This window comes from Cryptomeria japonica, chromosome 5, assembly GCF_030272615.1.
Source record: "Cryptomeria japonica chromosome 5, Sugi_1.0, whole genome shotgun sequence".
Taxonomy (NCBI): domain Eukaryota; kingdom Viridiplantae; phylum Streptophyta; class Pinopsida; order Cupressales; family Cupressaceae; genus Cryptomeria; species Cryptomeria japonica.
The window spans coordinates 918,389,912-918,462,000 of record NC_081409.1 but is presented as its reverse complement, the minus strand read 5'-3'; positions in this window follow the sequence as shown (position 1 = coordinate 918,462,000).

Genomic DNA, 72,089 nt, shown 5'->3' with positions numbered 1-72,089 from the left:
ATGGACAAGAGGTCTCTATATCTTCTTATCACAATCCATTTCAACATTGTAATGCAATGGGGGCAACCCAGGACAGTTTGGTTCCTCATAATAGGGAAAAGCAGAGATCCTCAACATCAGATCTACAGAAGGGAAGGCCCAAATCATTATCTGGAGAGTTCAAGCAGAAAATGCAAATCAAAGACCAAGGTATGGGAGAATACTCTTTAGAGCCCATGTGTTTGGCTAACTTACCAACATCACCTAAATCCCATGGATTACCTACAACATCAACACACCAAGCAATTCAGCCCATCACCAAGTTTGATGGCACATTCACCCAGCTGGGCACTTTGGAAAATGAATCAGAGGAAAAGGACATCCTTAGTTGGTTATACAAGGATGAAGAGGAAGAAGATAACAGAGCCGCTTCTCTGGACATAGTTCTATCGACTCACCTATATGGAAAGGGCTACTTAATCATGCAGAAAATGGGATATGACGGTAAAGGACCTATTGGAAAATGCAAAGAAGGAGTCACTGAACCCATAGATCTTCCTTCACAGCCCAGTAGAGGCAAAATAGGATTGGGTTGTAAACTCACTTTCCTATTAAGAAAGACACCACGCATAACTCCAAAACCTCAATGGAAAGCAAAGAAGAAGTACAAAGAAGAATCCTAGCAGGAAGCACTATTTGAGTCAGTAGAAACAATTCATAAGGCACATGAACGTCAAGAACAGAAGTTACATCAAGAAGCTTCTAAGCCACAAGAAGGCCATATTTGCAGCAGTAGCTCATATTCAAACACTAATATCTCAAGAACTGATAATATCATCTCTTGATACCATTATTCCTTCCCGAGGAGGCACAGTCTATGATCAAATACAGAAAGTAGAAGCAGGATCTGACACCGAATCATCAAAAACTATCAAACTGGTATCCATCATCAAAGATCTATTTCACCCTACAACATACCTATTTACAGCACTGATAGAATCTAGGATGATGCCTCAGAAACTGATTCCAATGAATATGAATGGGGTACCTACTCAAATGCTATTGCAGATATCACTAACAATACTGGCACCACACCCCTTTCTCAGGAAGAACATAATGCAAATGATAGACCTCTTGAATTTGGACCACAGAATATCTATGACGCCAAGGAAAGCGAACAGAAATATTATGAACAAGTTTATACTGAAGATAATACCATCAAAGACCTTGATGAAATCCTTGGCTTCTTTACCAAAACCAATCACGATGGAACCTCTATCTTGACACTTACAGTAGCAGAACTTGATCCACCGAATGATTCCTTACCGCTTGTCTTTCCCGACCTCATTGACTGGGACAAACCTAAAATACATGATATACCTATTTTCCCAGATGATGAATCCATCATCCATTACCTATGTACTGTTAACCTAGAAACAGTCTCTACCAGTGAACAAAGAAACGATGTTTGCAAACCAGGGAGTGCCAAGTCTCTTAGTCGCAAAAATGAACCAAATAAAAGATCTAGTGCTGAAAACCAGTCAATGGCAGCTCTAGATCACAAAAAAGTAAAAATAAAGGAAGCATTTGAGGGTGAAAACCTTTTCAAGGCACCTAAATATGGGAGACTTGACACTCTTCTAGAAGACTTTCATGAGCGATCACCCATATTGATTGAGCCCACTCAATCAATCAACATTGGTACCACAGAAGCAGTCAAAACCATACACCTTGTAGAATCTCTAACAGAAGAAGAAAGATTAGCATTTATCATCTTTTTTGAAGAAAAGAAAATTAAGTTTGCTTGGTCATATGTCGATATGCCTAGAGTTGATCCACACTTAATCATGCATCACTTGTCCATCTCTCCAAGAGTTAAGCTAGTCAAACAAAAGCTACGAAAGATGAATCCATAGGTGGCACTCATGGTCAAGGCTGAACTAAAGAAATTATTAGATCTTGGATTCATCTGACCCATTGACTATGCAGAATGGATCTCCAACATAGTGCCAGTATCAAAACCAGATGGTAGTATTAGAATCTGCACTGATTTTAGAGATGTCAACAAAGCCTGTCGAAAAGATGACTTTCCTTTACCCAGCATTGACATAATTGTAGACCTCACAATGGGCCATGCAATGCTTTCACTAATGGATGGTTTCTCAGGCTATAATCAGATCAAAATAGCCCCAGAAGATCAAGATAAAACAATGTTCACCTATCCTTGGGGAACGTACTATTGGAATGTTATGCCTTTTGGCTTAAAGAATGCGGGGTCTACTTATCAAAGAGCAATGACAACAATCTTTCATGACATGATGCACACATTCATGGAAGACTACATAGATGATCTACTAGCTAAATCATTCACCAGAGTAGAACATCTCAGCATCCTAACAAAAATCTTTGATCGATTGGAGAAATTCCAAGTTTGGCTCAACCCTAAGAAGTGTGTCTTCGGGGTTACATCAGGAAAGTTAGCTACACTGTCTTAGCTAAAGGTATTGAAGTGGATCCAGCAAAGGTACAAGCCATTATGGAAATGCCACCACCAAAGAATATCAGTCAACTCAAATCTCTACAAGGATGACTTCAATCAGTCAGGCGGTTCATCGCTCAACTAGCTGATAAAAGTCTACCATTCAATCATTTGCTCCATAAGAATGTACCTTTCAGATGGTAGACAAAGTGTGCAGAATCTTTTTATCAAATCAAACAATGTCTAATGAACTCACTAGTTCTAGTACCACCAGTCACAGGAAAGCCCCTTATTCTATACATTTCACCAACAAAAATATCACTGGGGGCACTATTAGCACAAGAAGATCAACAAGGAAAAGAACGAGCCATCTACTACATCAGCAGGACATTGAATGGCTACGAACTCAACTACATATTCATTGAAAAGGCTTGTCTAACAGTAGTCTTTGCCTCTCAAAATTTCAGACATTATATGCTAGCACACACAATTAAGCTAGTAGCAAAAATTGATCCTCTCAAATATCTACTCAGCAAGGCAGCTCTTAGTGGCAGATTGGCTAAATGGGTCATAATTCTCAGTGAATTTGACATCCAATACATAGAACGAAGAGCCATAAAAGGACAAGCAATTGCAAATCAACTAGTTGAAGCACCGCTACCAGGAAAACAAACTATGGAGATTGAATTTTTGGAAAGGGACGTTCTTGCTATTTCTACCACATAATGGACTCTATACTTTGATGGATCCTACACTCAACATGGTTCAGGTGCTGGCATTCTATTCATCACTCCTAAAGGACACACTATACCAAGATCATATAGGCTTATGTTCCCATGCACAAATAATGTGGCTGAATATGAGGCATTGGTTATAGGCATCAAAATGGTAGTAGAATGGAAAATCACAGAGTTAATGGTCTATGGAGATTCACAACTAGTCATCAATCAAATCAACAACAACTATCAGACAAAGGATGACAAGCTACTACCCTACAAATGAATGGTGGATGACTTCAAACAGTATTTTGTACACATCACCTTCGAGTAGATACCAAGGTTAAACAACAAAGAAGCCGATGCCATGGCTACTATTGCTTCATTACTACAAATTCCAGAGCAACAAAGTCATTATGAGTTCCTGGTAGAGCAACTATTCTCCCCAGCCTATGACCACTCCAAATCCCATGTTGTCTATGCCTTAACCGATTCGGATTCACCTTTATATGGACCGATATATGATTATTTAAAGAATAAAATCCTACCCATTGACTTATCTCAGAACCAAAAACGTAATTTTATCCGACAAGCCGCCCGTTATACCCTTACTGCTAATATTTTGTACCGTCGAGGTCTAGATGGTACTCTTCTTCATTTCCTTTATCGTAATGATTCTGATTCCTCTTTACATGAGCTTCACGAAGTTATTTGTGGAACACATTCAAGTGGGACTACTCTTGCCAAAAAGATTCTAAGGATGGGATACTATTGGCCTACAATGGAGAAAGATTCTTACCACTTTGCTAAGAAGTGTCCTAAATGCCAGATCCATGGCAATCTGATACATGCACCAGCACAGGAAGTGCATCTATTTACAACATCCTAGCCCTTTTGTCAGTGGGGACTAGACTTGGTTGGCAAAATTCATCCTTCATCTTCAAATGGACACAAGTTCATTATAACTGCAACAGAATACTTTACCAAGTGGATAGAAGCAGTCCCAATGACCAGAGTAACTGGAAAGCAAATTGCATCTTTTATCCTAAACTATCTGATCTGCAGATATGGTATTCCAAGTTCCATCATCACCGCTAATGGATGACCATTCAAAAACCAAGATGTCTGAGAACTATGTGAACAATTCAAAATACAACATCGATTCTCTACACCATACTACCCCCAGGGAAATGGTCAAGCAGAAGCATCCAACAAAACAATATTGAAGATTCTCAAGAAAACAATAAATGATGCAAGAAAAGATTGACATATCCAACTCAATCTAGCACTTTGGGCATACAAAACCAGCATTCATACACCTACAGGAGCAACACCTTTCTCATTGGTCTATGGATTAGAAGCTATTTTACCATTGGAGGTAGAAATTTTGTCTTTCAGAGTCTCTCTAAAAAGCTTAATCCCAGATGAAGAGTATAGGGTCAACCCACTGCAAGAATTGGAACTATTAGATGAAAGAATTCAGCATGCTTACACTCATCTCAAAGCATATCAGCAACGCATGTGCGGAAGCTATAATCATAAGGTCATCCCTCACAACTTCAAGGTTGGTGACCTATTCCTCAAAGAAAATCCAAGAAATCAACAAGATCAAAAAAAGAAAGGGAAGTTTGAACCTAACTGGTTGGGTCCCTATGTCATCATATCAATCTATGGATTAGGTGCCTATCAGCTCACAACCTCAAAGGGAGATATGCTCAAAGAACCAACTAACAGTATTCATCTGAAGAAATACTACACTTGAGTAGTCTAATGCACGGAAAAGGCAAAAACAAGCAAAAAAATAAAAAAATCAAGACAAAGCAAATAAAAAGGTACAATAAAAGCAACTGGTGAAGACCTAGTAACAGATGCTATTGTGAAAGAACAACTCCTCCATCTACATCTATAAACTTGCAGTAAAGTACTATCGGCCATCGCCCGACACTTAGCAAATATCCATTCAGGACATACTGATCATAGTCACTATCCTAGTCTATCCATATATATCCTCTTACCACATTCCACCATGGCTTGGAAATCACTGTACATATTCACATCAAGAGGCACACTCAGCTAGGGGCAATAAATCGTCAAAACTTGCAACACATTCAAGACATCAAAACTATTTAAAAAACTCAGAAACATCACATCCAACGACCAAAACTACACTTCATCCCAAAACAAAATAAAGAATCACAGAAATACCAAAGATGGATGATTTTCTGAAGTACTAAATGTTGCATTATCGCATAAAGTCTTGACTATTTTTTCATTTAAACTTTTTTACATTATTGGATTCTCTGCATTTTCTCACTAAATGCTTCAAAGCTAGAGATCATGGGGAAACTCCAATATTTTCTTAGTCTTCTGCCTGGGAGGCGATCATTTGTACTGTGTAAATACTTGTCTCAAGATGTGATACATCGAGTATCACTGAAGACATGATGCCACTTTATGCATACGAATGGTTTAATCTTGTTTGTTTATACACAATCCACACTCTGGTCGTCTTGGTTCAATTATACCTTGATGCTTGTGCTATCTTGCAAAATCAAATATCATGTAAATTTTTCTCAAGTCATTATGGTTCAATTATACCATTATGCTTGTATAAATTTTCAACATATCCCAAACAAATCAATGCTTAATGATGATACTTATCTTGAAAGCAAAAAAAAAAACATATGGTTATGTCAGGATGACAAATGCAGAATGAGGATGCTCCAAAAAAATAGTTGCATATCATTTTAACATAATTGCATATCATTTTAAAAGTAGTTGCATATCATTTTGCATATCAAATCATACATCTCATTTTCAAGATACATCTCACAACATATCAAAGCATACATCATGCATCATATCATCTATCTAAGCATTGCATCATCATAAAGTAAAGAAAGAGCACATAGAACATGCATCCATATAACACATCACATGATCAAAGAAAATGGTGCCATATATATATATATCTCAAAAATAATCAAAATGTACAAAATCTATCATGTTTGTGCCCAATACAAGCAAAACAATGATCTAAAAATATAATAGAGACATCGTCTCTTAGGTATAACTATCTCCTAAGGGGGATGGTCTCGCAGCTGATGTCCTAGCTCCTGGATCTCCAGGGGGATCCTGTCTCGAAGGCCCCGTCACACCTCTGCTCTCTGATTGTGTCCCAATCTCTCAAGATTGACTCGATCTCGCTTGCATGAAGCTCTGTACTCTGCGCTCCCTAGGCACGGCATCCTCATAATGGCATCTATAATACTCTGCCTCCCTCACTCTCGAGGATAACTCCTTCATGATATCCCTCATCAGGCCCCCTGCTGCCGCTCTCTGAACACTAGCTGCCAGCTCCTCTACCTAACGAAGTTGTTGTATCTCCATGTCTCGCTCTAGCGTCAACTGAGTGATCTGACATTGCTGCACCAATACCTGTGCCTGTAGCTGCTGAACTATTAACTGTAGGGTCCTGATCTGCACATCCTCCACATGCGTCGGGACCCGGACCAAAAGGGGCACCTGTGAGGGGGTACCCCCTATCCCTCTGCCTGTCCTAGGTGCTAGGGGAGGTAACTCATCAGTCCTCCTCCTCTATGTCAGCCACCTCCACTCATTTGTCCCTCCCACCGCTGCCATCACCTCTCCCACTCTCCCCTCCGCCCCTGCTCCAATAGCTAGCCCTCCTCTCCCCCTATCCATCACAGCTCACCAAACTGCTCTCTCCACTTGACCTCCCTCATCCCTACCCCTGTCTCCTCTCCTCCCCCGATATCCTCTCCCTCATCGTTTGCCTCCGCCTCCATCATCCCCATCATTGCCATCTCCCCCAACATCCTCCTCATCATCGTCAAAGGCTGGCCACATCTCCTTAGGATCTGATATCCTGGCAATAGCATGCACTGTGAACAAACCCGTGAACTCATGGGTCATCCCTGTGTCAAGTACCTTAGGAGCATAGTCCCATATCTGAGCTGCTAAGCTCGAGAACCCCTCTACGGCTACCCCATTGTCAATAGTGGGACCCCAATCAGGTACATCTTGTCTACATCGCACATACAAGCAGGTCCCCTACGGTATACCCTGCTACCGACCATACTGCCTTAGCACCCTGCCCACCTAGAATCTCTCTATCACAAAGGGCATCCGCCCTATCAGAAATTGGCTCATAAATACAAACGACATCTCCAACCCATCCTCTGCCCAGACCTCGTAATCTGTATACGGTCACCAAACGATCGTATCTATGTCATCCAGGACCCTCCTCCAATGCTCCAGTTTGCCCAGCTTATGCTGGACAACTAGACCCCTATAACCATAAGCATATGCCCACCCAACAGGCCTGTCTCTGTCTACCAGTGATCTCACTGCCGGAATGTGCTCCCAGCACCATACCTGTAAAAGTGTCACGCCAGCCAACAAACTACCGTAACCGAGATACACTACCTCATGCAGGTCCCTCTATAGGTGGGCTAACATGGCTGATCCCCAAGCAAACCTGCGGCCCTGGGTCACCATCTCCTCTAGAACCAATCCCCAACCCACAGAGAATCCCTTTGACCTGCGATCAGGACAAAGGAATCCACCGATAAACCCTGCTAGTACTGACGGGAGGGGGGCATAATCTAAATCCAAGAACTCCTGCCATGGGATCTCATACCCACATACCATCTCATCATGAAAAATGCATCGCAGCACCTCAGTACCACCCTCCTGTGTCTGCTCATAGGGCAATAAAGCACCTGCTACTGGAATCCGTAAGATCCTATAATAGTCCTCTAGAGTGACTATCATCTCGCTCGTAGAAAATTGAAACGTGTTCGTGTCACTATGCCACCTCTCAGCAAGCGCTGTCAGTAGACCCCGGTTCACAGTGAACCACGACATGTCTAGCAAGGATGATAACCCGCATCTATCAATCACATCTAGGTTAGCCTGTGCTAACCATGGTATCAGTGCCCAAGGTCTAGGAAACTGCTCCCACGACTGCAACAGTCCCAATCGCTTCTGTCAAAATGCAAAACAAGTCCAATATCATTTTCCACATCCAAACAAAGATATCAAAAATTAAAATCACATCAAAAGCATGAAACAATTTGCTCATCCAATAAGCATGAAACAATTTGCTCATCCAATCAAGTTCCACATCATATCATATCAACTTGTAATACAACTCAAGTTTTCAAAAACCATATCAAAACTTGTAAAACAACTCAAGTCTCCACATCACATAAACTTGTAAAACAAATCAAGTTTCCCACCCATATTAGCTTGTAAAACAACTCAACTTTCCAACCCATATTAGCTTGTAACACAAATCAGGATCCACACATTGAACTTGAAACACAGTGCAAAAACAAATCATGCTTCGATCAAAACAACACATTCATATCTATATCAATAACTTGAAACAAATCACAACTTAAATCAAGTTATATCAATGCTCATATTGGACACATTTTCAAAAACATGATAAAAAAACCGAGCAAGTGACAAAAATCCATCCCCCAGGCAAACCTGACCTTTTCCTATGTAATTTTTTTTTCACATTCAAAAATCACTAACTCTTGCAAAACCCGGCTCATGCGCTACAAAACCTTGGCTGTGCGCTAAAATGCACCCATGCGCTACGCAATTTTCTCCATATGCTTTTATGTCTACCCTATGCGCTAGACTAGCTCTATGCACTATTCTTTTTCCTCCATACGCCACCCTACTTACCCTATGTGCTAAAACTGACTTATGTGCTAACCTATCCCATGCTAGCGCTACCTATTTGACCCTATGGGCTAGGTCTAACCTACACGCTAAATCCGCCTACCCATGTGAACCCCTGTGACCCCGATCCGCCAGGTCTAACCTATGCACTACCCTTTTGACCTGACATGCTACCCTATGTTCATAACGTGCTACTCTCGGACCATGTGCTAGCCTAAAATTTTTATGCGCTACCCTATTAAATTTTAGACGCTACCCTAAATTTTATACCCTATGCGCTACCTAATTTATCGCATGCACTAAAATATGACTTCTACGCGCTAAACCATTAAAATCGAATTTCAAAAATAAAAAACAAACCAAAAACGATCAAATAAAAAATAAAAAAAGGGTCAAAAGCGTTGACTTACTGGTGGTCCATATGTAGCAGGTCTCTGACACCTCCGAACGCACTCAAAACTATGCCTAGAATAAGGAATGGGCATTTTGACTTCTCTCCAAAATCTCTTTCTCAAAACTCAACAAAGCACAAATGAAACAAATCAAAGCACTTTTCCCCTTTTATAGGAGAAAAATGAAATTAGGGTTAAGGCAATGAGCATGTAATTTTCACGCGGTCTCCCTCCTACCCTAAAACACATCAATTATCGAGAGATAAATCAATTTCAACGTTTCACCTATCCAAAATCTTGTGCCGCAAACGCAAATCATCAAATCAAATCAAACTTTTCAAAATATTGATTCATCTCCCGAGGGGGCATCACACATCAAATCTGGGGCACAACATAAAAATCATAAAAATCATAAACAACATCGATCATAAAATCGCAACGACACATCATTTTCTTTGAAATAACATGTGCACACACGTCACTTGAAAGAGGGGCAAAATGTAGACGTATAAAAATGACCATATTTCTAAATGAATATTTTATGTTCATTTCTCTATTTAATTAAAATATCCACATTCCTCTATTTAATTAAGTAAATTTCTCAATTAAATTCACTATACCATTTAATAGGATAAATTCATTTTATTCAATTAAAGCCCCTATCCACTTTTAATTAAATTCAAATTTAATTAAAATAGTTATCCTAAATTAAATAAATCTAATTTATTTAATTGCAACTAAATTGAATTAAATTCAATTAAAACCTGTAGCGTCCTAAAATTGCGACACTTGCAATTTCGACTGCATTTGGGTCTTCACGATGGCGGCGCAACGTTGAACCTGAATGGAGACCCCGAAACCTGTTTACGACACCAAAAACTGCATTTTTCTGCACCCTGACCTGATCCCTCCTTGTACCCTGCTGTCCCGGGAGGTGGGACCATGGCGCCCAGTGCCCTGGTCCTTCAGGACTAGGGCGCCCAGTGCCCTGGTCCCCCAGGACCATGGCGCCCAACACCTTGGTCCCTGGCCCTATTTTGGGCCCGGTCTCTTTTGGGCATCGGGTCTTTAAGTTTGCAATTCGGGAAATAATGTTTCCTGGTCGGCCTAAGGAAGGAAAATAAGCAAGAGCACGATGCGGAAGCAATATTCAAACATTCCAACATTCAAGCATTCAAGTATTCCTTCAAGCAATTGAGCATTCTAAGTCTCCATTCAAGGCTAGGTGTTGCATTCAAGACAAGGATTCAACCATTGAAGAGGAGATCACATACAACATACAACATACTACATACATTACACCTTTGCATGTAAGAATACAAACATTCTTACAACAAGGTATTGGTACTTGTTTACATTACAAACATTTACATTTACAGCATTCTCATTTCTTGGTTAATTCCAAAACCGGGGTTTGACCTAAAGGCAAACCCCTAATCCCTAACCCCCCAATTGTCCTCTCTTTTTTGTGTGTAGGTTGCAGGTACGCGGCTGTAATTGAAGATCTGGAATCTTTATGCGGAGACAAACAGATCCACCTTCGTTTCACGGATTTTTTGGAGGACCGTGTGCACGCCAGGCGCCATCGTCCCGTTAACTTTCGCTCAAACTTGCAGAACAGCACCGTCTCGACATTTTACTACTAATTCCAGGTTCCTAGCTTCATCCCATATCCTTATCTCTGTTTACAAGCGAATCTTTCTTGCTTCTACATACATTCCTAGTTCAATCATTCTATCTGTATTCTTTACAAAAGAGGGTATCCTTGATGTCTCAACCCTTGAAACTCATCTAGAATCCAATCTTGCATTGCGTGGGATTGGATCTTGTGGGTTTCAACCCATCTTTTGAATGTAAAGTCTCTCCTAAGTGAAAACCATCAACCCCAGTGACCTCCCTTCTCTCTCCTTGGAGTTGGGGAGGGGAGAACAACTAGGGTTCGATTTTTCCACTTTACATTTTGGTGAACCCGACGTGAACATCCTCATTCTGATTATTCATGGTTAGATTTGAAAATTTTGCTCCCTTAATTACATTTCCATGTTTGATCTTTTGCAAATTTTAGAGGCTAATGGCATAAAAACCCTAAAATTTTTTTTTTAGTAATCGAGCTTGTGAAATGTTTAATTGTTAATGCTTGTTTCAGATTTACCCTTCTATTGCAAATTGTCAATTCATATTTGTGCTTTAATTCTGAAAATTAAGTGGTTAAATGTCAAAACCCTAATTTTTAAGACTTTCTTTATTCAACCTTTGACTGATAATTTCACTGATCAAAACACTTCCAAATCGACTGTAACTTTGGATTCCGCAATAAAATCACAATATCTCTCAACCCTGAAAATTTGGAAAAAAGTTGCGAGGACCGAGTGCACCCCGAGCGCCATCGTCCCCAACATTTTTTCAAAAATTTCGGGAGCTAGATCTTACTATATTTTTCTACTAAAATCCAAAATTTTGGCTGATTTTATCAATTTTAACACTTTCAAAATTAAAGTCAAAGTTGGTCTAGCGATTGCTTGGATTGAGGCTTCTAATCATTCAAAAATTGTTGAAATTAAAATTCATATCAAAATTGTGTTTCTTACTGTCCTAAATCTGAAAAGTGTGTTGGCATTCATTCAAAATTTCAGTGCTTTATTCAAATTTTTGCAGTTTGTGACTTTTGAAATTAAGTGTTTAATTGCAACAACCTTGATTTCCACTTTCAAAATTGAATTTTGCGTGAAATTGAGTCAACTTTTAAATTTCAAAACTTGCATTGCTTTTAGTATTCCCTCTAAAATCATAAAGTTCAAAATTTCAGTTTCCCTCTCTTTTTCAAAATTCAAATTGTACATTTTTCAACAATCTTGGTAGGGTTCAATTTTGAGATTGCAACTTTAATTTGGCCTATCTACAGATCGTAAAATCACTCAATTTTTTCAGATTATCTTTAGAATCATCATAACCTTCATCCCTGAAAATTTCAAAAAAAGTTGTGAGGACCGTGTGCACTCCGTTCGCCACGGTCCCTGACATTTTTTCTGAAATTTTGGGAGATTGTCCTGATTGCATTTAATAGCTTAAATCTAGGAGATTGGCTGATTTTATTGAAATTTGCTACCTCTAAAATTCAAAATCTTCTCTCTCTCTTTAGTGCATGAGTTTTACAACAATAAGCCCTACTTACACTATTTCCATTAGACGAAGCCTTAGAATTAAGTCTTTCCAAGGTTTAATTACTGAGGAGATGGAACCTAATTTGAATGTGTTGGATACAATTGTTTAATTGTGTATTGTCTTTGATGTTACACAAATATCATATCAGTCTACCGAGCTCAAAATGTTTGGCAAGGCAGTTAGACAGAGTCTACTGAGTTCAGACAGTAAGAGAAGCAAGTTACAGAGTCTACCTAGCACTCCAGAATACTATACCGAGTTCGCAGTCTTTACCGAGTTCAGTCGGTCTTTGAAGAATATGTGAAAGAAAGTCAGTCTTTACCGAGTTCGCAGTCTTTACCGAGTTCAGTCGGTCTTCGAAGAATATGTGAAAGAAAGTCAGTCTTTACCGAGTTCGCAGTACTTACCGAGTTCAGTCGGTTACCGAAGAATCAACAGTGTTCACCGAGCATCAGTGAAATGTTTATGCAGCCGACCGAAGCAGAATTTATTTATTGAAACTTGTATATGTAGCCGACCTATGTAATATTTATTTTAACTTGTAATTGAGCCGACTTGGTAACCTGAATGGTATATATGAGAGATCAAGTTGCGATTTCGAAGTGTGGTGAAGTGTGAAAAGTATGGAAATGTGAAGGAGCAGAAATGTGCGAATTCTGATGAAGGATCAGTGATATCCTTGAGGTGCAGAAAAGATATATGTGATCAGTAAGGATCTATTGGCGCAGAACAGAGATCTGTATCAACAAGATAAGTTGTATTTAATTCAGATCACTTCATTGTTGCTTTCTAACCATTGTAGCAGTGATACCGAAATCTCTTAACAGAGTTGGTCTAACAACCATTTTTGTAAATCCTCTGACAAGGTGACAATTCGGTTGAATTGTTCTTAAGACCTTTCACAAGGCCACTCCTAGCAGGGTGATTAAATCCTCTAACAGGGTCACACCTAACAGTGTGTTTTGTAACCTTTAACAGGGTTGGCTCCTGACAGGGCTCACTTCAGAAGAGTGAAAATCAGTAACTAGTTACATTGGTGGTTTTCCCAAAATTGGGTTTCCACGTTATATCTGGTGTTACTTGTGTTCATGTCATTTGTCTTATGCATGTTAATGTTTAATGAACAATGATAAGTTAATTTACCGAGTTTCAACAGTTTATATTTAAGACATCTAAGGGACTTGTGGATTTATTTTTGTGGTAACTGATTCACCCCTCCCCTCTTAGTTACTCCATCCATATTTCCAACAATTGGTATCAGAGCTTTCGGTGCTTGTAGGAAGGATTTCAAGGATCTAAGCTAAAGATCAAGATGTCTTACAAGAGGGAAATTTCAAGGCTAAACAGAAATAACTTTTCAGCATGGCAAGGTCTCATGAGACTCCATTTGGCTTCCATTGGAGATACAGGATTGACACATCTTGACACAGAATATGTGACACCCACTGGTACACTAACTATTGCTGATATTGCTGCAAAGAAGACTCATAACACCATGATGATAGACATTGCATCTGCCCTAAGCTATGAAGAGTTTGATGATGTCAAAGACTGCAAAACTGCATTCGAAATGTGGAACAAGCTGAAAGATATCTATGGTGGTGATGACAATGTGAGAAGAGCCAAAGCAGAAAGCTTGAGAGGACAGTTTGATCAATTAAAAATGAGTGAGGATGAAAATATTGCAAAGTATGTTGAAAGAGTCAAAGCCAGTGTCAGTGCAATCAAAGCTTCTGGAGGTGATATCTCAGAAGAAACAGTCATAAGAAAAGTTCTCAGAACATTACTACCCATTTATGCAATCAGAGTTTTTGCAATTCAGGAAAGAAGATGTGAAGCAAATCACAAGATAAATTTAGAGGCCATAGTTGGAAGATTAACTGCATTTGAGTTAGACAACTATGACAACTATGTTCCAGCTTCCAAAAACATGGAATCAGCATTTGAAGCTAAGGTTTCACTCAAGGAGAAAGGCAAAAAGAAAAAGGAATCTCGGTCAGAAAGTGAAGATGAATCAGAACCAAGTTCAGACAGTGATCTTGAAATAATTGAAGCTCTTCTAGCAAAGAAATATTCCAAAGGCAGAGGAAAATACAGAGGCAAAGTTCCTCTAATCTATTTTTCATGTGATGAAGTCGGTCATATTGCTGCTAGATGCCCAAACAAGCAGAGCAAAGATGAGAAGAAAGATCACAAATGGAATGACAAAAAGGACTACAAATCATTCAAAGGTAAGAAAACATGCTTTATGGCTAAGGATTCTGATAATAGTGAAGATGAAATTGTTTATATTGCTATAAGAGATGATTCTGATAATGATGAGGAAGATAAAATGGCACTTATTTCTCATATAAGCAAAAATGATATTTGGATCATAGACAGTGGTTGCTCTCATCATATGACTGGTGATAAAACCAAGTTTGAACATTTTATAGACTATGATGGAGGTAGTGTAAGGTTTGGTAATAATGAACCTCGCTACATAAAAGGAAGAGGTAGAATCCCTATAACCAAAGAACTTGTATTTGATGATGCCTACTGGGTTGAAGGTCTCAATCACAACTTGATGAGTGTGGCACAGCTACTTAATAGTGGACTCAAGGTGGAATTCATGCATGGAAAGGCCAAACTGCTAAATAATCAAGGAAAGCTGATTGGATCAGGCACTCAAACAAAAGGTAATTTGTTCCGACTTGAAACAAGTGAAAATTCATGTTTTATTGCTCAAGTTGAAGAAAGTTGGTTATGGCACAAAAGGTTATGTCATGTAAATTTTGATAACCTAGTGAAAATAAGTAAATTCAGAAAAGTAAGAGGTATTCCAGATATAAAGAAACCTGAGGTCGGTCTATGTAAGAATTGTCAAATTGGAAAGATGGGAAAGACTAGTTTCAAAAGCAAAAACTATCAATCTGAAGATATATTAGAAATTGTGCATACTGATTTATGTGGACCCATAGTAACTGAAAGTTATACTGGAGAAAAGTTCTTCATTCTTTTTGTTGATGATTACTCAAGAATGATGACTGTCATGTATTTAAGGAACAAATCAGAAGCATTTGAAAAGTTCAAATGGTATTTGGCTAGAGTAGAAAAAGAAACAGGTAAAAGACTTAAATGTCTAAGGTCAGACAGAGGTGGTGAATTCATCTCTCATGAATTCAATAACTTTTGCATTGAAAGAGAAATCAAAAGACAAGTATCAGCCCCTAGAACTCCTGAGCAAAATGGAATAGCTGAAAGAAGGAACAGATCTATCATGGATTGTGCAAGAACCTTAATGATTGAAAAGAATATTGCTATCAAATACTGGAAGGAAGCTATCAGCACTGCTGTTCATACCTTGAACCGAGTACAGCTGAAGAAGGACTCATTCAAAACCCCCTATGAATTATGGTATGGCTACAAACCTAATGTAAGTTACCTAAAAGTATTTGGAAGTAAATGTTACATTTTGAAAGAATCTAGAAAAGGAAAATTTGATGTGAAAGGTGATGAAGGTATATTCCTCGGATATTCTTGTAAGAGTAAAGCATATAGATGTTTGAACTTGTCTACTCATAAAGTTATAGAAAGTGCACATGTGAAAGTTGATGAGTTTGCAGAAAGATCTGAAGAAAAAAGCAAAAGAGAACCAAAAGATTATAGAAGATTTGTGTCTATTGAACCTGATACAATACCAGATACATCTGCTAATCAGGAATCTTCTACTCCCGAGTCATCAGTAACCGAGTTACAAAAAGAGAAAACCGAGCCAGTATCTACCGAGTCTGATGAACCAGAACCAGTGTCTACCGAGTCTGAAGAAACCGAGCCAATATTTACCGAGCCAGACCAGCCAATTGAAGAACAAGAGGACAATGATGAAATTCATTCTAAAAGAAAGAAACCTATATTAGCCGAGTATGTCAGACGACATCACTCAGCAGATCAGATCATTGGAGACAAATCTGAAGGAACCATGACAAGAGGTAAGTTGAAAAGCACTTGTTTACTTGCTGATTTTGAACCTAGAAATGTCAAAGATGAATTGGGAAATGATAGTTGGACAGAGGCTATGAAAGAAGAGATAGAACAGATAGAGAAAAACAAGACATGGACTCTTGTACCCAGACCTAAGGATAAAAATGTGATTGGAACTAAGTGGGTATTCAGAAATAAACTGAATGAAGATGACAAAGTTTCAAGAAACAAAGCAAGACTAGTATGCAAAAGATATGCTCAACAAGAAGGAATAGACTATGGAGAAACTTTTGCTCCTGTTGCAAGATTGGAAGGAGTCAGAACCTTACTTGCATATGCCGCCTACAAAGGATTCAAAGTTTATCAGATGGATGTTAAATCTGCATTTCTCAATGGTATATTGGAAGAAGAGGTTTATATTGAACAACCTGAAGGTTTTGTTGATCCACAAAAGAAGGACATGGTCTGCAAATTACATAAAGCATTGTATGGTCTGAAACAAGCCCCTAGAGCATGGTATGAAAGATTGCATAACTATCTTATTCAGATTGGATTTCAAAGAACTAATGATAACAGTAGCTTGTATATCAAGGAAGGATCAGATAACAAAATTGTCTTAGCAGAAATATTTGTAGATGATACTGTTTTCATAGGAAATGATGATCTTTGCAAAGAATTTTCAGTACAAATGAATAAAGAATTTGAAATGTCTATGTTTGGTGAGATCAAATTCTTTGTTGGTCTTCAAATTCAACAGAACAAAAATGGTATCTACATTACACAATCAAAATACATCAAAGAGATACTGAAAAAGTTCGGTATGGACGATTGTAAACCAGTTGGAACTCCTATGTGTACTGGATTGAAGCTTACCAAGGAAGATGAATCACAAGAAGTAGATCAAACACTGTATAGATCTATGATTGGAAAGCTGCAGTATGTTGTTCATACTAGGCCAGATATTGCTCTTGCAGTTGGTATTGTTGCAAGATTCTCAGCAAAATCAAGAGAAAGTCACATGACGGCAATCAAAAGAATAATGAGATATTTGAAAGGAACTGAAGAGTATGGATTATGGTACAAATTTGGAGGAAATTTTGATTTGAAAGTATTTACTGATGTTGATTGGGCAGGAAACATTGATGACAGAAAAAGTACAAGCGGAGGAGCATTCTTTCTAGGAAAGAGATTGGTTTCCTGGACAAGCAAAAAGTAGAACTGTATATCCCAATCTACAGCAGAGGCAGAATATGTTGCTACAGCAGTAAATTGTTCAAATGTTGTTTGGTTTAAACATCTATTGGCAGGCATGAAAATGGAAATCAAAGAACCAATTGTTATGTTCTGTGATAATACAAGTGCAATTGACATGTCCAAGAATCCAGTGATGCATCCCAAAACCAAGCACATTGCAATAAAATATCATTTTGTCCGAGAATTGGTATAGGACAAGGAGATCAGATTGGAATATATTCATACAAAGGAACAAATTGCTGACATATTCACAAAACCATTGGCTAAGGATGCATTCTTGTATCTAAGAGGTAAGTTAGGGGTCACTCCCCTATCTGAAATTCACTAAAGAAATGTTTTAGTGATGCATCAACTCATCCTAAGTGAAAAATCTACTAGTTGATGCAGTATAATCAGGAAAATATTGCATATGAATCAGTACAAAAGGTATATTATAAATCAGATGAAGTCTTATTGTCTTTGGCATATGTTGTCAAAGAGGGAGAGTTTTACTGTCATATCCTACTAAAATTTGAAAGAAAGTTCATTAAGATAAAGAGGGAGAGTTGTTTGATAAAGAGGGAGAGTTTTACCGTCCAAAGATGAAGTTACTTCACAGAGGGAGATTATTGAAAGAGGGAGTGTTCTCTATCCAAAGGGAAAGTTATGTTGGCATGTTGCTGTCATAAAAGAAAAGACCTGTTTTCAAATTTCATTCTGCTATGACATGTTGTGTTGCCATCAATGCCAAAGAGGGAGATTGTTGGATACAATTGTTTAATTGTGTATTGTCTTTGATGTTACACAAATGTCATATCAGTCTACCGAGCTCAAAATGTTCGGCAAGGCAGTTAGACAGAGTCTACCGAGTTCAGACGGTAAGAGAAGCAAGTTACAGAGTCTACCTAGCACTCCAGAATACTATACCGAGTTCGCAGTCTTTACCGAGTTCAGTCGGTCTTCGAAGAATATGTGAAAGAAAGTCAGTCTTTACCGAGTTCAGTCGGTCTTTGAAGAATATGTGAAAGAAAGTCAGTCTTTACCGAGTTCGCAGTACTTACCGAGTTCAGTCGGTTACCGAAGAATCAACAGTGTTCACCGAGCATCAGTGAAATGTTTATGCAGCCGACCGAAGCAGAATTTATTTATTGAAATTTGTATATGTAGCCGACCTATGTAATATTTATTTTAACTTGTAATTGGGCTGACTTGGTAACCTGAATGGTATATATGAGAGATCAAGTTGCGATTTCGAAGTGTGGTGAAGTGTGAAAAGTATGGAAATGTGAAGGAGCAGAAATGTGCGAATTCTAATGAAGGATCAGTGATATCCTTGAGGTGCAGAAAAGATATATGTGATCAGTAAGGATCTATTGGCGCAGAATAGAGATCTGTATCAGCAAGATAAGTTGTATTTAATTCAGATCACTTCATTGTTGCTTTCTAACCATTGTAGCAGTGATACCGAAATCTCTTAACAGAGTTGGTCTAACAACCATTTTTGTAAATCCTCTGACAAGCTGACAATTCGGTTGAATTGTTCTTAAGACCTTTCACAAGGCCACTCCTAGCAGGGTGATTAAATCCTCTAACAGGGTCACACCTAACAGTGTGTTTTGTAACTTTTAACAGGGTTGGCTCCTAACAGGGCTCACTTCAGAAGAGTGAAAATCAGTAACTAGTTACATTGGTGGTTTTCCCAAAATTCAGTTTCCACGTTATATCTGGTGTTACTTGTGTTCATGTCATTTGTCTTATGCATGTTAATGTTTAATGAACAATGATAAGTTAATTTACCGAGTTTCAACAGTTTATATTTAAGACATCTAAGGGACTTGTGGATTTATTTTTGTGGTAACTGATTCACCCCTCCCCTCTCAGTTACTCCATCCATATTTCCAACAGAATGGCCTATTTAACGAGGATATGGGTAATTCCTCTAATCCTCTTAATGATGAAGAAGCTCTCCATGAGGTTTCTATAGAACAACTTTCAAAATTGGATAACCAATTTGATGATTTTCAACAATGGATGTCTCAAGAATACCCTGATAGCGAAGCTCTTTCATTAATTGAGGGTCTAAAACGTATGGTTCAAAGTGATAAGAATGGAATTGATATTTTGCATGGTATTGCACACATTGTGGATTTGAATGTGATGCCTATGAAGAGTTGTGCTGAAACTTTAGGTTATACACAACCTCCTACTCGAGTCAATCATTCTATTCCTTTGACAACTCCTATTGCTAGTATACATACTTTTACATCAAACATAATGACTACTTCAATACAAGACATTCCTCCTATGATCACTAGTCATGGGGGCAATCCCTCTTCTTCAATCAACCCTCTTCCTTCATTCAATCCAACTTCTTCATTCATTCCTTCAATGAGTGTTCCTATTATATCTCCACAAATGAACATGACACAAGGGGGCAATTCATTTAACCATTCCATTCCTCCTTGTAGTGTTCCTCCTTTCCAATTATCTCCTATGACTAACTATCATAGTGTCCCACCACGTTACTCTCAATCAATACCTTCTTTCAATAACATAATACCTCCATCACAATCTAACACATCTAATATGAACTCTTCGACTGAAGCGACCATTAACAATCTTGCACAAACTGTCTCTTCTTTACAGCAACAAATTGCCTCTATGAATCAATCTAAGTTTAGTGTGCCCACATTTGATGTTGCGAGCCCACTTTCTCTTAACATTGTTCGAGCTATCCCCCCTAAACATGTTGAAATTCCGCATTTGGAGCTTTATAATGGTAAGGGTGATCCTCTAACACATGTTAAGACCTTTCAAACAATATGTACCGATTTTGCTTATGACCAAAGGTTGCTTGCAAAACTGTTTACTAGAACATTAAGAGATAAAGCCCTACAATGGTATTGCTTGTTGTCTTATTATTCTATTACTTCTTTCGAACAACTTGCAAATGCTTTTATTCAACAATTTCAAAACAATATAAGTCCTAAAGTTACTTTGATTGATTTAATGCATTGTAAACAAGGTGTTAAAGAAAGAGTGACTGATTTCATTGGTAGATATAAGCATTTGTATGCTCAAATTTCTTTTCCAGTACCTAACAATGATATTCAAAGAATCTTTATTTCTAATTTACAAAAAGATATTAGAGAAAAACTTCTGTTTTCTGAGTTTACTTCTTTCCAATAGTGTGCGCAACTCTTCACAATTATCAACTGACTGTGAGTCAAATGGAACAAGCAAATCCTATGGCTCCGAGTGATAAAGGTGATAGTAGTCAACAACCATTTGGAAGTTTAAACCGAACAGAGAGTCAATTAAATTCAATGAAAACATCATCAATAACAATGTGAATGCAGCATCAGGTGTGCCTCCTATTTCTAATTTTTTCAAGAACAAAAGAAAGTTTACTCCTTTGAATGAATCATTGCATAGTATTATGAATAAGTTATTGGAAAAAAATGTGCTTACCCTCCCTCCTATAAGGCAAATAGATCCTGCAAAGATTAACTCACCCTATTTTGATAACAAATCTTTTTGTCAATTTCATCGTCAACCTGGGCATGATACTGAAAAATGTTTTTCTTTAAAGGGTAAAATTCAAGATTTGATTGATAATAATAATATTTCTGTTTCTGGAGTGAATGATAAAGGCAACACATCTGTAGCTCCTCCTAACCAAAATCTTCAGATTTTTACCGATCCATTACCTTCTCATACCTCTAATGCGATCGATACTAATGATTCCTCTGTCTCACCTGATGATCTTGTGTCTATGACTCCGAATGTGATTAACTTTGTGGAACAGTAGAAAATCCCTAAAGAACCTTACATCACCTTTGATTCCAGTGAAACTATCAGGGCACCTGATGGTCCTTTATATATAGTTGCAAAAGTCAAGAATACACCTTGCCGTGGAGTGCTTATTGATCCTTCTTGTATGGTTAATGTCATTACTGAAGAATTTCTTTTTACTTTGCAATTGAATCAAGTGATCTATGACGAAACAAATGTGGTTGTGAAATTATTTGATGCATTTTCTTCTCCTGCAATTGGTTCTATTGCATTACCTATTGAGGTCCATAACAAATCCCTTGATATGAGCTTTGCTATTATTCCATCATCTGAACAATTTCGTGTGAAGCTAAGCTATCCTTGGCTATCTTCCATGAAAGCTATTGCTTCTCCTATTCACAAGTGTTTGAAATTTCCCCATAATGGTGAAGTTGTTACTGTCAATCATAGCCTCTTTAAACCAGCTGAAAGAACTTCTAGCGTTCCTATTGATTACTTTTGGCCTAAACAATTCCAATCTCTTCCTCCGCGAAGTGATCATCTTTTTAAATCTTATCAAAAGTGGAAAAAAGATATGATCCTATCTCCAAGTGAACCTAGAACACCCAAACTTGATATTCCTATCATTCTTGAGAAGGAAGTTCTTCCTTTGAAAGATAAAACTAATGTCTTTCCTCAAGAAGATTCCCAACCCATCCCTATGAATGTGACTATGCCTATATCTAATAAACTTCCTAAAAGTAGACCTATACATCCTCATCATTATGGACTTGGTCTCCTTCCTAAACCAAATATTCCTCCCTTATATGGAGTAGTTCCTCCTCCTTCCTCTTATGGAGAGAAGAGACCTTCCTCTTCTCCTATTATTCAACCTAAGAGACCACAACCTAAACACCCAAGTGAAAAGGATGAGAACATTCCTCCTCCTCAATCTTCTCAACTTCCTACTAAGACTAGATGAAATCATTCTGCACATGAACGCCAACGAAAGCGTCGTCTTAGAGCTCAGGCAACTGCTTCTCAAACTTTGCAATCCCCAAAAACACCTTCAGCCAGTATTATTCCATTTTCTCTTCAGCCGACGATTGAGCCAAAATCTCCTGAACATAAGATGCATGATGGTCTTGATCTAGTGCGAGTTAAAGATCCCATTTTTATAAATCTTGATGATGAGATAGATGAAAATGTTATTCATGATGAAAGTGTTACTCCTGTTCATTCTGATAGTGAATATGAATATGTTGATATTGATAACCATTTATCTAACGAATTTTCTAAAGCACTTATCCTAGCTCCTAGACAAGAACAACGTGGCTCGGAACATGAACATAGCCCTTGTTTGGATCTTGTGATAGCTCCATCTGCTGTGTTGGATGTTCCTCCTCTAGCATGTTTCCTACCTTCCCAAAATATTGATTAGCAAGATCGGGGGGTAGATGACGTGCTAGACTAGTTTCATTAGCATAGCAGACTCTCTCCTCCTCTCTTGATCTCTTTTGTTACTTCTTCTATGTGTTATTCTCATTCTTCTATTTGTTGTCCTTAGTGTTGTCTACTTGAGGATGATGCAAAGCATTGAGATCTCTTTTGGTCTCTCTCATGTTGACTCAAAAGAGACACATGTGTTCCCTTCTTCTAGGTGACCTTCCTTGATTGGGGAATGAAGAACAATTATGCATATACATGAATTATCATACAACATACTGACCCCAAGGAAAGCAAAGTCACCTTGTGCTTTGTGTTTTGTGTCTATTATCCTTGGGCTTATCTCACACTTGGGGGCTAAATCATTGTGATAACGTGCTCCTTTCCCTTCTCATTTCTTATATGTATCACTACCTTAAAGCAATCACCCTCGGTGAGGTGTGTGCGATCGCTTTAACGTAGGGGGGCATACATCCCGTTCATATCTTTTCAAGATACTTGAAAATTTCTTAACACATTTAGCTTTGCCATGAAAATTTTTGATATCTTTCTTGCATGACTCATAGTGAGGGAACCTTACTACTGATAGTCATGGTTCTCCCTCGTGATCTTCCCTTTTACTTTGTCAATCAAATTCGTAAGATCCTTAGTCCACTGGGGGCTTGGTGTATCTTGCCTCCTTGACGTGGTGAAAGTTTTTCAATGTTGTTTCTTTGTACTTTACCGGAAGTATGAGCATACGCTTATACTCCCACTAAAGTGGGGGCTAAATGTAGCATCCTAAAATTGTGACACTTGCAATTTCGACTGCATTTGGGTCTTCACGATGGCGGCGCAACGTTGAACCTGAATGGAGACCTCGAAACCTGTTTACGACACCAAAAACTGCATTTTTCTGCACCCTGGCCTGATCCCTCCTTGTACCCTACTATCCTGGGAGGTGGGACCATGGCGCCTAGCGCCCTGGTCCCTGGCCCTATTTTGGGCCCAGTCTCTTTTGGGCATCGGGTCTTTAAGTTTGCAATTCGAGAAATAATGTTTCCTGGTCAGCCTAAGGTCGAAAAAATTAGTCTATCAACCCTAATTGACAAGTATATAAACAAGTTTTACTCTCCTAGAAAGGGAGGAAGGAAAATAAGCAAGAGCAAGACGCGGAAGCAATATTCAAACATTCCAACATTCAAGCATTCAAGTATTCCTTCAAGCAATTGAGCATTCTAAGTCTCCATTCAAGGCTAGGTGTTGCATTCAAGACAAGGATTCAACCATTGAAGAGGAGATCACATACAACATACAACATACTACATACATTACACCTTCGCATGTAAGAATACAAACATTCTTACAACAATGTATCGGTACTTGTTTACATTACAAACATTTACATTTACAGCATTCTCATTTCTTGGTTAATTCCAAAACCGGGGTTTGACCTAAAGGCAAACCCCTAATCCCTAACCCCCTAATTGTCCTCTCTTTTCTATGTGTAGGCTGCAGGTACGCGGCTGTAATTGAAGATCTGGAATCCTTGTGCGGAGACGAACAGATCCACCTTCGTTTCGTGGATTTTTTGGAGGACCGTGTGCATGCCGGGCACCATCGTCCCATCAACTTTCGCTCAAACTTGCAGAACAGCACCGTCTCGACATTTTACTACTAATTCCAGGTTCCTAGCTTCATCCCATATCCCTATCTCTATTTACAAGCGAATCTTTCTTGCTTCTACATACATTCCTAGTTCAATCATTCTATCTATATTCTTTACTAAAGAGGGTATCCTTGATGTCTTAACCCTTGAAACTCATCTAGAATCCAATCTTGCATTGCATGGGATTGGATCTTGTGGGTTTCAACCCCTCTTTTGAATGTAAAGTCTCTCCTAAGTGAAAACCATCAACCCTAGTGACCTCCCTTCTCTCTCCTTGGAGTTGGGGAGGGGAGAACAACTAGGGTTCGATTTTTCCGCTTTACAAAACCTATTTTCCCTCACCCACTTGCAAAATCCTACACCTCCCACTTGCATACATAACCCTCTTTCTAACCTCTTCTAGATTCTTCTAATCCTAATTAATTAACCCAAACCCATCCATTATCCCTTTCCCCTAAATTTGAGGAGGTCACTTCTCAAATTTGGTGCAAAGTCTTCAAAGTGCATTAAGGCCTTTATCCATTCAACAAGCTAATGCCCCCAAATTTGGAAGGACTCTTACAAAGTTATCCCCAAAGTCTTCATAACCATTAATGGTTCACTCAAACCCTCTTACATGGTTAAAGAATTTCCATAAACTCAACCTCCATCTAACCCAAGGGTCTCATCAAGCATTTATTGCTTTGACCATGGTTATCCTTAAACCTTTGCACAAGAGTTTATCCTTTGGGTAAAAGCTTTATCCAATTGATGACCTTAACCTAACCTTAACCCTTACCTCCTAGGGTAACCATGAGGTCTTCTCAAGCATTTAATGCTTCTTACACCTCCTCTCAACCAACCTTATGTTGACAATTGTCACCATTTCATTGGTGCCAATTGCAAACATGGATTCCCAACTTTCAAACTTGGCCCTTGATTATCTCTTTCAATCCTAGCCATCCATTGCCTTGTTTTTGCTATAAATAGAGCTCTCATTCCTCCATTTTTCATATATCCAAGTCTTCCGTATCTCACTTATACTCAAATCTATTCAAGATTTCATATTTTATATGCTCATCATTTAGCTTCTCTTTAAAATGGGAATTAATCTAAATATGCTAATTTAGAGTATGTTCCTCATCATATAGCTTAAATCATGAACTAATATAGCATGCTAGGATAGTTTTGTTTACTAACCTTGTCATCTTATAGCTAGTTTATTGCATTTGTAGCATCATGCATAGCTTAGGATGCATCCCATATTAAAATCAACAAAAACATCCCTCGTTCTTGCGTTTGCCATCCCTAAACCATTTTGCGCAGTGATCTGAGAGAAAAAAACATTGGTTTGAGGGATCGTGCAAGATAGAGAACCATGGAACCATCCTTGGGAAGCTGAGCCATGCTTCATGACTCCGTAGCTTGCACCAAGAAGTCCTGTGGGTGTGTGAGAAAGGCTCCATAGAGCTTAGTTTTTCACATATTGAGTTCTATCGGCCCACTTTTCCCACATATACTTTGATTAAAGAATTGATTCACTCAACCCAACCTTTACCTTAAATCCCAAGTTAACTCCCAGGTCATGTCTAGCATTTAATGCTTATTCCCTCTCCTCTCAACCTATCTCATATTGACACTTTTAATCTTGGGATTGGGTTGAAAGCCTTCACATGGATTGAATATCATTCAATCCTGACCCTTGTTGAGATTACTCAATCTCATCCATCTATTGCTCCATTTTTTCTATAGATAGAGGCTATTTCTTCATAATCCACATCCGGAAAACTTCTATGCACTTAATCTATAGTGAATTTTAGAGAGCATTTAACATAAATCACATATATTGTCATTTTGGACTAAAATAAATCTTAGTTAATTTTCATACCATGTCTAATTAAGTTTGTTTTACACTTGCATAGCATAATTAAAACATTTCAATCTTGAACCTCCATAAGCATCCATAGTGCAAAAAGCTACTGAGAGCTACACTAATTTGGAACTTGGAGAGGAGAGGAACAAAGGAGAAGAAGTTAAGAGCATGTTAAAAGGCATTTGGAGATGTCTTGTGGTATTTACTTCCATAGTTAAATCATTTATTATGTTTTTAGTGTCTCTTTTGATATGCTTGCTTAGATTAGTTTTTGGTTGAATAACACTAACTTTGATCCTTTTTTATTGTTGTTTTTGTGTGTTATACGATCACAAGCTTTTATCTAACACTTGTCCATTTGACAGAGCTATTATCACTGTTTAATAAATGGGTTTTCTTTCCCAATAATTGGCTAAGTTTTTGAAATTTTGAGTCAGACATACTATCAGCTGCTTCAAGCTCTATGTTAGGTCTTAAGGGTTTAGGGTTTTAATTTTAAATCGTTCAATGTTTGATAATAAACCCTTTGGTTTATATTCCTACGTTACTTTATCCACTTAAGTAATGGGTCTTGGGGTCGTATGAGGTGTTCCCCCCATGTCGTTTGCCTGGGCAGTTGTCGAATTAATCGTAAAATTTTATGCCTTATGTCTTTTCTTCCTAATGTTGTCAGGACTAGTAAGTTGTGTGTAGCTCTCAGGTGGATCTATGGTTTTCACTATTTTGTTAGGAAAAGTTGTGCATGGTTTAAAACTCGTCAAATGGCGAAAGGGAGAAGCGTTCTAAATGGTACACATTTGGTCCAGTTTAAAAGGCCTACATCTTGTTCAAGATCCAACGGCTGGCGTTATTTTGCAGCCAAAACTTGCAAATGAAATACCTTTCGTGAAATGGCGAAACCATTTGGTGGGACCCTGCAGCGAAGACTTTCTAAGCGACTAAAACGTGGTCAAGTCCGATCTAATCCGATAGTTCGTGATGTTTCATGGCTGATAGATGCTCGAAGGTTATGCTCTACGAAACATGGAAAAGGTTTTTCGGTCTATGAAAAGGGAGTTTTTATAAGGGCATAATAGATGCACAGGTTTCATTTGATCTGACGGTCAGTGCAGCTTCGTAGGAGGAAAATGCTCGATAGTTAGCTTTCGCGAAGTAGCGAAATGACATGGCACTCCAAGCAGACGGTCTAGCTAGTCGAGAGGGCGAGTAAGATGATGGCACGTGGCAGAGGCCACAATAGTCAGCAAGTTGGATTTAAGGGTTAAAAGGTGGGTCCTAAAGGTGAGTCATCTCGTGGGATAAGGAGTGACCTGGCAGATACAGGTGTCAAGGATGAGGTGTAGTCCGATGTTTTCACTCAACAAATGAAAGGTTGACATGTCAGTTTAAAAGTGACTAGATGCCAAGTGGATGGAGTTGAGTCAAAGGGCCCACGTCTGCCGAATTTAGTAAGTTGTTAAGCTTCAAGCAAGTCCAATATAATCTAACGGCCTGCGTGAGTTCGCAATGGTAAAGTGCTCATGTTTTATGCCTCGCAAAATGGTGAAAAGGTTTTTTGGCCCCAAAGATTGATAAAGCATGAGGTTAAAAGAGGATCAACTCCATTTTGATCTAAGCGCTTGCATTGTTTTGCAGTTGCGAACCAACCAAAGGATATGCTTCACGAAATAGTGAAAAGAAGAGAAGGTATCCATGTGTAATGCTAGATGGTGACGTGTCAATTGACACATGGTTTCAGAAGAAGTTGAGGGCCCGCCAAGGTGTAACTGGTAGTTATAAGGGAAAGACACATGGCTAACATTGAACTAGACTCAAACAGTTTTCAAAAGCTAATGATTGAGTGCCACGTGGTAGTCAATAACCAATGAAAAGGTGGCATAAGTAAAGCAAGCATAAAAGTATCCCTTAAAGGATGGTCATCTCCGGTCTGATCCAACGCTTCGCGTTGTTTCATGGCCCTAAATTGAAAGTAGTTTAAGCTATGTGAAATAGCGAAAGACCATTAGCAGTCAAGACCAAGGTGCGGTTAATGAAGAAGTTAACGGTCCTGGTAAGGGTTAAATGTTGAGCAGTTAAAGTTTCATCCAATGCCTGGTGCAGTTTCATGAAGGAAAAGTAATCGAAGGATATGCTTTGTGAAATGGCGAAAAAGAGGTGGGGCTCAGTGCGAAGGCAAAGATATTAAGTCAGTGTAAAGGTTGATCAAATTTCTTTTGATCAGACGGTTGGCGTGATTTCATTTAACGAAATTACCCGAATGTTATGCTTTGCGAAAAAAAGAAAGAGCTAAAGGAAAAAATGTACAGGAATGTTGTGACCCCTTGGAGCGAAAATTTTGAATTCTCTCATACAGATCAAGTCAATTCACTTGCAGAGCGGATTCCTTTGAGCTAAAAATAAGTTTTCTTGTACTTTTGTGTGGTAACTCCTTTGCAGTGTGTTTTAATTGGGGTCTTGATATGTCACAAAACCAATTGGGGATAATAGTTTAATTGCTTGCATATTTCAAAATGGCACCTAAGAGATAATTTTTCAGGAAATTTAATTACCAGGAAAGGGCTATTTGTGATGATTTTCTCAAATAGTTGATGTTGTCAACTAATCAGGTATCAAAAGTAAAAGAATTAGTGCCAAGAGCTCCTCATTTGAAGATAGGAGAAGGGTTATATGACAAGGGTAACTGGTTGAGAGATCCACAGGTTGGGTTGTCTGGGTTAGGGTTGTTCAAAGTTGGATTTGGTATGAGAAATTCACCAGCCCCGCAGAATAGCATCTAGGAGTTAGATGTTGGAAAATTGGTAGTTCCAGGAGTATTCATGGATATGAATCTCCTAACTCAGATTGCACATAATTATGATCCAGTCACAACGAGCATTAGGGATATAAACAGGAAACCCCTCATTGAAATCAATAATGAGGAATTCATAAGTGCTTTTGGGCTCAATGAGTTTACCAATTTTCTGGAACCCATTAATTTCAAATCATTAGCTCAAATATACAATACACAGAGAAACCACCTTAGAAATGGGCCTCTTAAGGAATTTTTTGTGAAAATAGGTGGGTTGACAGTTGTAGGACCCAACACTGAAGACCCATTCTCATTGAATATGTTCACCCTTAGGGCTAAAGGAATATATTGGTCACTTTGCCAGAATTTGGGAGAGGATGCTGAGGCAAATATGCCCAATCATTACATGCTAATGATTGCTCATATTTTAAATCTTTCTCTTGCAGTAACCTTTGATTATGTTTCTTTTATTACTGATGTTATCCATGGAGGATTGATAAGAATAAATAATGGGAAGGTGGATAGGCCTTTTGTATGGTATTCACTCCTCATGCATCTATTTTTGTTCAAACGTGGTGATTATTTTGCAAGTGCAATGGACCTTATAAAAGAGAAGGATGGAGAACAGATGCCAGTGCAACTATGGAGTACAGTGCTATCATGGGACAGAGATGATGCCAGTTTCTTAAAATTTGATAAATTTTTTGCATCAAAGATTAGAACTCTCCTTTGTTCAGAAAACCCAAGAATCCCCAAGGTTCTTTTGGAATTTATTAGACCAAAAGAATTTGTAGAAAGTATAAAAATTGTTCATAATTGGGGTGATATTTACTTATACCCTATATCCATAGTATTCAAAGTATTTGGTTTCAAAGGTACTCCATTTTTATTGCCCTATCAGGTCCCTCTCAAAGTGGGAATTGCAGAAGTCCTCAGACAAATTGGTAGTTTACAAGAGACAGAGCTGACAGGCAGGGGTAAAGGGACTATTTTCCCTACGGTCACTATAGTCCACTAATTTGTAATAACCAAGGGAGGTTGGAACTATTTTGAGGATTTTCTCAAACCTTATCATTTGTCAACTGCAATATCCCAGTGTGTCGATCCAGAAGATTTCTTCAATGGCATGTTTAGAAAGAGAGCAGTATGCAGAGGTAGACCCCATCAATTCTAGTTTCCTGAAGATCTCATTAGAAATGAGTTTGATTCAGATGAGCAGGAGCTGAGGAAGGGAAAATGGGTGGCTTATAAAAAGGCCTTAGATTTTGTACATCAGTTTGATGCCAGCTATGACCCATTGTCTAGCTTTTTCGCTTTTGAGGAGAAAATAAAGTTCCTAATTCTTTGCTTTGAGGATGTAATGCAGACTCTGAAAGAAAAAAGGGAGGTTGTGATTAAAAGAAACCCTGAAAAGGCAAGAATGGTTCTAAGTAGGTCTGCCCCTACTAGAGAAATCTCTTCTGGTGACTATACATTGCACAAGAAGTCTAATTATAGTGTGTTGATGCCTACAATAGGGGAGCCCTCTACCTCCAAAGGAAAGAGGAAGATACAAGATGTTATTGATATCCAAGAGAGCCCAAAGAAGCAGAGAGTATGAAAAGAAGTATAATTTGATACACCCTTGTAAGCTCCATCCTAATCCCCTATTAACAAAGGAGATGAACAAGCAGTAGCTGAACAATTGATACAATTAGGTAGTCTAGGAGAAATAGCCTAAACATATGATGAAGTAGAAGAAGGAATGCCAGAAGAGCCCCTTGCCGCTGAGATGGACATCACTACCAATGAATTCAGGGGCCAGGAATGGGATCCTGAGATCAAATAGGCCAGTGATGACTTCTTGGCTGACAACAATTTTGTTACATCAGGAGCATTCATGCAATTTGTATGGAAGCAAAATATTGACAAATACAATGCAAGACGTGAGAAGAGAAAAGGTCAGCAGCCTCACAAAGATTAGGCTCTGGTGGAGGAGGAAATAAAGCAAGAGATGGTAGATGAGTTTAACACCATCACTCCTAAGCAAGAAAGAGATATGGTGGCACAAGTTGGAGTACTCATTCTCACTGAATGGGACATAGCAGATGCTCTGGTACTGGAGGCAGTGAGAAAAGAAACCAAGCCCATGGAGGGAATCACTTTTAGCAAAGATAATGCTGCACTTGTCATGTGGTCTCTCAAGAGAGATGAGAATAAGAGAAGTAAAGACACCCCACGGTCAAGCTACCTTGGTGGAATGATAGTGAAGAGAGTGCAGAACACAAGGGTAGTGGAAGCTGCTAGCACTGTGCTAGAAACTGCAAAGTTTATTGTTGCAGTAGCAGAAAGGGAAGCTAAGGAAAAAGTAAGCCTCCAAGTCAAGTTGGAGACAATTTTGAAAGCCTATAACAGTGCTAAGGAAGAGGTAAGCGGTAAAGATAGCATCATTACTAAGGTGTAAAGCCAGTTGACAGGACAATACCATCAAGGTAAGGCTTCAACACTGATGATCTCCTCTTCTCCTGCAAGACCTCCACCTACCAGCCCCATTATTGAGTTGCCACCATCTCCAACACCTTCCAGTTCTCAAATGATTGAGATCAGTCCCCAAGAATTGGAGAATCTAAAACAGGCTCAGGCCTTGTATGCAAAGAAGTATGAAGAAAGAGTAAGGGCTATAATTTCAAGTTTTGCAGACACCATGGGGGCTTCACTATTGTATAACAATATAAGCAAGATTTTGGATATGTGGAATGAGCTTAATGGAGATAAGGCCAATTTGATGCCTATTTTTGACAAGTGGAAGCCTAGAGAGCAAGATTTGGAACTTATTTGTGTATCTTAGGATGAACCAGGGGTTGATCGAATCATCAAATCCACTGGTGACACCACTAAGGACTTAGTAGAATTGGTAGAGGGGGTGGATAATTCTGACAGGAAAATCAACTTGTACAAAAAGGAGTACATTGATTAGGTTTTGAATTGATTCTAGGAGTTTTGTCAGCCCAAATCAATTGAAGGACAAACAAGTGTGGCTTAAGGAATTAGAGGCCAAAATGTCAGCCAGAATAAAAGAAATTGTTGATTTAGATGATGCTTCCTTTTTTGTTGTAACAATTCAGGAGATAGAGAAAATCAAATCTCATTATGGTTTTCTCAATTCAGAGGTCAACAAGATGAGAAATTCATGGAAGAGGTTAACCAAGGCAAAGGCAAAAGTGATTAACTTTGCATGGCCAACTGATGATGTGTACAATGAGTGGACAAGAAAATATGCCATCCAGGATGTGGAGCAGTTAGAAGGTGCTCCTGCACAGTTAGAAGAGGTTGCAATGGGACAATAAGTAGAAGAAGCCGCGGAGGTTGAAATAGACTTGTAACCGTTTTTGTAAAAGCTCTTTGTAACTTCTTCTTGAGAAGCAATAATTGTAACAAATTCTCCTAGGAAAGTCTGAAGCTATGTGCATTCATGTTGTTATAAATGGATACCAGGACTAGTAGACAAAAGATCGCAAATATAGGTAAGAAAACGCTACAGAAATTTATCTGAGCTTTTCTAAGTTTAATGGAGAATATTCTAAAGTTTTTGTAATACTTTCTTGAAGATAATATCAATATACAGACCATCAGTTTTAAGTAAAAACTTTGTGTCATCTTCAAATGTGTTTGCAATTGTTTACTGTTTCATTCTAAATAATCCAAGGTTATTTTGTTTGAATAAGGTTGTAAGGTAACTTTCAGTAGATGTGTTTGTTAGTTTTTCTCTTCAGGAGGGAAATTAAAAATGCGGGGATCACTTCTACCAGTAAATTCTTTGTAGGATACTTTGAATCTTGATGAGCATAGTTTAATTTGGTATGCATAAATTCTTATGTGTGTTAGGCATATATAGGGATCAACAGAAGCCGAGCCAATGGGATGTGTAGAGATATTTTTTGGGGGGAGTATTGTTTGAATTTAGATGACTCTATGACCTTGGATAAGGCACTGGTATAGATCGAGGTTGTCTATTACATGTTTTGTAGGTCAAAATACTGAATATGAGTATAATTTTCATTCCTTTGTTTCAGTTAGTTTCAAGGTGATTAAATCCACTAGTTTTCTGGACTGGTTTGTTGTGGATTTATCTTTTGAAAGTGTGAATTTAGTTCACAAAGGTATACCTGCCTGGACTCTGAGTAGGTCCAAAGTGTAGAAGGTTAAATCAAACCTTGTCATATGTTGTCCTAAGAGTTTCCTTCCCTTTAATATCTCTTCTACACAGAGTAATCATTTTATTATAAGGATGTTGAAGTGAATCAGATTTTGAAGATGACAAAAGTGGCGACTCTATTGGGGATAGTCACATTAAGGATCGAGATGCAGATTTGTGCTTAAGTTTGTAAAGAAAATTATTGTGTTCATGGAATTGCTACGTATTATTCTATGCTTGTTTTCATAATTCCCATACTCTTATGGGTGGTGACTCTGTTATCTTGGAACCATTCCTTGTGAAGTACAAATCATTTTGAAAGGAAAACAAGCATGATTCAAGGAGGAAAAAACACCAGATCATTCATGAAGAAGCACCCTCGTGAAATTTTTCAAGAAGGTTCACCAGAGCAGTCACAAAGAGGTCAGAAGAGATTAGTCTTACACGAGCCATCAAATGCTGCCTAGGTACAAAAGAATAATAATACTCGTAAGATGCCTGATTGACCTGTTTATGCAAAGTCTAATTCTTCTTCCAGAGATTCTGAACAAGATATATTAGGTTTCCATTCTAAATTGTTTGGAAATATTGATAATGCACATGTTTTAAATCAAGATTTACCCCATGTTAGTGTCTCTACAAAAGATAGGACCAGTTCAAATGAAATTAGACACTCTATGCCTAGAACAATAGATGGAAACATTAGTTTGATTGATATAGATCAAGTCAATATATCAGATTCTGAGGAAAATTTCCCTGATAAAGATAAAGTATAACAAGAAATTGAAGATTTCAATAAGAGAGTTCACCATCTAATCTCCCTAAGAGCCCAAAAGGAAGCAAATAAGGAGAAGGAAGTCAAAGCTAAATTAATGGAGAGAGATAGGCTTCTTAGACAAATAGCTGATCTTGAAGTGCTAGCTACGGAAAAAGAAAAGAGTGATGAAGAAGGCCCTGTGATCAGAGAGATTCTAATCCCCAAAGCCAGGCAAGCATATAGGTCAGTAGTCCAACCTAACAGGGAAGTATTTAGTGATTCTCAGCTTCCTAGGACTAATGTGGATAAAGGAAAACAGAAATGGGTGGATGATGGAATTGAATCTAAAACTGCAGAGGAGATTTCTCATAGGTTTGTCAGCACATGAGAGAAAAATGGAAAGAATGAGGAAAGAAAAAGAGGATCTCCAAATGGAACTAGAGAAAGCTGAATTGGAAGCAGCAAATCAGGAAGTGAAAAGAAAAATTAGTTACTGAAAGGCTCCCCCTATCACATTTCCATCAGAAGACCTTAATAAGCTTGATCCTCAACAAATTTCCCTTTCCTCGGTTAAAATCCAACCTACAGTGCCTGCTAATATAGCATCAGTGAGTCAAATCCCTGTGAACAGTCAGTACACCCAAATATCTCAGTCTCCAATTCCAAAAGTTAGAATGACTATGGGAAACAATAATGCTACTACCCCTTTCCAAAGAAGACCAATCAATTTAGAACAATATAGACAATTGTTCTTTGATGGGATCCCAGGATATACCAACCATGTTCCTACTGAGTTAAGAGACAGACTCCATAAATTTGCTGGAAACAATGCAATTAGTGCTGAGGAACACCTAAAATCTTTTGGGGACCTAATAAATGATTATGAAATAGTGGATGAAGATGTCATCATGAAATTGTTTGTTCAGTCCCTGGTTGATGATGCAAGAGATTGGTACAGAGGTCTTCCAATTAATAGCATAGGGTCATGGGAGGATTTTAAAAATTGTTTTCAAGAGTAGTATGGTGATAAGACTAATGTGAGCTTCATGCTCAATGAATTCAATAACATCAGAAAGTCTGATAATGAAATGGTCACTGACTTCAATGCTAGATTCCAAAAGGCCATGCACAGATTGTATCAAGTGATGAGATTAGATGATAACATGTGTTTAAATACCTATTACAATGCATTTGATTCTAAGATGGCCTATATCTTGAGAGATAAGAATCCACATAACTTGAGAGATGCTTTTAGAATTTCCATTAATGTAGAAAGTAATAGAAAAGCATCCAAGAAATTAGGAAGAAGAACAGATGGTAGATTATGGCAAGAAACAAAACTGCAGCCTAATAAAGTAGTTAAGGAGGAAGACAAGATAGAGAAGTTGGTTATTGCAATGAAGTATCTGACTGCCAAGGTAAACAAAAATGATAAACTGCATTATAACTGGTAGGATAGGCCCCATAGATTGCATGACATGCCATATAATAACAATTGGAAAGATGGCAAACCCCAAAATGAGAAGCCTAAAATTGCCCAAAATCAGGACACTCCAGATCCCTTGAAAGGGAAAACTATCGATAATATAGAAAATACTCCCTAGTGTATTGCTTGTGATGGACCACATTCCCCTCATCAGTGTGTAGTGGCTCAGGCTCTTGAAGAATCCATGAGACAAGAAGTTGAGCGTGACATTAACATGTTTGAAACTATTATAGAAAGTGATGAGGAGTCTATACAAAGTGAATACAGTGATGTGTTGGATAATGAAAGGTTTGTTCAAGGACAACTAACCTTGGATTGGCATCCTACATTGAATGTGGTAACAATTGAGGATGAAGAAGTTCATCTTAGAAGGCCTAGTGAGGAAGAAGTTAAAAACCTCACCAAAGCTGCCATTGCCAAAGCAAAACACAACTATAATTTGAGGAGCACAAAGAAAGACACTGATCAGGGTGAACCTAGTTCCATGTTCATAAAAGAGGTCACTCAAAAGGGGGCAGCAAGTAGTGCTACTACTGTTCTTAAGATTGGTCAATAAAAGAAGGAACAGGTCAAAGATGTACCCAAGAATAAAAACACCAGTGATATACAAGGAGCTGCCACAGTGAAAATGGCAAGTCAGCTCAAGACATAAAGAGTTAGAGCTAATACCAAATCAAGCAATAGTTCTAATTTTGACATGGCTCAAGCTCTTACACAAATGAAGGTCACTGTCCCATTAGTAGAATTACTGAAGATTAAATAACATAGGGATGCAGGTTTGTCTTTATTTTCTAGTATACCTAACAGTGACACAATCCTACCCACCAATTCAGCTAGAATTGAAAAGGATCAAGAACTCCAAACCCCAGAGGTTTATGTAGGAACCACCATTACTTAGGAGCCTTCATAGGTAGATCCTTTCTATGTTACTTTGTTAGTAAACAACCGGTTGATAAAAAACTGCATGATAGATTCAGGAGCTGCTGTTAATGTAATGCCCTATGGTGTTATGAAAGAATTAGGACTGTCAGTAACCACTGTATATGGAAAATGTTATGTCATAGATAACAGGGAAGTACCTATGATAGGTACAATGAAAGATGTTGAAGTAAAAATAGAAGCATTCCCAGAGGCAACTTATAAAATGGATGTTATTGTTACTGATACTAAGCCCCATTATGGTATGTTACTGTCTAGGTAATGGGCAACAGCAGTAGGAGGAAATGTTCAACTAGATTTATCCTATGCCACCATTCCAATCAATGGAAATCAGGTCAAATTGTATAGAGAGCCACGTGCTCCTAGGGTAATTGAAATGTAGGCCCTAATATACTCAATTGTATGATTGATGTAGATCTTGATAATTTTAGGTTACAACCAATTTTACCCCAGTTGAATAATACTGACCCCATTGTGGTCGAATTAGAAGCACAATAGTATGGATTATGGCAAATGTATTTTGATGGAGCTTGCTCCAAAGAAGGATCTGGAGTAGAGGTTCTTTTGTATCGCCATCGGGTATAACTTTTAAGTATTCATTCTTATTGGCTTTCCAGTGCACAAATAATACTGTAGAGTATGAAGCTCTATTGTTGGGGCTTGAAGTTGCAAAAAAGCATGGAATCCAGCTATTGACAGTGTTAGGGGATTCAGAATTGGTTGTATCTCAGGTAAGATCCAAATATGCATCCAAGAATGACAAATTAAAGAGATATAAACATACAGTTTGGGATGTTATTGAGCATTTTAGTGCATTTTCTATTAATTGGATTGAGCGATCAAAGAATATTATGGCAGATTTCGTAGCTAATGTTGCCTTGAAAAATGATGATGCAACATTAACCGGCATCTCCACTATGGAGATAAAATCTAGGCCTACCATCCCTGATAATGTGTACAATTGGCAAGTTTTTGCTGATGATGAAGACATTCTTAGGTTCATCCAATGTGTTGATGATTATGATGGACAATAGATTGATTGCAATGCACTTGTGGAGGTGGTTGATAATAGGGAAACAATGTTTGGAAATTATTTGGTCCAGTTGGAAACCAATGAAATACCCAAAGGGATGGTAGAGCTAGAGAGCATGTTCAGTTACAATGACAGTCACTTACATCAGTAGTCTACCACCAAGTTGGAAGAACTAGAGGAGGTAAATCTGGGGACTGAATCATCCCCTAAGTTAGTATACATTGGGAAGAAATTACCCCCTCATGTCAGGACTAACCTTATTAATTTATTGAGGAAATATAAACATGTTTTTGCTCGGTCTTATGAAGACCTAAAGGCGTATAGACAAGATCTTTTTCAGCATGAAGTTCCTCTACTTCTAGATGCTAAGTCTTTCAGACAGAAACATAGACCCATTAATCCCCTATTAGAAACTAAGATGCAGCAAGAGTTGACTAAATTAAGAGAAGGGGGGATTATCAAACCTATAAGACATTCTTAATGGGTCTCCAATCTGGTCCCAGTAAGAAAGAAGAATGGGGACATTAGATTGTGCATAGATTTTATAAATTTGAATGTGGCTTCTTTGAAAGATAATTACTCTTCCCCAAATATGGAAGCCATGTTGCAGAGAGTAATAGGTTGTGATCTTTTGTCCATGATGGATGGTTTTTCAGGATACAATCAAGTATTAGTGAAGGAATCTGAACAATTTAAAACTACCTTCACTACTAAATGGGGAACATATGTCTATGTGAGAATGCCATTCGGATTGAAAAATGTTAGAGCTACATTTCAAAGAGCAATGGATGTAGCCTTCAAAGAATTCATTAATATCATCATGGTGGTTTATCAAGATGATCTAACCTATTTCTCTAAGAGGGCTGATGATCATTGTGGACATTTGGAAAAGGTGTTCAATAAAGCCTTGGAATTTGGTGTGTCACTAAATCCCAAGAAATGTGATTTTGGAGTCACTGAAGGAAAACTATTGGGACACATTGTTTCCAAGGAAGGGGTAAGAATAGACCCTAAAAGAATTGAAGCAATCAACAAGGTGTCTGAACCAAAGAATGTAAAAGGTATTCAATCCTTTCTACGCAAAGTGAATTTTGTTAGAAGATTCATTGCAAACTTTGCAAAGATAGTGAAGCCCATTGTCAAGCTGCTCAAGAAGGATACCAAATTTTGTTGGGATCAAGAAGCCTCAGAGGCTTTTGCTGAAATTAAAAAGGCCATTCAGGAAGCACCAGTGTTAAAATCTCATGATTACAGTAAGCCCTTTTCTCTGTTTTATTTTGCTTCATATCATACAGTAGCTGCAGTGTTGTTACAAAAGGATAATGAAGGATATGAACATCCCATAGCTTTCTACAACAAGTCTTTGCAAGCAGCAGAATTAAAATATGAAACCATGGAAAAACAAGTTTATGCTTTAGTTAAAGTTGTTAAGGCTTTTAGGCCATATCTGGTAAATGTAAATATCATTGCCTATGTCCCACATGCTACAGTTAAGGATATTTTGTCCCAGTCTGAGGTTACAGGGAAAATATGCAGATGGATTAATAGAATCCAAGAATTTGATTGGAGATAAAGATCACCAAATTGGTGAGAGGTTTAGGTCTGGCTAAGCTCATGACTGAGTCTAATCTTATGGATGTTGAAATACATAATGTTGAAGTCAAAAGTACTTCAGTCACTAGCATTGAAAGGCAACCTTGGTACTCAGAGATAGTCCGATTCCTAAGAGATGCTACATTCTTAGAAGGAATGACACATAATCAGAAAAGAACTCTAAAACTCAAGTCACAAAAGTATGTGCTTATTCAAGGTGATCTGTTCTAGAGAAAAAGAGATGGAGAATTGCTAATGTGTTTGAATGAATTCCAGGCTAAACAAGTATTGGCTGAAATGCATGATGGAGTATGTGGGGGTCATTACTCTGCTAAGATAACTACTGGTAAGATAATCCGGGCTGGATACTATTGGCCTACCTTATTCAAAGATGCTCATGCATATGTCCAGAAGTGTGACGCATGTCAGAAGTTTTCATCCAAGCTGAAGTATGAAGGAGCCTTACCCCTAAATCCAGTCATAGTGGAAGCCCCTTTTGTCTAGTGGGGCATTGATTTTATTGGAGAGATTGTTGAGAGGTCAGGAAGAAGTCACAGATGGATCATAGTAGCCACTGACTATTTCACTAAATGGATAGAAGCTATTCCTGCAAGAAGAGCTACAAGTAAGGTTGTCATTGATTTCCTAATGGATAATGTAATAACTAGATTTGGAATACCTACAAAATTGGTGATGGATAATGCCATGAGTTTCAGGTCAGAAGAGTTTGTAGGATTTTGTACCAATCATGGAATACTTATATCTTACTCTTCATCCTATCACCCTTAGGGGAATGGACAAGCAGAATCTAGCAATAAAGGCCTTTTGAACATCATCAAGAAAATCCTGGAAGAAAATAAGAGATCTTGGGATCAAAAATTGAAGTTAGCTTTGTGGGAAGATAGAATAACAGTCAAGAATGCCATTGGAATGTCCCCTTTTGAACTAGTTTATGGTACTCAAGTCAGATTGCCAATGAATAATCTTCTTCCAGTTTATAAACTCTTGCAAGATGAGGACATGGAGCTATCTAAACCTATGGAAAATAGAATGATCCAAATTGTGGAGGTGGAAGAGCTCAGAGCTTTAGCTCATAAAAGAAATCAAAAGATCCAATTGCAGTCCAAATACCTTTTTGATAAAAGGACATCATTAAGGAAGTTTCAAATGATGACATTGTTCTTCAGTGGAATGCAAAAGGACAGGACAAGGGAAAACATAAAAAATTTGAATCATTATGGATTGGCCCTTTTGTGGTCTATGACTTAAATGGTAAGGATTCATATTTTGTGAAGAATATGAATGATGAAATACAGGAATTTCTAGTGCATGAACAATTCCTGAAACACTATTTCTCTTGATGTCCATGCACAGTAGGTCTTTTGTTTGTATATATTTTGTTTCCTTTTTGTTGTTTTGTTTGGGTCTGTGTTTTGGTCTGTTTCTCCTGAGTTTCTGAGTTTTCTTATGTTGACCTTGCGATCAACCATCCCCAATCAGAGTTGTTATCACTATTTAAAAAATGTGTTTTCCTTCCCCATAATTGGCTAAGTTTTTGAAATTTTGAGTCAAACACACTATCAACTACTTCAAGCTCTGTGTTAGGTCTTAAGGGTTTGGGGTTTTAATTTTAAATCGTTCAATGTTTGATAATAAACCCTCTGGTTTCTATTCCTGCATTACTTTATCCACTTAAGTAATGGGTCTTGGGGTCATATGAGGTGTTCCCCCCATGTCGTTTGTCTAGGCGGTTGTCGAATTAATCATAAAATTTTATGCCTTCTGTCTTGTCTTCCTAATGTTGTCAGGCCTAGTGAGTTGTGCGCAGCTCTCAGGTGGATCTATAGTTTTCACTATTTTGTTAGGCGAAGTTGCACATGGTTTAAAACTTGTGAAATGGCGAAAGGGAGAAGCATTCTAAATGGTGCGCATTTGGTCCAGTTTAAAAGGCCTCCATCTTGTTCAAGATCCAACGGCTGGCATTATTTTGCAGCCAAAACTTGCAAGTGAAATACCTTTCACGAAATGGTGAAAGCATTTGGTGGGACCTTGCAGCGAAGACTTTCTAAGCGACTAAAAGGTGGTCAAGTCCAATCTGATCTGACGGTTCGGGCTGTTTCATGGCTGATAGATGCTCGAAGGTTATGCTCTATGAAACATGGAAAAGGTTTTTTGGTCTGCGAAAAGGGAATTTTTATAAGGGCATAATAGATGCATAGGTTTCATTTGTTCTGACGGTCAGTGCAGCTTTGCAGGAGGAAAATGCTCAATAGTTTGCTTTGGCGAAGTAGCAAAATGACATGGCACTCCAAGCAAACAGTCTAGCTAGTCGAGAGGGCGAGTAAGATGATGGCACGTGGTAGAGGACACAAGAGTCAGCAAGTCGGATTTAAGGGTTAAAAGGTGGGTCCCAGAGGTAAGTCATCCCGTAGGATAAGGAGTGACCTGGCAGATATAGGTGTCAAGGACGAGGTGTAATCCGATGTTTTCTCTCAACAAATGAAAGGTTGACATGTCAGTTTAAAAGTGACTAGATGCCAAGTGGATGGAGTTGACTCAGAGGGCCCACGTCTGTCGAATTCAGTAAGTTGTTAAGCTTCGAGCAAGTCAAATATAATCTAACGGCCTGCGTGAGTTTGCAATGGTAAAGTGCTCATGTTTTATGCCTCGCGAAATGGAGAAAAGGTTTTTTGGCCCCAAAGACAGATAAAGCATGGGGTTAAAAGAGGATCAACTCCATTTTGATCTAAGGGCTCATGTTGTTTCATGGTTGCGAACCAACTGAAGGATATGTTTCACAAAATAGCGAAAAGAAGAGAAGGTATCTAGGTGTAATGCGAGATGGTGGCGTGTCAATTGACACGTGGTTTCAGAAGAAGTTGAGGGCCTACCAAGGTGTAACTGGTAGTTATAAGGGAAAGACGCGTGGCTAACGTTGAACTAGACTCGAACAGTTTTCCAAAGCTAATGATTGAGTGCCATGTGGTAGTCAGTAACCAATGAAAAGGTGGCATAAGTAAAGCAAGCATAAAGGTCTCCCTTAAAGGATGGTCATCTCTGATCTGATCCAACACTTCGCGTTGTTTCATGGCCCTAAGTTGAAGGTAGTTTAAGCTATGCGAAATAGTGAAAGACCATTAGCAGTCAAGACTAAGGCGCGGTTAATGAAGAAGTTAACAGTCCCGGTAAGGGTTAAACGTTGAGTAGTTAAAGTTTCATCCAACACCTGGTGCAGTTTCACGAAGGAAAAGTAATCGAAGGATATGCTTCGTGAAATGGCGAAAAAGAGGTGAGGTCCGGTGCGAAGGCAAAGCTGTTAAGTCAGTGTAAAGGCCGATCAAGTTTCTTTTGATCGAACGGTTGCCACGAATTCGTTTAACAAAATTACCCAAACGTTATGCTTTGTGAAACAACGAAAGAGCGAAAGGAAAAATTATGCAGGAATGTTGTGACCCGTTGGAGCAAAAATTTTGAATTCTCTCATGAATTCAATTCTGAAGGGATGGCCGAAACATGCAGTATCAATGTCGCAGTTAAGAGCCTAGGTACCATATATGATCTCTTGTTGATTGAGTGAAGGTATCATTCCAAAAAATTGTTGCAGAGGAGCGGTTGCAGAGATACTTTCTTCAAATAAAAACAAGTCAATTCAGTTGCGGAGCGGATTCCTTCGAGCTAAAAATAGGTTTTCTTGTACTTTTGTGTGGTAATTCCTTTGCAGTGTGTTTTAATTGGGGTCTTGATCTGTCACAAAACTAGTTGGGGATAATAGTTTAATTGCTTGCATATTTCAAAATGGCACCTAAGATAGAATTTTCTGGGAAAGTTAATTACCAAGAAAGGGCTATTTGTGATGATTTTCTCAAACAGTTGATGTTGTCAACTAATCAAGCATCGAAAGTAAAAGAATTAGTGCCAAGAGCTCCTCGTTTGAAGATAGGAGAAGGGTTATATGACAAGGGTAACTAGTTGAGAGATCCATAGGTTGTGTTGTCTAGGTTGGGGTTGTTCAAAGTTGGATTTGGTATGAGAAATTCACCAGCCCCGCAGAATAGTATCTGGGAGTTAGATGTTGGAAAATTGGTAGTTCCAAGAGTATTCATGGATATGGATCTCCTAACTCAGATCACACATAATTATGATCTAGTCACAAGGAGCATTAGGGATATAAATGGGAAAGCCCTCATTGAAATCAATAATGAGGAATTCATAAGTGCTTTTGGGCTCAATATGTTTACCAATTTTTTGGAACCCATTAATTTCAAATCATTAGCTCAAATATACAGTGCACAGAGGAACCACCTTAGAAATGGGCCTCTTAAGGAATTTTTGTCAAAATAGGTGGGTTGACAGTTGTAGGACCCAACACTGAAGACCCCTTCTCATTGAATCTGTTCACCCTTAGGGCTAAAGGAGTATATTGGTCACTTTGCTAGATTTTGGAAGAGGATGCTGAGGCAAATATGCCCAATCATTAAATGCTAATGATTGCTCATATTTTAAATCCTTCTCTTGCAGTAACCTTTGATTATGCTTCTTTTATTACTGATATTATCCATGGAGGATTGATAGGAATAAAGAATGGGAAGTTGGATAGGCCTTTTGGATGGTATTCACTCCTCATGCATCTATTTTTGTTCAAAGGTGGTGATTATTTTGCAAGTGGAATGGAGCTTATAAAAGAGAAGGATGGAGAAAAGATGTAAGTGCAACTATGGAGTATAGTGCTATCATGGGATAAAGATGATGCCAGTTTCTTAAAATTTGATAAATTTTTTGCATCAAAGATTAGAACTCTCCTCTATTCAGAAAACCCAAGAATCTCCAAGGTTCTTTTGGAATTTATTAGACCAAAAGAATTTGTAGAAAGTATAAAGATTGTTCATAATTGGGGTGATATTTACTTATACCCTGTATCCACAATATTCAGCCTATTTGGTTTCAGAGGTACTCCTTTTTTACTGCCCTATCAGGTCCCTCTCAAAGTGGGAATTGCAGAAGTCTTCAGACAAATTGGTAGTTTACAAGAGATAGAGCTGATAGGTAGGGGTAAAGGGACTATTTTCCCTATGATCACTATAGTCCACCAATTTGTAATAACCAAGGGAGGTTGGAACTGTTTTGAGGATTTTCTCAAACCTTATCATTTGTCAACTACAATATCCTAGTGTGTCGATCCAGAAGATTTCTTCAATGGCATGTTTAGAAAGAGAGCAGTATGTAGAGGTAGACCCCATCAATTCCAGTTTCCTGAAGATCTCAATAGAAATGAGTTTGATTTAGATGAGCAGGAGCTGAGGAAGGAAAAATGGGTGGCTTATAAAAAGGCCTTAGATTTTGTACATCAGTTGCATGCCAACTATGACCCATTGTCTAGCTTTTTCCCTTTTGAGGAGAAAATAAAGTTCCTAATTCTTTGCTTTGAGGATGTAATGCAGACTCTGAAAGAAAAAAGGGAGGCTATGATTAAAAGCAACCCTGAAAAGGAAAGAATGGTTCTAAGTAGGTATGCCCCTACTAGAGAAATCCCTCATGGTGACTATACATTGCACAACAATTCTAATTATAGTGTGTTGATGCCTACAACAGGGGAGCCCTCTACCTCCAAAGGAAAGAGGAAGATACAAGATGTTATTGATATCCAACAGAGCCCAAAGAAGCAGAGAGTAGGAAAAGAAGTACAAACTGATACACCCTTGTACTCTCAATCCCAATCCCCTATTTACATAGGTGATGAACAGGCAATAGCTGAACAACTAATACAGTTAGGCAGTCTGGGACAAATAGCCTACATATATGATGAAGTAGAAGAAGGAATGCCAGAAGAGCCCCTTGTTGCTAAGGTAGACATCACTAACAATGAATTCAAGGGCCAGGAGTGGGATCTTGAGATCAAACAGGCCAGTGATGACTTCTTGGCTGACAACAATTTTGTTACATCAGGAGCATTCATGTAGTTTGTATGGAAGCAAATTATTGACAAATACAATGCAAGATGTGAGAAGAGAAAAGGTGAGTAGCCTCACAAAGATCAGGCTCTGGTGGAGGAGGAAATAAAGCAAGAGATGGTAGATGAGTTTAAGACCATCACTCCTGAGCAAGGAAGAGATATGGTGGCACAAGCTGGAGTACTCATTCTCACTGAATGGGACATTAGAGATGCCCTGGTACTAGAGGCAGTGAGAAAAGAGACCAAGCCCATCTAGGGAATCACTTTTAGCAAAGATAATGTTGCATTTGTCATGTGGTCTCTCAAGAGAGATGAGAATAAGAGAAGTAAAGACACCCCACGGTCAAGCTACCTTGGTGGAATGATAGTGAGGAGAGTGCAAAACACAGGGGTAGTGGAAGCTGCTAGCACTGTGCTAGAAACTGCAAAGTTTATTGTTGCAGTAACAGAAAGGGAAGCTAAGGAAAAAGTAGACCTCCAAGTCAAGTTGGAGACAATTTTGAAAGCCTATAACAGTGCTAAGGAAGAGGTAAGAGGTAAAGATAGCATCATTACTAAGCTGCAAAGCCAGTTGACAGGACAGTACCATCAAGGTGAGTCTTCAACACTAATGATCTCCTCTTCTCCTGCAAGACCTCCACCTACCAGCCCCATTATTGAGTTCCCACCATCTCCAGCACCTTCCAGTTCTCAAATGATCAAGATCAGTCCCCAAGAATTGGAGAATCTAAAATAGGCTTAGGCCTTGTATGCAAAGAAGTATGAAGAAAGAGTAAGGGCTACAATTTCAAGTTTTGCAGACACCATGGGGGCTTCACTATTGTATAACAATATAAGCAAGAGTTTAGATATGTGGAAGGAGTTTAATGGAGATAAGGCCGTTTTGATGCCTATTTTTGACAATTGGAAGCCTAGAGAGCGGGATTTGGAGCTGATTTGTGTATCTTAAGATGAAGTAGGGGTTGATCCTATCATCAAATCCACTTGTGACACCACCAAGGACTTAGGAAAATTGGCAGACGGGGTGGATAATGCTGATAGGAAAATCAACTTGTACAAAAAGGAGTACACTGATCAGGTTTTTGAATTGATTCCAGGAGTTTTTGTCAGCCCAAATCAATTGAAGGACAAACAAGTGTGGCTTAAGGAATTAGAGGCCAAAATGTCAGCCAGAATAAAAGGAATTGTTGATTTAGATGATGCTTCCTTTTTTGTTGTTACAATTCAAGAGATAGAGAAAATCAAATCTCATTATGGTTTTCTCAATTCAGAGGTCAACAAGATGAGAAATTCTTGGAAGAGGTTAACCAAGGCAAAGGCAAAAGTGATTAACTTCGCGTGGCCAACTGATGACTTGTACAATGAGTGGACAAGAAAATATGCCATCCAGGATGTGGAGCAGTTAGAAGGCGCTCCTGCACAGTTAGAAGAGGTTGCAATGGGACAACAAGTAGAAGAAGCCACGGAGGTTGAAAAATTCTTGTAACCGTTTTTGTAAAAGATCTTTGTAACTTCTTCTTGAGAAGCAATAATTGTAACAAATTCTCCTAGGAAAGTCAGAAGCTATGTGCATCCATGTTGTTATAAATGGATACTAGGACTAGTAGATGAAGGATCACAAATAATTGAAAGAAAACGTTGTAGAAATTTATCTGAGCTTTTCTAAGTTTAATGGAGAATATTCGAAAGTTTTTGTAATACTTTCTTGAAGATAATATCAATATACAGACCATCGGTTTTGAGTAAAAACTTTGTGTCCTCTTCAAATATGTTTGCAATTGTTTACTATTTCATTCTAAATAATCCAGGGTTATTTTGTTTGAATAAGGTTGTAATGCAACTTTCAGTAGATGTGTTTGTTAGTTTTTCTCTTCAGGAGGGAAATTAAAAATGTGGGGATCACTTCTACCAGTAAATTCTCTGTAGGATACTTTGAATCTTGATGAGCATAGTTTAATTTGGTATGCATAAATTCTTATGTGTGTTAGGCATATATAGGGATCAACAGAAGCCGAGCCAATGGGATGTGTAGAGATATTTTTTTTGGGGAGTATTGTTTGAATTTAGATGACTCTGTGACCTTGGATAAGGCACTGGTATAGATCGAGGTTGTCTATTACATGTTTTGTAGGTCAAAATACTGAATATGAGTATAATTTTCATTCCTTTATTTCAGTTAGTTTCAAGGTGATTAGATCCACTAGTTTTCTGGACTGGTTTGTTGTGGATTTATCTTTTGAAAGTGTGAATTTAGTTCACAAAGGTATACCCGCCTGGACTTTGAGTAGGTCCAAAAGTTAGAAGATTAAATCAAACCTTGTCATATGTTGTCCTAAGAGTTTCCTTCCCTTTAATATCTCTTCTGCACAGAGTTAATCATTTTTTTATAAGGATGTTGAAGTGAATCAGATTTTGAAGACAACAAGAGCATCAATTAGTTAATCCCATTATTTGTTGATCAGAAAGTCCACTCAAGAGTGCTTCTCTAGCTCTACAGTCATTTTCAATGTTCTTATCCAGGTCTGTTAAAGGAGGATTGTCATATGCCGGATTATAAGGAGTATAGCCTTTTTCAGTGATCTCCCTATATCTAGGGTGTAAATTAAGTGTAAATGACACAATCAGATATCAAAGAGAAAATCACAACTCTACTCTAATCTATATTACTCCTAAATTACAATGAAATAATGTGAAGTCAATTGAATTGAAAGAATGATCTATCTAAAACTCCCTCAATTGAAATAGCAAGGCTTCCATTGCTCTTCTCCATTGTTGTTGATGTAGTTGTGTCTCAGGTATTGCACTTGATTTCCTGCATAAGATGAACAACAATTTTGAAGACTATGATTCTATGATTATAGATTGAATTGAGAAAATGATATTGTTTATATATATTTTCAACACAAAGCGAGTGAGAAGTAGAACTCAAGTGTTGATTGATAGATAACTGAAATTGATTGATCAGTGAACAAGTCATGATTGATTTATTAATTCATTTGATTGATCTGTTAACAAGATTGATTGGAGAGTGAACTCAATAGAATAGTCAGTTTACTGAATAGACTAGGGAGATAATTGAATTGATTGATTAGAAGACTAAAATGATGGATTAGTCACAATAAGTTGATTTTGAGTTAACTGAGTTAACTGATTTGATCAATTAGTTTTGATTTTAGCATGTATTGTAGGAATTTGAAATTCAAATTGATTTTAATTTTCAATTTGAATTTGAATTTGGTCATTCGAATGTTGAAATGCACATGAAATTAACTGAAATTCAGATTTGGTGAAATGTGAATTTGGAAATGTGAAATTAATTGAAATTATATGAAATTTGAATTTGGGAGAAAATGAAATGATATTAGTTAGAATTAATTGGAATTATAATTTGGGGAATTGGAGAAATTTTAACTAATTAATTTAAATAATTTAAATGAAATTGTTTAAACATAGGAGATTGAATTAATTAAATAATAAAGATTATTTAACTAATAAAGTTTGGGTTGCTGCTAGAAGAAAGTGGAAACTAGGGAATGGGAGAACTATTAGATTCTGGGAGGACAGATGGCTAATGGATAAACCACTAGAGGAAATCCCCATTCTTAAGGAATGGAAAGACTAGTTTAAAAGTAGGTATGGAGACTTTGTTAGGGACTACTAGAGAAATGGGAAGTGGATTGAGTTTAGCCAGCTTTGTCCGGGATTAAAATTTTTGGAGACCTTGCTTTCTTCCAAAATATTTATGGAGCATTCTAAGGATTGTTTGATTTGGAAGGAAACTTCTGATGAGAAATATTCAGTGTCTTTAGAGGTTTCTATCCATTACAAAGTTTTGGAAGAGATCTCTTTGTGGGTGAAAGTGTGGATAAAGAAGTTGACTCCCAAAATTAATATCTTCTTTTGGATTTTTATCCAAAATAAGGTGCCAACTCTTGATAATCTCCATAAGCATGGATTTGTTTTTTCTAACAGGTGCTCTCTTTGCTGCAGGGAGGAGGAGTTTGCCTGCCATATCCTCTACCAGTGCAATTTCAGTCAGGAAATTTGGAATATTATTCTTAGTAGGTGGAAGTTGAGCTGGGTTTTCCTAAACTCTCTGGAAGAGTTCTGGCAGCAATTGTATTGCCCTAGTTCTAATTCTAAGAATGTTGAACTTTGGAAACTTACTCTCCCTATTGTCACCTAGAACATCTGGAAGGAGTGTAACAACAGGATTTTTAGGGAAATAAGTGTGAACCCTGAAGTGGTGGTGGCTAAAATCTATAGAGGGATCCATGAATGCTTATATGGAATTGATAATGGTTTAGCTGCTAAAGAAGACTTTAATGAAAGATGGAATCTTTCCAATAGTAGAAACAACAAGGATAAAGGTAGAGATGGTCTTTTCTGGTGCTTTCCTTCCCAGGGATGGATCAAGGCTAATTTTGATGGGGCGTCTAAGGGAAATCTTGGGAATGCTGGTTATGGGGGCATTGTTAGGAATTTTGCTGGAAGTTGCCTTGTGGTTGTTGCTTGTCCTTTGGGTAACCAAACTAGTCATTATGTTGAAGCCTCGACTGCCCTAAATACATTGATTATAGCTAAAAATCTCAATCATGATAATCTATGGTTGGAGAGAGACTCTCTTAACATTATTAAATGCCTTAAGGGAGAAGTTGAGCCTTTGTGGTCTATAGAAAATATAATTTTTAAAGCCAGAGAAATTATTTCTAGCTTTAAATCAATTATTATTGAGATTCTTTCGAGGAAAAAATGTCGTAGCAGACGGTCTTGCTAACCTTGGTGTTAGTTCCAAATACCAAAGCATATGGAATGGGGAAGATAATATCAATTTTAATATTAAAGACCTCATTAGAAAGGACAGATTTATGGGGAAATAAGGATGGCACATTAATCATGGAAGTATTAATGATTAATCATCAAATATTTAGAAAGGTAATGATAGCTCGTCAGAAGGGCAGAGTGCTAAATAAGAATATAAAAATTTTGCACGCTTTGTGGGTGTGTATTTTCAAAATGATGAGTGTCATTAGGAAGATAGCTTTGAAGTTGTAGAAGCAGAGAAATAGTAGAACGAATTCTAAAATAGGAGGAGATCTTCGAAGAGAGGAACCTGATAATATTTCTAGATGGCGGGAGATGCCTAAGGTTTGGACAAAGCTGGAGAAGGGTTTCATGATGCATTTCATGGAAAAACTGGTGGATTATGACAAAAGAAGAGTTAACCTGGTGGTTACCAGAGTGACTGAAAACTGGAAAAATGGCTCCTTCAAAATTGATGGTGTTAAATTCAAGTTAGACGCGAACCTCATCTCTATGGTCACAGGTATGCCCCATTCTGGTCTCAATTTCTTTAGGGGCCTGAAAGTGTCTAATAATGCAGTGAAGCTCTTTCCATGCAAAGAGAAGGAGAGAGCGAAATTAGGCAAAGATTCTAGGGGGTATTATGCTACTTCTAATATTAAAAAAAATTGGGGTTGTGTGCTTAATGCTATTATAGAGTATATCACAGTGAAGGTTCATTTCACTAGGGTACATACCTACCACTTTGTGCTTTTGAATCACTTTAGGCATGAGAAGAGGATTTCTCTTCCCTATTACCTTTTCAAGTCTCTGTTGCGGTCTTTGAACAAGCACAGTAAGAACCCCTCTTGACCTGTGCTTCATTATGGCCTTATTTTTCTCATTTATGAGAATTGTACGATTCTGGCAATTCAGGAAAATAAAAGGTTGTCGATGTCATCGGGGAAAGGAAAGAGAAAAATTGAGGAATTTGGGCCCAGTAAGGATGAGTTGAAACAAAGTAAAAAGGTTAAAAAAGCCACTGTGGAGAAAATTCAAGAGGACATGGATAAACAAAAGGATACGGAGATTGATTTTGAGGATATGGGAAAAGAAGGAAGTGAGATGGAGACTAATGAGTCTGATGGAGAGGATAGCTAGAAAGAAGAGGAAGTGGGGGAAGAGGAAGGAGGAGCAGAGGATCTTTCTGATCAGAATAACCCTACCCACAGCATGAGTACTGGTAATTTTAACAGCCACCCTATGGAGGAGTGGGACAACCAGATAAATAAGGAGGAAAGGGAAATGGAAACTGAGCAAAACAAGGATAAAGCTAGAGATGAGATTATTCTAGATAAGCTCAAGAACCAGTTTGAGGCTCATATGGGATTTGATAGGTGGGTTTATGAAAAAATTAATAAACTGGAAAAAAAAGCTAAGCAACAGGAAGAGTGGGGAAAGAAAGATGAAAGTAACTAAGAGCAGAGGAAAAAGGTTATGGACGAAAAAGTGGAGAAGTTGGAAGCTCAAATTAGTAAGTTGGAGGAAGGAAAGATAGCCATGAAGAACTTCCTAATTATGATTCCGGATATCCTCAACTCTATGACCAGGAATATGGAGGAAATTCCCAAGTACCTAGATGGCTCCAGCACTTCCAAACCTGTTGTTGACCTTGATGATGATGATGATGCTATTGAGGCTAGGAACGTGGATAGTGCTCCTGGAGGTGCAGCTAAAAGGACTAGAGAAAGTATGAAAAAAGTTGCCTTGGCTTCTTCCAAGGAAATCCCAATACTCGGGGATAATATCAAAGAAATGCAAGGGATTAGCAAAAAATTGGCTAATGCCCTTAAAAAAATTAAGTAATTTGTCTTTTTTTTGTTTTAGCTGAAGTTGTTGTTTTTGTTGGGCTTTTGTGCTGGCTTTTGCCCTGTACTTTGCTGGTTTTTTTATAGAATGTCTTGTCTTGCTTCTTAATGCTCTTATCTTTTAAGGTTCTCTTGTAAAGGGTTTCGGGGTCCCTTCAAAACCTGGTTTTCCCGTAATCAAAAAATAAGGAATAAATCATAATTAATCAAATAATTGATATTTAATTAATAATTGAGATAGGGTTAATTGATTAAATGATGAAATGATAGAAATTAGATAATTAGGAGTGTTGAAGGGTGATGATTAGAAGAAATAGTTAGTTTAATCAAATAATTAAAGAATTACTTAATTAGTGTAGAATTAATGAGACATTTTTAGGTGTCTACATTTGCCCCTCTTTGACACAATTTCATAACGACATTGTTTCAAAGAAAATGAAAAGAAAAATGCCCTAGTATGCCTCAGTGACACTTAGGGTATAAATATTCCCCCTCGAAAAAAGTGGTCGAAAAATTATGGAATGAAGACCAGTTTTTCGGAAATGTGTTGGATAGTGATAATATGAAGTTTGGTATGGTTTCGATCTCGTTTTCTATGTCTACAACTATGTTGAAGTTGGAGGGGTCCATGGGCATTATAGTGACAAAAATCCCTAATTTTGAGCTATAAATTCAATATTGGTATTTATTTGAGCTCATTTGCACTTTTTTGCTTTGTAAGAAGTCCTTAAAGATATTAGTGCTTTCAAAGTCCTTGGAGCAAAATGGGAGGTCATAGAGCAAGGCTACATTTATCTGAGCAAGTGTGGTCTTATCAGAGACCTCCTGGCACTGGTGGCATGGTGAGTTGTCATGACTTTTTGCTTGTTTGTATCTTTTTTTTCCAAAATTTCAATCGTTTTATGGTATGTCATCTTTCATGAATTTTGCAATTGACAATCGATTTTGCCGCAATTGATATAATTATCTCGCAATTGATGTTAATGCACCACAATTGATATTTTATGTCGCACTTGCTATTCTTGATTCACATTTGCTTAAATCACTTCACAATCGCTAATTTTGTTTCGCATTTGAAAATTTTGCTTCGCATTTGATAAAATAATTTCACAGTTGAGATAAGCATGTTGCATTTGATAATAAAAGGCATTTTTTCTTATGTATCCTGATAATTTGATGATGTAACTAATTCTTTTTTTATGTTTTCCAAATGCAGGCACATTATCCAGTACTGCTAACTAGACAGACGAGGCCAGATGGTCTTGATCAACATCTTGAGTTGGACCCAGAGGATATCACTTTGTTACGATAGGTTGGATTGTATCACATAGTGCATTTGTCTGAGGTTACGGCCAACAGGGCCATGATTACTACTTTGATTGAGCAGTGGCATTCAGAGACATGTTCTTTTCATCTACCGGCAGGTGAGGCATCCATTACACTTGAGGATATGTTGCATATCTTACACATTCTGATATTTGGTACACGAGTTACTTTTGATCATCATGATGGTGTATTTTCTTTGTGTACATTCTTCGAGTGTGAGAAGTAGGATCTACATATTTGTGGTCATTGTGAGATTTGTTGGGATGATTTTTATTATGATGATCTCACCATTTCTCTTTCTTGCACTATTGCTGGATTATTGATCCCTGATAGACGTACCCATGGTTTCCCTGTTGGATGGGGGTGAGTCATGCATGATATGATTATTGATAGGCGGGTGTTTTCTTGGGGTCCCTGTCTTCTTGCCACTTTATATCATCAAATGCATGGGATTGTTTACTTGCAGCAGAAATCAGTTGGATGTGGCATTAATTTTCTCCAGATAAAGGCTTGGGAGCACATAGCTATCTTTCGTGCTACATTACATGTTGATTTAGAGCCAGATCAGCCATATGATTATGGGTACACTGTTGGTGTGAGACATAGGGCATTAGGTAACATCTTGTATTGGCATCATTAGATTGATATCTTACAATATTTCTCACAGAAACCTTATCTTACTTTCCCTAGTTGGGATGATGATGCCCAGCATCTTCCTTTTTTTCGACAACAGAGATATCTTATTGATCGAGATGTGGGTGGTTATAGGGTTATTGATATGCATCTTATTGGTCATGTACTTTGATAGTTCTGGGAGATATAGGTTATTCCAGATGTGACAACTTATTTTTCTTGCACTACTCGAGAGGTTGGTGATTGGGGTGCTTGCGTGCAACCTCATGTTGCTATTGTTGAGTTTGATGCTCTTGCTTCTATTCAATGGGGATGGTGGGTTGGTGTAGCAGATTCGGGGTCCACAACATAGTATAGTGTATGGTGGATACAACACAGGCCTATACCTTTGACAGATCCAATAGTTCCAGTTGGTGCTCAGCAAATTAGACATGGCAGGGATCCCAAGGGGAGAGAGAGAGGTGGAGGTGGGATAGATTTGATAGAAGTGGTTGCAGATAAGGTAGATAGTGGAGAGGAGAGTGTGGATATTAGTGGAGAGACTGCATCTATGAGCAGTTCTGATGAGGGCGATGAGTCAGCATTAGGCTCATCGAGCAGCGATGGGGATGAGGGTGGAGATAGTGGACATGATGTTGAGATGCCCCAGGCTAAGGAGCTAGGAGGTGAAGAGAGAGGATATGAGGAGGGATTGAGAGATCGGGTTAGGCATTTAGAGGACTTGGTCGCTACTTTGCGGCAGCGGTGGATGGAGGATAGAGATCAGTATCAATAGGCGATGAAGGAGTTGACTACAGAGAGGGATCGGATAACCATTGAGAGGGATTGACTATAGAGGGAGAGGGATGAGGAAGTTAGGAGAGCTCAGATCACCATGGATGCATACGATTAGTTATTTGGGTTGGTGATAGAGGTACAAAGCCAAGCAGATAGATATTTTGCTGCTGCACATGAGGCTATTTACTATAGGTAGGCTTATGAGAGAGCCATTCCTAAGGTTCAGAGGGAGCCTATTTTTAATGCTTTCATGGGGAGAATATCAAGTTGGTTTACCTCTCGACAAACTAACAGTGGAGGAGTGATGGATCCACCTAGAGCGTTGTCAGGACAAACTAGAGTTAGGCGAGATGCACCTACTGATAGAGGTAGCATAGGTTGAGAGATTTGATATTGATGTTGTATCATAGATACAATCTATTTTGACACATTTCTATATGATATATGATATGCATTCCTGATGAGCTATTTGATGATGAACTTCATGGTCTAATGTTTCTTTCTTGTTTTTATGCTATTGTGATGATGATTGCAATGTAAATGTGATATCATGCAGTGATGTGATGTATCTTTATCTTGCAATGTATAATGGTTGATGAAATTCTTATTATAATGCAATGGACTAAAATTATGAAGTGATATATATGAAAATGTAATGTGACGATGTTTATTGTTTTGTTGTGTCAAAATAGGTGTTGAAAATTGTTAATTTGGATGAATATTTAGTTGTTAGACGTAGAATAGATATGAAATGATAAATCAATTGAATCAACCTTTGTTTAATCCAGAAATATATATGATAGAAATGATTTGATAAAATTTTCATGAGAAAATATTAATTGCTTTATTCATAGTGCAATACATTATGATCATTGAGCCTTATTATTTAACAATAGAGCTTAACAACACTAGGGTATGAGGAACCAAGATGTGTAGATATCTCATTGCAAAGAAACAAACACGTAGTAGACAAGGAATGAACCCTCCATTTTGGGAATTACGCTAGGGGTCGATGTATGTGTGGCATTCACAATTTGAATGCTCTTATCACTGACACCCACTAGAGCAATTACCCCAGAACTTCATTGGTTCAAACCACAAACAACAAACAAAGAAAAGGATTGTGTCCATCACGGCTCCTCTAATCACTTTTTGGACATCCTTGAGTAGCTAAAAGCAATGATCTTCACCAATTTGAGAAAAAGAGTCAACCAAAATAGACAAAACTCAATAGTTGGAATGACTATGCCTTTGCTTTGATATGTTTGATGTGATTTTGATAATGTCTAGTTTCAAAAGTTTTGGACCCCGTTTAAGACTGACCAGTCCAGTTTCAAGTGTACCGATTCTATTTAAGACAAGATGTTGATCACGTTGCTAGTTTGATAGTGAATCGATAGATTAGATAGTTGATCAGCTTGATTGCAGATGCTTTGACAAGATAGTTGTATCCTTTGTTTAACTTCGTGTGAAGTGTTTTCTGGATATCTACTAGGGCATTCGATTCTTGCGAGACATTTTATTGCAAGTTTTTTATGTTTTTGGATTTTTAGTTTGTTTTTGAAGAGTTTTTCGATGTTTAGGTTTTTTTGGCATTTTCTCAATGTTTTTTATGCTTTTTTTTTTTTCAGGATCCATATGTGAATGTTTTTTTGTTGTGATTTTGGAATTTGAATGTTTTGGATTTGATTTTTTCAGGACTTTATCTGATTTTTAGCATTTTTTCAGGACTTTTATGAGAATGTTTAGGGATTTTTTCAATTATGCCCCCAGGAATGCAACCCTATATGATGATATGCAACATGTATGTAGAGACAATGAATTTTGACATGAGGTACTAATGTAATATGCAAGATGGAGATGCAATTCCTATTCAAACAAGGTTGATTGTGTGTTTCCTTCATTCTGAAATACACTAATTGGATTAAAGGTGCAAAATGTTTCAAAGATAAGAGTTCAATCCATTCTCAAAAGACTTAGACCATTCAACCTAACACACTATGTAACCAATATTTATGAATGGAGGCGCATAAAAATTCTCCATTAATTCTTGAAACTTTGATCTTCTTTTGCCCATGTGTGTGCATTTGGATTCATTCTAACTCTTAGAACCATCAAAGACCCTTGGAATCCTATGTGGCTAGCCACGTGCATTATTTTGACTTCAAAAGCATCCCAGATAGAACCTTACTGGTAGCAAGCTTTTAGGGCCCCGACGAGGTTATACACTGTAATCTCTCGAATATTGCTCCATTGCCAGTAGGTGTCCATAGCCTTGATGGAGTTATTCGCATGTTCCCATAGTCAAGCTTTTTTTTCTTGTCCCACTTGTATGCATGATATTTTAGTAATATATCATTTTTTTCTTTTATTTTCTTGCCTTGACTTGTAAGTAATAAATCCTACTTGGGTATGATGATTACAACGATACTGAAGTAGGAATTTGTTTTTCACTAGCCACATGACCAACTAGGCATTTGTAATGACTTATAGCTTTTGATTAATGTGTGAGATATAGAAATTGATAGATTTTGGGTAACAAGACTTGATAGTGAAACCTCTACCCAACCAAGGATAAAGCTTAATCAGAAGGTGATGTTGAAGATGAATGACTAAAGACCTCTTAAAGACTTCATGAACAAGTATCTAAGAAATGAGAAGACCTTCATTCCTTTCAGTGCTAACAGGTGAATGGCACAGACATCACCTGTGTGTTGCAATCTAAAATGAATATATGCAATGCAATGCAGTATTGAAAATTGAAATGAACCCACCCTTAGATGTAATATGTTTTTAGGTGCATGTTGTTAATGGGATCAGGAAGTGAATCTCCATCCATTGTTTGCAAATGATAAGTGTTGTTTCCAATTACTTTTGTTATGACAAAAGGACCTAACTAGTTAGGCTCAAATTTTCCTGGTTTTTTGCGTTCAACGAGGTTCCTTTGATTTTCTTTAAGAAAAATGTCTCCTATTTTGAAGCAACGTGGTTGACTCTCTTGTTGTAGCTTCTTCTCTTTCTATTTTTATATCCTTGTAAATGATTCAGAGCGCTTTGTCATTTTTCGTCTAGGAATTCTAGTTCTTGCAAACGTGTTACTCTATAGTCTTCTTATGAGATAATGTTTTTAGAGAGACCCTTAGCGATGGAAATTCTACCTCGATAGGAAAAATAGCTTCTGAACCATAAACTAAAGAGAACAGTGTGGTACCAGTTGTTGTGCGGGCACTAGTTCAATAATCCTAGAGAGCCGGATTCAGTTGGAGATGCCAATCCCGTCCACTGTTATTGACAACTTTCTTTAAAATTTTCAAAATAGTTTTGTTTGTTGCCTTAGCTTGACCTTTGTTGGATGTTAAATTATTCGCAAAATTCACCCACTTCTTGATTTTTGAAGGGTCATCCATTATCAGTTACAATGCACATGGGCACTTCATATCTGCAAATAATATAATTCAAAATGAATTTAGCTATTTGCTTTCCTGTTGTGAAAGTCACCGTGATTGCTTCAACCCATTTTGTGAAATATTTTGTAGCTATGAGGATAAACTTATATCAATTGGAGGAGGTAGGGTTTATTTTCCCTACAAGATCTAATCCCCACTGTGAAAATGGCCATGGTGATGTTATTGGCTGAAGATCTTGAGCAGGTGCATGAATCAGGTTCCCATGTATTTGGCATTGCTTGCATCTTTGGACATACTTGTAAGCATCCTTTTCTATTGTAGGCCAATAATAACCTATTCACAACAGTGTTTTTGCTAGAGCAGGTACAAAAGAATGTGTGCCACATATGACATCATGAACTTCTTTCAGGGTGATTTGTGCCTCCTCAACATTAAGGCATATGCGCAAGGTGCTATCTACACTTTTTTTGTACAAAGTGTCAGCAATAATTAATTTTTTTGACGATTGTTGGATGAGTTCCTTCCTTTGATTTCATGAAATATCAGGCGGTATATATTCATGATGAAGGTATACATATATATCTCTGCACCATGGGGACTCAGGTCTAATTATCATACATACATATTCAATGAATGGTATTTCATAAGCTGGGGCAATGAGTTGTTCCACTTAAAATTAAAATGTGACATTGGTGAAGTGTTGCTTGTATTCTTCCACCAATTGTTTATACAATGTTAGCTTATCATCTTTTGTATTGTAATCATCGTTGACTTGATTAATAATAAGTTGTGAGTCTCCAAAGACCTGTAGGTCCTTGATCTTCCATTGTAGTGCAGTGCATAGTCCTACCATCGGGGCTTCATATTCAACAATGTTATTGGTGCAAGGGAATCTAATCCTAAGTGATTTGGGAATTGAATCTCCTTGAGGATTTATGAACAGAATTCCTGCTCCTACTCCATGATTTGTATGTGAACCATCAAAGAATAATTTCCAGTTTGTTTGTGCTGATAGTGCAAATACTGATTCATATGGAAAATATATCACCATTGGATGATTATCTTGTAGGGGTGTTTCTGCAAGTTGATCTGCTATGATTTGTCCTTTTATGACTTTTCTATTGATATATTCAATGTCAAATTCATAACCCACTTTGAAATTCTTCCGGTTCGTATTGCTCTATTCATCGGGTACTTGAGTGGATCAAATTGTGCAATGAGTTGTACTTTATGACTCATCATATAATGTCTCATTATTTGTGATACAAAAACTATGGCAAGGCATGCTCTTTCTATTGGTGTGTAGTTGAGTTCATATCCAATGAGTGTTAAACTGATGTAGTAGACAGCGCTCTGTTTTCCTTGTTCATCATGTTGTGCTAGGAGAGCGCCTAAGGAGGATTTTGTTGCAGCTATATATAGGAGTAATGGTTTCTCATGCACTGGTGGAACCAAGATTGGTGTGGACAAAAGATATTCTTTTAGTCTCTCGAATGCCTCTTGGCATTGTTGAGTCCATTTGAATGTGATGCCTTTCTTTAAAAGATGTTGAAATGGTTGGCACTTTTCTACCAATTGGGCAATGAAATGCCTTATGGACTGTAATCTGCCTTGTAGACTTCTGAGTTGCTTGAGCATAGTAGGTGATGGCATGTCTAAAATAACTTTCACTTTCTCTAGATCTATCTCAATGCCACAATTGGATACAATGAAGCCCAAGCATTTGTCAGATGTTACTCCAAAGACACATTTTTTTGGATTGAGTCTTACATTGTATTGCTCAAGTCTATCAAAGATCTTAGCCAGTATGTCTAGATGACTATCGCTCATGTTTAACTTTTCTAGCAAGTCATCTACATAGTCCTCCATGATTGTGTGTATCATGTCATGGAATAAGGTAGTCAGTGCCCTTTGATAAGTGGCACTTGCATTTTTAAGGCCAAATGGCATCACATTCCAGCAATATGTTCCCCATGAACAAGTGAATGTTGTTTTAGGTTGGTCTTCTAATGCAATTTTGATTTGATTATAACCAGAAAAACCATCCATGAGTGATAGCATTTCATTTCCAACTGTTAACTCCACTATGATGTCTATGTTAGGGAGTGGAAAGTCATCTTTTGGGCAAGCCTTGTTGAGATCTCTGAAGTTTGTTCAGATCCTGATACCTATAGTATGTTGGGATACCAGGACTAGATTTTAAATCCATTTAGCATAGTCTATGGGCCTAATGAAACACACATCTAACAATTTTTGTAGCTCAATTTTGACTAACAAGGCTATGTGAGGGTGCATCTTCCTTAGCTTCTGCTTATATGGTTTTACTCCTAGAAGCAATGAAAAATGATGTAAGACATATTCAGGATCTAATCTAGGCATATCTGCATAAGACCATGCAAAATTGATTGGTCTTTTCTCAAAGAATTTGATAAATTTCTCTTTTTCTATCGGATTTAGGGATTATGCTAGGTGAATCTTATGAACTTTCTCAGTATCATCGATGTTGATTTCCTTAGTTTCTTCTACCAATAATGTTGATTGAGAGCATCCATTATGTGTTTTGTTTTATTATCATTGTCTTGATTAGGAGAGGATATTCCTTCTCCGAAATATGCAGTTCTATCTAAATCTATTGCAAAGCCAACTTTGTGATCATTATAAGGGAGTCTGACCCTTGCACCCAAGAATTCAGCTATGGCTTCATTATTTTGAAACAAATCTAATTGTGGATTTCTTTTTTGTCCAGAGTCAACCAAATATGGATATATAAGGGATAAGTATTTGTTCACTGTTGTCGTAGAGGATCCTGATACCATGCATACTTGATTATGACCTGATGTGTCCTCATCATAAATTGGTGGTAGGTTGTCTTCATTATCAGATGGGAATTCATAGTCATGATAATTTGTGACACTTTCTAATTCTGTGTCACTCATTTGTTCTTGTTCTTCATAGATTAGTGGATATTCTTTGTATTGTGGATACCCTTCTTAAGCCTGGCATCAGTCTTTGTAGTCTTTCTTCATTTGACTCAAATGGAGGAGCTGAAGTTGTTTCCCTTGGCAAAAGTATTGATAACAACCAAGGATTTGGCTCATTTGTGTTGGCATTATGAATGAATTAATTATGTGTTGCATTGATGTTTTTTCATTGATGTCAATACTAGCTGATATGGATGGTTACATACAGAAAAGTTTTGGTTACTGGTAGATGACCTAGTGTTACCAGCAGAAGAGATTATCTGTTGAAAACTTCTGACATGTTTGGATCAGTGAAGTATATTAGATTTCATGAGTCATATTCTCCATGAGAATGTTCTGGTCAGTTGGTATTGGCTTGGTAATTGGATGTTATCATACACTCTGGTAAACCCTTATTGGCACTAGTTTAAGGCTTTACCGATAGAGCTTTTCATTGAGGAATCATGGCATGATGCACAATTGGTGTTGGTACAACTTCTTGAAGATGCTAAAGATGTTTGTTTATCATGCTTCAATTGCTTGAAGACATTCCTTTGTTATGGTGGACCCAGAATAGGTCTGGTACCTATCTAGGTTATGGACCGGTATCATGCTAGCATGTACTCTACACGTTACCTAGATGATTCAAGATGTTTTATGGATTTGTTATTATTATTTTGGTCTTAAGGTGACATGGAATATCATTGTAATAAGGAATTATGTAATGATATTATTGTAATATCTTTAGGTGGCCAACCTAATTGGTTTAGGCCTTAAGGTTTGTATAAATATGAGGTAGAAACTCTTTGTAAAGTATCATGGTTATTGGAAAGGTCATGGTCAAGGAATGTAGTGAAAATAGTACATTATCATTCAGGCAGAGGAGTTGATTGATCATTGGTGATCAGATTGGATTCAAAAGAGGATTTAGTCTTCCAGCATTGAGCTTAACCGGGACTGTAATCAGGCATAGTAGATGCTATTTCCAATAGTTCACTCTATTGGATTGATGCCCATTTATCTTGAGAAGGTTGAAGCCTCTCTATAGTTAGTGAGACTCTTTTGTAATTAGCAGCACGCTCTAGGCAGTGTGCCTTCCTACAAGTGCAGGCCCCTCATTGTAACACATACTTTTTGCAGAAGTATCATCTGACTGTGGGTAGGTTTCCCACCATGGTTTTTCCCTTTCCGGTTTTTCCATGTACAAATCATGGTGTTATGTGGTATGGTTTCTTTGCATTGATTATCTGGTTAATTACTAGATTATATTGTTTACCAGTAGCTATTTCTACCAGCATCTATTTGTGCTTTACCGATACTTGATTTGTTTAAGATTATATTATGGATTAAAAGCTATAATCTATTAAAAATTGATTCACCCCCCCCCCATCTCAATTGTTCACTGGTTATCCTAACAATTGGTATCAAAGCTTTGGTCCTCTTTTGCGGAAGCTTAACCGCTTGAGGTAGATCCTATGGCAGCTAACACTTTTAATCCACTGACAAGTATTTTCAAAAGAGAAATCCCTAAGCTTGATGGAACAAATTATGGTATATGAAAAATTTTAATGGAGACTCATCTTAGATGTCTTGGCATGGATATTTGAGAGATCACTGAGAAAGGATATACACCTTATGATCCAGCATTTGGCAATCCTGCTCTTGCAGACCTAGACAAGAATATTGAAAATGATTGTAGAGCTAGAGAAGTCGTCTTATGTGCACTTACTGATCAACAAATTATGGGATTGACTGAAAAATCATCAGCTAAGATTATATGGGGCAAATTAAAAACTCTGAATGAAGGTGACCCTACTGTCAAAATCGTTAAACTTGATGGTTACTAGGTAAGGTATGAAAACATGAAGATGGAAGAAAATGAAAGAATTGTTGTATTTATGGGAAGAGTAAATGAGATTGTCATGGGAATTCAATGTTGTGGAGGATTATAAGTGAAGATGAAATAGTTTCCAAAGTCTTGAGAGCCCTTCCACCGGCTTACAAGATGAAGGCAACTGAAAATTAATGAGCTAAGAACAACAACAAACACTTCAGTCAACAGAGACATTTTGATTGGGAAATTATCTTCTTTTGAGCTTGAACAATTTGGATCTTCTAGAGTTGTAATGTCTAAACCTATTTTTCATGCATCATCATCAACATCAATTTGCAAAAGTGATTGGAGAACCCTATATGCAAAAGAACTGGAAGACATGAGGAAAGAAGATGAAGAGCTTGAGCAACTTGAAGCCTTATTTTCTAGAAGAGTACCTAAAGGTCCAACTGGAAGTAAGTATGAAGGAAAAGCACCTTTTAAATGTTTTTCATGTAATAAGATTGGTCATTTTGCATCTAGATGTCCTGAAAGGAATGCAAGGTTTGAGGAAAGAGTTAAGAAAACTTTTAAGCCTAACCCGAATAGATACAGATTCAAGAAAAACAAGCAATGCTACATAGCAGATGAGGAAGGAGTAAGTGATGACTCTGGAGATGAACCGATAGAAGACTCTGGTAGTGGATCTAGAAATGGAAAGGAATGGGTGTTATATGCTTTGAAGGAACATGAACCAGAACTAGCTATCAAAAAATGAAGAGAAGGCCTTGGCAGAAAAAGTTGAAGATATGGATGAATGGGTAATTGATAGTGGATGCTCACATCATATGACTGGAGACAAAAGAAAATTTATATCCCTGCAAGAATACAATGGTGGTCAAGTCAGATTTGAAGATGACAAGGCATGTATGATCAAAGGTAGAGGTATCATTTCTTTGGATGGAAAGCATAAAACTAATAATGTCTATTATGTAGAAGGTTTAAAGCATAATCTTTTGAGTGTTGGTCAATTAGTTGATAAGGGTTTTCAACTTTATTTTAAAGATATAAAATGCAAAATCTTTAACAAAACTGGTTTGGAAATTGCAACCGGTATTTAGACAGGAAGTAACATCTTTCACCTGAACACTGGTCATAAGACATGTTTTATTGCTCAAATTGATGAGAGTTGGCTATGGCATAAGAGGTTGTGTCAAGTTACTTTTGATTGTATTGTTAAGATCAATTCAACCAAGGTAGTTAGAGATATACCTAAGATTATGAAACCTCATAATCCGGTATGTAAGGAATGTCAATTAGGTAAGCAAGTCAGAAGTTCTTTTAAGAGAATACATAATTAATCTAATGATGTACTTGATTTGATTCACACTGACTTATGTGGTCCAACAAGGACTAGAAGCTTTCAAGGTGACAAGTATTTCATGTTGATTATTGATGACTATTATGAATGAATTGATTATGTGTTGCATTGATCTTTTTTCATTGATGTCGACACTAGCTGATATGGATGGTTACCGACAAACAAGTTTTGGTTACTAGTAGAAGATCTAGTGTTACTGGCAGAAGATATTATATGTTTAACACTTCTGGCATGTTTGGATCAATGAAGTATATTGGATTTCATGAGTTATATGCTCCATGAGCATGTTCTGGTCAGTTGGTATTGGCTTGGTAATTGGATGTTATCATACACTCTGGTAAACCCTTACTGGAATTGGTTTGAGCCTTTACCGATGGATCTTTTCATTGAGGAATCATGCCAGGATGCACAATTGGTGTTGGTGTAGCTTCTTTGAGATACTGAAGATGTTCATTGATAGTGCTTCAATTGCTTGAAGACATTGCTTTGGCATGGTGGACCCAGAATACTTCTCATACCTATCTAGGTTATGGACCGGTATCATGCTAGCGTGTACTCTACACGTTACCTAGATGATTCAAGATGTTTTATGGATTTGTTATTATTGTTTTGGTCTTAAGTCGACATGGCATATCATTGTAATAAGGAATTATGTAATGATACTATTGTAATATCTTTAGGTGGCCGACCTAATTGGTTTAGGCCTTAGGGTTTGTATAAATAAGAGGTAGAAACTCTTTGTAAAGTATCATGGTTATTGGAAAGGTCATGATCAAGGAATGTAATGTGTGAATAGTGTAATATCATTCAGGTAGAGGAGTTGGTCGATCATTGGTGATTAGATTGGATTCAGAAGAGGATTTAGTCCTCTGACATTGAGTGCAACTGGGACTATAATCAAGAATAGTAGATGCTATTTCTAGCAGTTCACTCTATTGGATTGTTGTCCATTTATCTTGAGAAGGTTGTAGCCTCTCTGTAGTCAGTGAGACTCTTTTGTAATGAGCAGTATGCTCTAGGCAGTGTGCCTTCCTGCAAGTTGAAGCCCCTCATTGTAACATATACTTTCTACATAAGTATCATTTGATTGTGGGTAGGTTTCCCACCGTAGTTTTTCCCTTTCCGGGTTTTCCACGTACAAATCATGGTGTTATGTGGTATGGTTTCTTTGCACTGATTATTTGGTTAATTACTAAATTATATTGTTTATCGGTATCTGTTTCTATCAGCATTTGTTTGTGCTTTACTGATACTTGATCTGTTTACAGTTATATTGTGAATTAAAAGTTATAATTTGTTAACAGTTGGTTCACCCCCCCCCCTTCCTCTTAGTTGTTCACCAGTTATCCTAACAATTTGTTGGTGTTAAGCCTATATCTACTACCATGTTTTCTTGCGTAGATTTTTTGGGTATTGTATTGCTAGATGACTTTGTGCTAGTTTCTTGTAGAAGTTTCCTCATGTCTTCACCATCTGTTTCCATAATAGGAGATGTTAGTGCTCTCTTTCTTTTCTGAAATGAAAAGAAATACATTCTTGTTGATAACTGATTCTGAGGTATGCATTCTAAGGGTAACCTAGGCTTGTTTAGTATATCTAATACACGTTGTCTGACTTTTGTTATTTGTTGTACATGTTTATATCCCAAACCTTGATTCTTTGGGTTTTCATGTGGCAAAACAGGTTCTAATATTCCTTGCTTTCATAGTCCCAATCCTATAGTGCCATCATTCCTGTGTTTTTGTAACATCTTGAAGCCATTGCCATATTAATGTAGAGGTAACCTGGGTACTGTCATGTCATCCTCTTCTCTATATATCTAGTGATTGACATCTTCATTTAGAGATTCTTCTTGTAAGTCTCCCCATCTAATGAAAGAGCATGAATCTGAGTACTTCACTCTCTCTTTTCTTTTATCTTGCTTCATTGTTGTGTTCTGAGGCTTCCCAAAAGACTTGGGAGAAAAAGATGATTATTTTCCATCTGAGGTACTCGAAATGGAATATTATCCATAACCAACTTCTTTAATCTGCAAAGAAGATGTGGTTGGTGTATTTTTCTCTCTTTCTCTAAGTGATAATGTTTCCATTTGTAAGTGAAGTGGGGCCTCCTAATTGTTTGGTACTTGATTGTATGTGCTTGTTCTTAAATAATTACAGTTTTGAAAAGGGTTTGGGTCACCATGGACAATGATCTCTATGCCTTTGTATGGGAACTTCACACGTTGGTGAAAAGTTGATGGTATTTCTTGCATGGTATCCATGGGCGACCTAACAATATATTGAACCCTAATTCGTTGTTTAGGACTTGAAAGGTGATTTGTGTTGTAACTAGTCCCACTTGTACTACTAAAGTCACCACACCCTTAGAGGGGCATTCCTCATTATCATAGGCTTTGATATTGATTCTCTTGGTAGAATCAATATAATGTCCAGAATATCCCAAAGCTTTGATCAAATGTGGTGATAGCCCTGAAAATTGATTGCATGGGATTTCTCAATTTTGATCTTAAATAGAGATCTTTCTTATTTTGTTTGCATCTTCTGTCAAGGTTCAAGATCTAGGGTTTAAGGTTTATCAAAATTTCTTATGTCTTATGAAGAAAACCATAGCAATGATATATATCATTGTTAATTTTGTTGGGAAAAATGGTGTCTCAACCTTGCATTTATGCGAGGTTACTATTTATAGTAAGTTTTCATTTGAGCACGAAATGGTGTGAAACTCTCCCTAAAGCTCCTGGTTGGTTAGATAAGCATTCTGGTAAAGTTGCGTCGCAAGGTCACAACTAGTTTTGAAGATATTAATGTTTTCGTCTTGGAGGGGTACAATAAAATATTTAAACTTAATTTTGGGGACTTTAGAGGCTCCGAAACACCCTAAAAAGTGGTTGTAATTGGTGAAGTGGGTTATGAGGTGATAGAGAACTTCGCGAGGTTTCCGACGCTTCAAACGGTTCGTCAATCGGACACCCGGTTCTCAAGTTATGGCCTCCGGAAGTTTGTACTCCTGAAATAGGAAAAATAATTTGTATCGGATACATAAATGAGCTGTAAAGGGGAGCGACACATGTTGATGTGTGCTTTAACATGTCATAGGGCGTCTAGAAGGGAGATGAGGTCGGCTACACCTTATTGGGTGGTTTTAGCCCATGGTTTTGTAATACCATTTGACGGTTTCTTGTATTGTATCTCCTATTTATGAGGTGTGTGAGATAGAGGTTGTGAGTAAGAGTCTTATGGCTATTGATTTGCCTCTGAATCTCTGATTAGTGGTACTCCTGTGAAGAGCTTGCTCTACAAGTATGTTGTAATCTGTTTTTGATTGCTGAATAAAATATTGAGCTACTTTTGGAGGGTGGGGTTTTTCTCCCGAAAGGGTTTTCCCCACGTAAATCATTGTGTTGTGGTATGATTGCTATTATATCTATTTCTATTTTCTATAACTGTTGTAATGATCTAAAAAAGTTTTGCATTACCCTCCTCTCAAGGTTAGTGCAGGAAGTTGTTTCTACTACTTAACTTCCTTACAAGTGGTATCAGAGCCTGATCACCTTTGGTTTCAATTGTGGGCAGTTGGGTTTTTTGAACTAATCCAGATTTGAGTGGGAGCTTGTGCAGAAGACACTTTTTGATCTTGTTGCAGGAATATTCAGATGGCGAGTTCATCAGGGAGAATAGAGGTGGAGAAATTTAATGGAAGTAATTTTGAGATGTGGAAGCTGAAGATGGAAGATCTGCTAATAGATCGAGATCTTTGGGATGCTGTTGATGCAAATGTCCAAAGGCCCTCAGATCCTACTGCGGCAGCTCAGTATGATGTTATGGACCGAAAAGCCAAGGGTCTAATCAGACTGTGCCTCGCAGACTCTGTTCTAATCAATGTCCATGAAGAAAACTCTGCAAAGAAGCTATGGACTAAGCTTGGTGAGATGTATCAAGTGAAATCTTTATTAAATCAAATTTTCTTAAGAAAGAAATTGTATTCCTTGAAGATGGAAGAGGATGGACGAATTGCAGACCACCTGGAAGCATTCAATATGTTGGTAGCTCAATTAGTATCCGTCGGTGTTAAGATGGACGAGGAGGAGAAATGTCAGATCTTGCTTTGTTCTTTGCCTGATTCGTGGGACTCTCTTGTTATGGCTATCGGTAGTACTTCTGTTGTTTTGAAATTTGAAGACGTGGTGGGTGCCCTACTCGGTGAAGAGATGCGAAGGAAGGTATCCATCAGTTCAAAGGAAGCCCTAACCGTTCATGGAAGAAGAATGAGAAGCGCGACAAGTCCAAATCCAAAGGGAGATCGAAATCTCCTGGAAAGTCCAAAGTCATTTGCTGGAATTGCGGTAAACTGGGTCACATCCGTAAGGACTGCAAAGAAGAAAAGAAGAAGAAGAAAAAGAAAAAGTTTGATTCTGATTCTGAGTCCGACAAGGAAGATGGCGATGCATTTATTGCGGCTTTGGCGACTCATGCAGGTAATGATGCCTGGCTAATTGACTCAGGTGCATCTTTTCATATGACTTCCAATAGAGATTGGTTTTCTAAATATGAAGGATTTAATGGAGGTAAGGTGTACTTGGGTGATGATTCACATCTAGACATTGTTGGTCGAGGTAAAGTTAGAATCAGGTTTTCTGATGGTAGAATAAAAAGGATTAATGGTGTGCTGCATATCCCTGGATTAAAATGAAACTTGTTATTTGTGAGCAAACTGATAGATGCGGGTGTGCAGGTAGTCTTTTCTGAAGCAGGATGTAAGATGATTAAGGGTGCTATGGTAGTTGCTAGAGGTGTCAGGTTTGGCACTTTGTATAAGCTTGAAGCATACACTGTTGAGTGTAATAGCACTTCTGTAAAAAGTAAATCTGCGGATACTTCACTGGAAGATTTGAAGGTTTCACCTTCAGCAGATGGAAATGGTTTTTGGGTACCTAAGGGTGCTCTTTCGTCCGAAGCAAAGTTACCTGCAAAGAAGACTATGTTATGGCACCAGAGACTTGGCCACATTGGAGAAAAGGGTCTAAGGACCTTGAAAAATAAAAATCTTGTTGAAGGTTTGAATGATTGTAATCTTGACTTTGATTTCTGTGAGCATTGCATTTATGGAAAACAAAACCGCGTTCAGTTTTACTCGAGTTCTCATAAAACTTGTGGTGTTTTGGATCTTATCCATTCTGATGTGTTTGGTCCAGTAGATGTCTCTTCGATTGGAAAATCCACATATTATGTTTCATTTATTGATGATTTTAGTAGAAGGACATGGGTTTATTTTCTAAAGAGTAAATCTGAAGTTTTTAGTCATTTTAAAGAATTTAAAGCAATGGTTGAGTTGCAGACTGGAAAGAAAATAAAATGTTTGAGAACTGATAATGGCGGTGAGTTTTGCTCTAATGATTTTGATAGATTTTGTAAAGACTGTGGAATTAACAGGCAGAAGACAACTCCGTATTCTCCACAGCAGAATGGAGTTGCAGAAAGAATGAACAGGACACTGATGGAGAAGGCTAGGAGTATGTTGAGTGGTGCTGGTCTCGAACAAAAGTTTTGGGCTGAAGCTGTTGCCACTACTTGCTAGCTGATTAACAGGTCTCCTACATCAACTCTTGTTGATAAAACGCCTATGGAAGCATGGTCAGGTCACAAGCCTTCATTGAGACATCTTAGAGTTTTTGGTTGCGAGGCATATGCACATGTGCCAAAGGAGAAGCGAACAAAGTTGGAGAACAAGGCTGTGAAATGTATCTTCATCGAGTATAGCTATGGTGTGAAAGGATACAAGCTTTGGGACCCTGTTGCACAAAAGGTAATTCATAGTAGAAGTGTTATTTTTAAAGAAATTAAGTCTCCTTCTGTTACATTGCAGCCAGAACAGACTAAAAAAGAAGATGTGATTCAACTTCCTTCTACACCTGAAAGAGTTGAATCGAGACCCCTAGATAGGCAAGAATTTGAGGAGAGCTCGTCTAGCTCTAAATCTTCAGAAGAGGAGGAAGAACCTCCAACTCAGCTTGTTCGAAGGTCTACAAGACATAGACAACCACCTGAAAGGTATTCACCTGATGATTGGAGATGTATTTTTGCTCTGAATACTAGTGTGGATGAACCGAAATCTGTAGAAGAGGCATTAGGTATGAATGATGCAGAATCCTGGAAGATTGCTATGGAGGAAGAAATGGCAGCTTTGAAAAAGAATGATACATGGGATCTTGTACCATTGCCTGAAGGACGAAAACCTGTTGGTTGTAAATGGGTGTTCAAGAAAAAGATTGGTTCAGATGGAAGCATTGAGAAGTATAAAGCAAGGTTGGTTGCAAAAGGCTACTCTCAGGTTGAGGGTGTTGATTATGGTGAGATATTTTCTCCTGTTGCAAAAATGACGTCCATTAGATTTTTGCTTTCTATTGCTACTGCTTATGATTTAGAGGTTGAGCAAATGGATGTGAAAACTTCTTTCCTTCATGGTGATTTGGAGGAAGATATTTATATGACACAGCCGGAGCACTATGTGGTGAAAGGCAAAAGTAATTTGGTCTGTAAATTGAAGAAATCTTTGTATGGCCTCAAACAAAGTCCTAGGATGTGGTACCAGAAATTTGATACATATGTGTTGAGTTTGGGATTTGAATGTTCTAAATCAGATCACTGTGTTTATTATAAATCTTATGGTGATCATTTCTTATTCATTGCATTGTATGTTGATGATATGTTATTCATTGGTAAAGGGAAAGGTATGATTTCAGAACTGAAGTCTCAGCTCGCTGCTAAATTTGAAATGAAAGATCTTGGTGCAGCAAAGCACATTCTTGGGATGGAAATTAGAAGAGATAGGGTGAACATAAAACTATGGCTAGGCCAGAGTAAGTATGTGAATTCAATGTTACAGAGGTTCAACATGCAGAATTGTAGACCATTGAGTGTTCCTTTTACAGTTGGAATGAAACTATCTATTTCAGACTGTCCTACATCCCCATTGGAGATGGAAGACATGAGCAGAGTGCCTTACCAGAGTGCGGTTGGAAGCTTGATGTATGCTATGGTCTATACTAGACCAGATATTGCCCAAGTAGTGGGAGTACTTTCTAGATATATGTCTAACCCTGGTAGAGTTCATTGGGATGCAGTCAAAAGAGTCTTCAGATATTTGAAGGGTACTTCAGAGTATTCTTTGTGTTATCATGGTAATTCAGTTGGAGACATGACTTCCCTTGATATCCATGGTTATGTGGATTCAGATTGGGCAGGTGATATTGATAGCAGAAGATCCACCAGTGCTTATGTGTTTACTTTGTTTGGTGGTGCAATTAGTTGGATGAGTAAGCGACAGGCTGTGGTTGCTTTATCCACTACTGAAGCAGAGTATATGGCAGCTACTCATGCTTGTAAAGAGGCCATTTGGCTTAAGAGACTGTGTTCGGATATTGGAATAAAACAAGGTACAGTGACAGTTTACTGTGACAGTCAGAGTGCAATTAGCCTAGCTAAGAACCCGACATTTCATGCCCGGACCAAACGTATTGATGTTCAGTATCATTTTGTTAGAGATATGGTCGAAGATGGTAGGGTGAAGCTGGTTAAGGTGGAAACTTTGATGAATGTTGCAGATGCTTTAACTAAGGATGTGAGCACAGAGAAGTTCAGATGGTGTTCAGAGTCTATGGGCCTTATGGCCCCTAGCAATTGATTCATTGTGTTGACATTCCCTTCCGCTCTTGCAAGGTGTTCGACAAGTGGGAGATTTGTTGGGAAAAATGGTGTCTCAACCTTGCATTTATGCGAGGTTACTATTTATAGTAAGTTTTCATTTGAGCACGAAATGGTGCAAAACTCTCCCTAAAGCTTTTGGTTGGTTAGATAAGCATTCCGGTAAAGTTGCGTCGCAAGGTCATAGCTAGTTTTGAAGATATTAATGTTTTCGTCTTGGAGGGGTGCAATAAAATATTTAAACTTAATTTTGGGGACTCTAGAGGCTCTGAAATGCCCTGAAAAGTGGCTGTAACCAGTGAAGTGGGTTACGAGGTGATAGAGCACTTCGTGAGCTTTCCGACGCTTCAAACG